The sequence below is a fragment of the Trematomus bernacchii genome, unplaced genomic scaffold, assembly GCF_902827165.1.
Source record: "Trematomus bernacchii unplaced genomic scaffold, fTreBer1.1, whole genome shotgun sequence".
Classification (NCBI taxonomy): domain Eukaryota; kingdom Metazoa; phylum Chordata; class Actinopteri; order Perciformes; family Nototheniidae; genus Trematomus; species Trematomus bernacchii.
The window spans coordinates 2586876-2658964 of NW_022987571.1; the positions used below are offsets into that span (position 1 = coordinate 2586876).

The 72089-nt window shown below is 40.6% G+C and overlaps 1 protein-coding gene across 1 annotated transcript; it reads left to right on the plus strand.

Moving 5' to 3' along the window:
• The first annotated feature begins 16178 nt into the window (after positions 1–16178).
• On the plus strand, positions 16179–47723 carry ccn2b (cellular communication network factor 2b). The gene is made up of 5 exons (XM_034126198.1): positions 16179–16294; positions 19472–19688; positions 37744–37995; positions 43913–44163; positions 45559–47723. Exons 1-5 carry the CDS (start codon positions 16241–16243, stop codon positions 45862–45864), a joined length of 1080 nt encoding a protein of 359 aa, XP_033982089.1. The 5' UTR covers positions 16179–16240; the 3' UTR covers positions 45865–47723.
• The last annotated feature ends 24366 nt before the right edge of the window (positions 47724–72089 follow it).

Genomic DNA, 72089 nt, shown 5'->3' on the forward strand with positions numbered 1-72089 from the left:
AGAGAAGAGGCCTCATGAATGGGATATTTGAGAGAAACCGTGCCGCGCCACACTAATTGCGCCGCATAAGCGGCTCAGTTGAGGCACCCTCCTCAAGATGAGGCCCCCTCCGCAAGGTGAGGCCCCACGCAGTCTGCATGATCGGCCTGTAGGGAGGGACGGCCCTGTGTGGCACACTCCTCTACATTTGTGGATTGAAAGTTAAAACAATCAAAAGGTTGCTCTGCTTATTTCTCATTACATAATAAAACTCAGTGAATAAAAACCAAATCAACATGTAAAAACATTTAGAGGCCATGAAACATTACTGTATACTAAATACTAAGCCAAGTGAATCTTCATTCCATGAAAGGAGCGAAGTTACTTAGCTTGTAAGCTTGGCTTGTTAGCTTAGCTTGTTAGCTTAGCTTCCGATCCAATCTGGTGAAGAAAGACGCCACGTTGTGGAAAGTTGCCTCCCAATGGTGGTTGAGTTAAATGAATGACTGCGCTGTATATTTGAACAATGGCGGTTGAGTTTTCTTTTTTTTGCTGTTTACAGATGTTGAGCTGTTGCAAGTAGAGAAAGCCAGTCACTATCTTGCAGAGTAAGGGTAGCTCCTTGCTAACTGTTAGATTATCCTAAATGGCAAAGTCTAGCCTACTGTGGTGAGTTGCTGCAGCCATGTCCAATATATTACCCTAACCTGTTAGAGATGAGATGTCACATGTTACTGTTGGCTTGTTCTCATGCCCACAACTGAAATTGTTGGGCATACTGTAGACATACATCATCAACTTAACACAAAAAGTAAGGCAATTTGTGTTTGCTAGATGATCTCTATGTTGTAACAATGCTTTTTGGCAATAAATATTATACCGTTGGAAAGCCTGTTTTCTTACCTTTCCAATGGTACCACATTTGTGAGGAACAAGCATTTGTGGGATGAGCAGCCGAGCTGAGTATGTGGGGTGCGCCCATGAAAAATGTGACAAATCTCCTCTGCCAATGCCAAACAGCAGCCACTCTCCGGTATCTTACGGCTGCCAGGAGCCTGCCATGACTGGAACCTCAACATGTGGAGGAACATTATGTTCAGAGCACTGGAACCTCAACATGTGGAGGAACATTATGTTCAGAGCACTGGAACTTCAACATGTGGAGGAACATTATGTTCAGCGATGAGTCCAGATTCTACCTACAGCATTTGGATGGTAGGGTCACAGTGTGGAGAAGACACAGAGAACGCTTTGCTGATTGCTGCACCGATAGAGTAGGAGTGGAGAGGATGGGATGGCCTGCAGTCTTGACCTCAACCCCATTGAACCCCATTTTGGGATCAACTTGGCCCTGCTGTCCGTGCCAGAGTGACCAACACAACCACGTTGGCTGAGCTGGGACAAATGCTGGTTGAAGAATGGGAAGCCATCCCACAGCAGAGTGTGAGCAGGCTGGTGACCAGCATGAGGAGGAGAGGCTGTTGTGGCTGTGTTTGGTTCTTCCACACCCTACTGAGGCTGCTTGTTAAATGAATACATTGTTAATAAATCAATTGTTGCCAATATGTCTTTATTTATCAGACTTCAATCATCCAATCCACCAAACAACACCAAACTAGAGTCAGCAGCTAAATAAGCTGTTTGGCATTGGCAGAGGAGATTTTTCACATTTTTCATGGGCGCACCCCACATACTCAGCTCTGCTGCTCATCCCACAAATGCTTGTTCCTCACAAATGTGGTACCATTGGAAAGGTAACTTAACAGGCTTTCCAACGGTATAAGATTGCCAAAAAGCATTGTTACAACATAGCAATCATCTACCAAACACAAATTGCCTTCCAGTACCCTTGCTCTGACCATACGCATACAAATCACATCTCGCCATGATGACACACATTCAGACTCACAAGCTGAATACAATACCAGCCTTCCTGTCAATAAACATTTTGCAGCTTGATGGTGGCACAAAGTGGGAATTAAATCATTGGAAACATTCCTTTGGGAACAAACATAACTTCTGGGACATGAAAGGTTACCAGAGCCTAAATACAGTATATGTTCAGTAAAATTAAGCTCCAACTTTTAAGCTTGAAGGGATAATCTTTGATTTAGAAAGGTTTCTTTAATGTCTCAAAACCAATTGATTATGAATTAATCTTCATCCTTGTCTCAGGGAAAGCAATACATATTATGTCTGTCTTCCAGCCGACCAGCAGGAAACCCACAATCAAGGACCTGCCTTCATTTTTTGGTATTTCAGCAGGAAAGTACTAATGTAATCTGTTTGTCTGGCCCAATCACAGTTCAGACAGGCACTCCACCCTCCTGGGTCCTGGGTAATCTAGCTCTAATAACACTGGTCAGCGTATTAACAGGTGAGATCATGGCAGCAGGAAATATGAGTCAGCTGAGATAAAGGGGTGAGGTAAGGTCATGACCTGGACTCTGTCTCGCTGCTCAGCAGGAGGTTCAGGAAGTGGCTGATAAGCCTGTCGGCCCTCACACAGCGTCTGGGAAATAAGAGCAGGGGAGGATTAGAAAGTGTGTGGGAATTTATGTTGATTTCTGTCAGAAGAACAATAAACATTTGGATCTTTAAACACTGAAGCTCAGGGTTTGTATGTGGACAACATAGTGCTACAGATGAGAATGTTGATGGTGAAACATAAATGGGAATATTTGTGTTACATAGAAGCTTAAAATCCTTCTAAAACGATTATGTTAACTAGATTATTACAAGGATGTTGGACTCACTACAATATTTAATTTTCAGATACAAGAGGCTAACATTCTTACATTTTTATATAAATTAAAAGTGTAGATAATATACTGTTAGAACTTTTTCATAGTTTTTCCTAATGAAGGGATAGCTATACCTTTTTTTTTAAAAGGCCCTATTATGCGCTTTTGGTTATTCCCTTCCCTGTAGTGTGTTCTATAGTTTTCTGTGCAGGTAAATGGTCTGCAAAGGCTAAAATCCCTGTGTTCCCTCCAGAGGGAGTTTCTCTTCCACACTCTGCCTGTAACGACCTTCATTGGACTCCTTTGTTTACTTTGTAATAGTGACATCACTATGAGACAATAACCCTTCTATTGGCAAGCGCTCCAACACATTGTACGTGATAGGCCAGGAGTTGTCCAGCTAACCAATCAGAGCAGACTCGGCTCTGGTTTCAGACAGAGGGTGAAAAGAGGTGCTGCAGCACAGGCAGTATGAGAAAAAATAGCTTTTTGAACATTAAAGCATGGAGACATGTCCCAGTAGAGACACTACATACCAATATGAACCTGAAAATGAGCAGAATATGTCCTCTTTAAAGATTTTCTTTTTTTTTAGCTTTTTTAGAGCCGCTGCAGGTAGGACTCAAACTACACTGGCTGCCCGGTCCACCAAGTGAGCTACATGTGCATATATGCTGTCTGACCTCAATCACTAGTAATATCTAATTGATTATCATTGATGAAAGTGTGCAAACAGTTGAAACAGTAAGAGCACAATTCAAAACATAGTCCCATGTGTAAAAATGGAAAAACACACAGAGGCTGTGTCATTATTTGTTTAACATGCTGTCGTTGACTTACTCTAGGGGGAATACCCACAATCATAATAATTGTTGTTCACTTTGTCTGAAAAACTGAAGTGGACTTGGTGCCCATCTACTACAACCACCCACAAAATATTTAGTTTAAACATTTGTTAGGCGCTGCAAACCTGACAATATGTCTAAAATGTAAATTATTGACTCACTTCACCTGGAGACAGGTTTCTGTAACACACAACCTATAATAAGTTGTGTGAGTCGAGTCCTTGAGGGGAGTTTCAGTGCTTCGGGTGGACTGAGTCATCCGGCTTTAGCTGCAGCCGATGGCATCAAGCTGAGCTCAGATTCCAGTCAAACACCTCCACTAACCTCAGTTCTTGTACAATAACACAGGATGTAATTAACTCTGCATATCGTGCTGTGACTAGCGAGCTGTGGAGTCAGGTGGTTTGTTGAGAGCATATGAATACCAAAGGGCCCAGGGTTAAAGAATCGCTGAACACAAGGGAAAGTTATACAACAAAGTTCTCAATCTTCAAAATTAAAGAGTATTCTTTTGCTTAAGTGCAGCCTGGCAGTGGCAAGCCGTCAGGGCCCTCTAGGCCCTCTCTGAGTACGCTTAGATGCGTTGATGGCAGCATCGTTACCAAACCTGTGAAGTTTTGGGCCGTTTGGAACATTTTCACTGAAGTTATGAGAAAACCGTGTTTCATGGCGAGCATTGTGTCGCCATGGCAACGGCATTTGAAGAAACCCCATAATTTACGTAGAGCTGTTGAGGCATGGACCGGTGATATACAAATGAAGATTAGGGGACGATTGGACCGTGTCCATTGGACTTATAGCGACATCGTGTTTCATGGCGAGCGGTCTGTCGCCATGGCAACGGCATTTGATGACATGCTTAGATGCGTTGATGGCTGCATCGTTACCAAAACTGTGACGTTTTGGGCCGTTTGGAACAGAGAGAGAGAGAGAGAGAGAGAGAGAGAGAGAGAGAGAGAGAGAGAGAGAGAGAGAGAGAGAGAGAGAGAGAGAGAGAGAGAGAGAGAGAGAGAGAGAGAGAGAGAGAGAGAGAGGGAGATATTGAGGAAGAGGAAGATGGAGGGAGATATTGAGGAAGAGGAAGATGGAGGGAGATATTGAGGAAGATGGAGGGAGATATTGAGGAAGAGGAAGATGGAGGGAGGTATTGAGGAAGAGGAATATGGAGGGAGATATTGAGGAAGAGGAAGATGGAGGGAGATATTGAGGAAGAGGAAGATGGAGGAAGATATTGAGGAAGAGGAAGATGGAGGAAGATATTGAGGAAGAGGAAGATGAAGGAAGATATTGAGGAAGAGGAAGATATTGAGGAAGAGGAAGATGGAGAATGAAATGAACAGTTAGAACTGACTCTTGATCTCCCTCTCTCTTCTCTTGAACGGCATATGATGACACCCCATAATTGACGTAGAGCTGTTGAGGGCACGACCATTAACCATTATCTGAATCTGCTGCTCTGAGCATGTCAGTTGGAGTGATGACATCATCGTGTTCCATTACACAAGTGTTTATAGTTGAGCTAACAAGCTCTGTAGAGATCAAAGGTTTGCATTGTTCTGAATGAGAGATGAACCTCTTACATGTGAACGTTTTGTGGAAGAACGATAACAGATATCTGTGAAATTTCAAAACGTGAAGCATGTCAAGGAAGTTGAGTATCTGAAGTGTAATTTTTGTGTACTTTTTAAAAACATTTTTAATAATGTGGCCTTTTTGGCAGTTTAACTAAAGGTGTGCGGCTGCTGCTGTGAGGAAATATCAGCCTGAAATTACAATGGGTTTTAATGGAGACATGTTGAACGTTTTTATTACTTCATGCCCTCAAGAGGCATTTTGTTTAACTATTTTTGCTTAATTATTTGTAATTTCTCAAGCTACGAGATGTTTTCCTACGTTTGTCATGAAAAATGATGTCTCAGGAATGTAGGGTTTGGGAATTATGGCAGTTTTAAAAAAATATATGAAGACAAATTTCAAGATTTGCTCCACTCTAGCTGTGACATCACGCACTCTAGTTAATGTTAAAATCTGAAGAAAGCCTCTTTACCAAGGTCTGAACAATGTTTAATATCTCTAAAAGTAAGAATCAGATTTAAAAGTTGTGTTACACGAATAATGTCAGAAAGATGTGTAACATTTTAAAGTTGGAATGAGGTTTCTGAGTGAAAGTATGAATGAACAGTTAGCAGTTGAAGTCGCATGAAGATTTGTTGAAGTCTGAAGAATGTCTCCATTGACTTCCATGTTAAACATTTGATGTATTATGGGATGTATCTCTGGAATTATGAAAGTTATGAATGATAAAAGTAATAGCCTGCGATTCCCGACGAGTTGAACATTTTGATGTTTGAACGGAGTTTCTGCGATGTTGAATGTGGGAGGAGAAGAGGGCCAAAATAAGTCGGCGGAATAATACAAATGTTGTCCGTAGCATAACATATAGTTGGAATGCTGTATCAGCATTCCCACTAAATGACAGTACAATTGACCAATCATATATTCCCTCTAAATGGGTGGGCTTTATTTTCTCGGACTTTATGACAAGTTCCGCCCGCTGTGAAGTTTATGCATGGGTGTTTCTCAATGTCAAGGAAGGATGCTCCAGAGCCACTATTTCAAGGATGCTACGTCATCGAGTCCCGCTGAAGGACTGTTCCAATGTCCAGGCTCCTTGGAATTCTACCGAGTCCGGCGTCATTCGTAGCGGGAAATTTCAAGGCTGCACATGTGTATCCTCCGCGGTCTTAAAATTCCCACAATGCTTTGCGCACGGACCAATTTCCAAAATCTTTGGCGGAAAATGGCTGAATCCAGGCAGTACACATTTAAATGTAAGTATGTTCAGTGGCGTAGTAAATGTGCACTACGCACCGTGTTTAAAGTGTATAGTCCGTTTGAGTTTTGCCCGTTTGAACGCAAACCAAACCTTCTGAAAAATGAAACAATGTACAGTAACAAACTGTGGTCTGGTGCGCACCAGAGAAGCGGACTATTAGGTTTGAATGAGACCTTAGAGCGTTTTGCACCTAAATAAATAATTTAAATTAACCTTGTTTTGACTTTGCCTCTTTTGTTGATATTTGTGGTTTATGCTACAATGTGCACCAATATGTGTAAAAAAGGTTTGCAGACATCAAGTATGATATATGAATGGAAAGGATGTACAGAAACACTTTTTTGGAAAACTATGAGAATGAAGAAAGGGGATTGAAGATGAGAAATGATTGTAAATGTATGTATAAATGTAAATATGTAAGTAGGAATAACTTGCAGAAATGATTTAAAGGATAATCATTGATCAGCAGTAAGTAAGGGGTGGGAATTATAAGCATTTGCTTCCTCCTGCTCCCTTTCGGACACATATGATTTATTATTATTATTATTATTATGAATATTTTTGTTGAACATATACATATTAATATGAACATTTTTGTTGAATATATAAATATTATTATGAATATTGATAAATACTGTATTCTAACAATATGGTATTCTGTTTTTCATATTTGTTATTTTTTATTAGTTTTTTTAATCTGTTCGAAATAAAGATGGAAATGAAAAATGAAATGAAATACACATTTTATTATTGATTGGTGATGGTGATTTTATGATTTTCTTATGGCTGCTTATCCTCAGACTTTTTCAAGGCTGCAAACAGAAGGAGAATATTTTATGTTAGTTTAGTGAAATTATTAACCGAGTCATTTTCAAGATTGAGTTACAATGGTAAACTGGAGTGTCAAAGGATCAGCTGCATGACCCGCCATCAAGTGCTTCATCCAAAAGGACAGGAGGATGGACTTTGTGTTTAAGTGATTTGATCATCAAAGGTAGGCCTAAGTCATTTTCAATGTGGGCCGCAGTGCCGACTTCATTCATTTGTAATTGTTACTTGGCTGTGGGTGCCCTGTCATGATAGGTGTTTATATAAATGGTGTTGTTTTGTGTGGTAGAGGGTCGCTGTCATTGATGCGTGTTGCACCCCGGGCCGTTGTTTTGATATTCCGCTGAAGTATATGCTGTGACCATAGACTTAAAGGCTGTGACGTAATAACTCTTATTTTTTTTCGAGGGAAGGGGGGGGGTGGGGTCAGAGGGCCTAGGTATAAAAGTCACGGCTCGCCACTGCTGCCTGCAGACCAACAAAATATAGGTAAAAGCTAGTTTATTATCTTCCGTGGGAGATAATAGTCTTGGAGATGGAAAAAATTGCTGCATCGAGACCTGATATCACAATAAACAACAATGAATAAGAACACACGTGCAAACGCTAGCCTGAGATAGAACAACCAGCCAATACTTCACAAAGCCAAAGACTTTGTTTAGAACTAAAGACATTTGAGGACATACATCTCAAAACATAAACATCTTATAAAAAAAAATGCCATGCAAACAATTAAAGAATCCAGGATAATCTTCTGGGAGGAAAAGGATCACCAAGGTGAAGGAAGGCAGACTTGAGGGTAGAGAGACCATGCGATGGCGATGACGATGGCGATGGTGTGCTGCTTGAGGAAAGCATACAGGTGGTGAATGATGTAGAGAAAATGGTGGTTGTTGTGCAGGATCCAACAGAGAGCTTCTGCAAGAATACATTTTCTTTGGAGCTGATGCACCAAAAGTGAGACCAATGGACTAGAGTAGATAAGAAGGAACTATTCTAGGAAACGCTAAAGAACCAGGAAGTGTGGATGTATGGGCAGACCTTTAAAAGAGCAGGCAATGTTGGCTTTGGCCAACGCAGGGAAAATGAGGATGCTGATGCTAGGTCTACTGGCGCAATGGGAAGAGGACCATGTCGATGATGAGTTATTTCTACCTGATTACATCCTGGTGGCCATCAGTGGCGGCTGGCCCACAGCCGCGCCACCCTCCCTAAACCACACACAAAAACATTATTATTAATAATCTAATAATACTAATTAATTATATAAATTGTCAATATTTGTGTGTTTAAAATATGGAATGCACACAGAAATATGTGTAAAATATGATTTAAAAATTATTTGCGAAAAAAAATATATGCTTTTCCTAGTACACTGTATGACTGAAGTACTCATGGGGCGATGGAGAAATCGGCCCACGGAGGCGGGTCTCTATAGCAGGTTAGCCAATTGCTGATTCCAGATATGAACGTGTTTCTTAAAATGTAGCCAATCAGCGTCCGCAAAACTACTACCGGAGGGGCGATTATTGTATCGCCCCAAGTAAGCAACTGCTATGCATCTGGACGACGGCCACAGGAGGTGAGGAAACACAATGAGGAAGTGGATAAAAACAGGCATATTTTATCCAAAATAATGCATTTTTGTGGGGCATGACGAGACTGACTCTTCAGTCAACCCTGGCATTTTCAGGGGATTGGTGGATTTTGTTTCCTGCACACCGTGCTGGAGGAGCACCCGAAAACCGCCACCATTTTTAAAGGCACGTCACCACATTGATTTTAAGAATAAAAATAATAATTATTAGTTTGTTACATCTTCAGCTTTTTGTATTACTGTTGATTATACTGCTGTTCTGTAATATATATATATATATACATATATATATATGATATACATCATATATATACATACATATATGTGCAAGTGTTACTAATGCCATTGTTTTTAAGTTGTTGTACATAGTACTCAGTCTCAAATGCTTAAATTGTTTATGGAGGCATTACAATGTAAGACTGGTAAATTAACACTGAAAACTCCTGTTTTTTTTTGCATTAAGTCATACTGGGATGTTTGCTGAAATTGATTGCATGTGGCACAGCCCTACCTAGAAAATATTCCACCAGCCGCCATCTTTGGCTTCCTAGGCAACAGTCTGGGTGTTTCTCAATCGCGAGTATGCTTGCTTGGTAGCACATGTTTGCCGAGCATCTTGCTTCAGAAGTGAGTCAAGAATACTCCCTGGCATTCGGAAAACGAAGAGTGGAACACGCTAGCAAGTGTGCAGGTGTGCGTCATATGAGAGGCCCCGCCTTACATTTTCCACCACAGATTTGGGGAAATTGGTCCGTGCGCAAAGCATTGTGGGGATTTTAAGACCGCGGAGTCTACACATGTGCAGCCTCGAAATTTCTCGCTACGAAGTACGCCGGGCTCGGTAGATTTCCAAGTATGCTGGAGATTGGAACAGTACTTCGGCGGCACTCGATGACGTAGTATGCTTGAAATAGTGGCTCTGGAGCAGCCTTCCTCGACATTGAGAAACACCCAGTCTCACGCCCAGATTCCACCTGGTCCGTCTGCGCCGCGTTACGGCCGCGTTACGGCTGCGCTGCGGCGTTCACAGCCATCGCGGCCACTCTAGTCAATGGGTGCTATTCCACCAGACGCGCCGCGTTACGGCTCAGAAGCGTCCAAGAAGCGTCTTGGCGCTGTGCTCCGCTCAAAATAGGATGCAAGTCTATTTTCGACGCGGCGTGAGGCGTTGCAGAGGCGCCGGGCAGGAAGTGGAACGGTCAGAGCATCTGGCCCATCCCGAAAATAAACTAATTTTGCAGACCCTATCCCTCCGTAGTCTTTCAAGTAGGAGGAGAAATGCCAGCTTTCTCCTCCGGTTTACAGGCACTGTGTAAATTATATATATAGAATAATTATGATGATGAATGCATTTTTTTACCACTAAAATACAGCAACACATCTTTGATTCATGTCGTTTATAACTGGAATATTACAGTTATTATTAACTTTGTCTGTACAAAGTAGCCTGTCCAGGAAATATGCCCAAATCAGCAAAAACTGCGAGCCGGCAAGCAAGACGCTCCGCTTATGAAATGCTTCTGAAACGCGCCTGGTATGGTACGACGCCGGACCAAAACCGCGGCGCAGCCGTGACGCGACGCAGACGGACCCGGTGGAATCGAGGGGTCAGGGAAGCGCAGCATCGGTCCATGTCGGCGGAAGTTAAAGGCAATGTGAGCGTCCATTCCCATTAAATAACGGAGAATTTTACACCCGGAAGTAAGTATTCTCCTAACTGTCGATTTTACAGTGATATCTGCACTACTCATCAACTAAAAACATTTTTTGTCTTTTCAAGCACCCACTATCAAATATCTCTCCTGATTGTTGGCTCTTGACAATCACCTTCCCTGAATTTTACTCAGGTGTAACTAAAGTCTGATTTAAGGGTTGTTTATATTTCACATCATTAATCCAAATCTGTAAAGTAACTAAAATAAATGTAGTGGAGTAAAAATACCAGGTTAACCTTAAAGAAAGCCCTCAGGATTACAAAAGACCCCCATCACCCCAGCCACAAACTGTTCTGTCTGCTGCTGTCTGCAGGCGGTACTGCAGCATCAGGACTAAAACCACCAGACTCAGGGACAGTTTCATCCCACAGGCCAGAAGACTATTAAACACATGAACTTTGAAACAACATCCACAACATTCATCTGGCTGCAATTTACTAATTATTTATCTAATATATCATATTCATACAGACTCTTATTGCACTATTTCACTATTTTTCTTTTTGTATTTACTTGCTTTTTTTTCTTCTGTGTATCTGTTTTATTGTGTTGCACTGTTGGAGGAGCCTGTGACCTAAGATTTCCATCGTCATAACTACACTGTAGCTATGTACGCATGACCAATAAAAGGTGGGGGTGGACACGTTCGAGTCCTGTTTTGGATAGCGTGCCGTCGATGGGTTTAATTTAGGGCTGTCAAGTTAAAGGTGGGGTAGGTAAGTTTGAGAAACCGGCTCGAGATACACTTTTTGTTATATTCCATGGAATGCTCTTAACATCCCGATAGCAATGAATATCTTAAGTGCTTTGACAAAAAATCCATAACAAAATTGTATCTGTGGAAGCCGGCCCGGCTAAAATAACTGGATGGCCTACCTGCCTGTCAGCCTTCCATCTGTGCACAAACTTATCCCGTGCCCTCATTGGTCATGTGCGCGTTCGTGTGTGTTGGAGGAGGGGCTCTGTAAGGAAGTGGGAGATTTTTTCCGGCTGTGTATTTTCAAATTCTAGCACACTCAGCTGGTTTCTCCAAAATTACCTACCCCACCTTTAACGCGTTAAAAAAAATAATAATAATTAACGTGCGATTAACGCATTTCTCCTCGGCCCACCCCGTAGTTTCAGAGCCCAAAGGCTTGACGTTGTTGTTGTTGTTGTTAGTTGGATGGTGGGAGATTCTAGCGAGAGATATGGATACAAAAAAGGTGTTTTAAACAGCAAGCCAAGCACACAGCTGATGCTGACAGCCCCGCTCCTGCCGCTCGCTTGCGGCAGACCACGCTTGAAAGTTTGCCGGGGACGCCTGGACAACAACAGCGATAGCTAAATGGGTGGCTACAGCTTAACATCGTGGAGGACGAGGGGCTGCGTTAGATCATTCGGATCGCATCCAACGTGTCGACTGCACATCACAGCGCATTATTTGCCTGTTTGAGCAACTGGCTCAGTGCAAAGAAGTACACAGGGTTGGGAGAGAGTGTAAGAGAGAGAGAGAGGTTCCAGGTTGTTGTATTGAAAATATTCAGGAGAATATTTGTCATTGTTCAGAGGTTGTTGTGTTGAGAATATTCAGGAGAATATTTGTCATTGTTCCAATGATAATAAACAAACATTTGCATAAAGCATATTTGTCCACTCATATGTTGATAAGAGTATTAAAAACTTAAAAAATATTCCTCTAAGGTACATTTAGAAAAAAAAAATTGCGATTAATTTGCGATTAATCGCGATTAACTATGGACATCATGCGATTAATCGCGATTAAATATTTTAATCGACTGACAACCCTAGTTTCATTTAGAGATGGGCGAGTCCTGATTCATCCGGATCATTAACCCGGATCCTAGAAATGAGCTGGTCGTGACGAGTCTCCCCTCTCCATTAACCCGAGTCCTTGAGTCCCACACTTGGTGTGACGTACAAATTAAAACTATAAATTGCGTCACTCGCTACTCTCTTTATAACATGTAAAATCACATTACAACGTACCCCAGTCCATCTGCCTACCCTTTAGCAAGTAGGATAGCTGCCAGAAGTGATCGTTTGGCTCAGGGGAGGGGACGCGGATCAGTGAAACTTCCTGCAGACTTGTGGGGACTCAGAGGAGCCGACGGCTCCTAACCGTAATAGCATAGCAGATCCAGCCATCCATACTCGTCATGTGCACGAGCATAGCCCCTCCTCCAGCACCCGGCTCCCGCGCTATATTATGCACGAGTCAACAGCAGATTCGCAGATTCGCAAATCCTGACTCGCTGCAACACACAGCAGAGCAGACTCGTGCGGACTCAGAGCCGTAACCGTATAGCAGCAGATCCAGAGATCCAGCAGACTCGTCCTCATGCACGAGTCAACAGCAGACTCAGATTCGCAAATCCTGACTCGCTGTGCAACACACAGCAGAGCAGACTCGTGCGGACTCGGAGCCGTATATAGCAGCAGATCCAGAGATCCAGCAGACTCGTCCTCATGCACGAGTCAACAGCAGACTCGCAGATTCGCAAATCCTGACTCGCTGTGCAACACATAGCAGACTCGTGCGGACTCAGAGCCATAACCATATAGCAGCAGATCCAGAGATCCAGCAGACTCGTGCGGACTCAGAGCCGTATATAGCAGCAGATCCAGAGATCCAGCAGACTCGTCCTCATGCACGAGTCAACAGCAGACTCAGATTTGCCAAATCGCAAAATAACCCTTTTTTTTGTGATCAACATTTTTTATTAAAGCAAAATACACTGTGTAGCGGAGGTTAATATAACGTCAGTTTAATAGATAGATAGATAGATAGTACTTTATTGATCCCAAATTGGGAAATTGTTGTTGTTACAGCAGCATAAAAGGCATTTTACAATAAAACAAAACTACAAAATATACAAGAATAGAAAGAAAAATAAAATATAAAATATACATGTCGAAATAGAAAATATACATGCAGATATTATATATATATATATATACAAATATATATATATATTCAAAATATATGGAATAATAATATGCTCGTGAAATGCAACAACTTTTCGGTTTCACCGATAGGATTTCTACGGTCTTGGTGATGCTGACTCATATGACTCAAATGACTCGTATGATCCGGATCTCTTCAATGACTGACTCAGAAGACCCTGAGTCCGTAAAAGGATCCAGATTTGCCATCTCTAGTTTCATTCCATTTCAAAGTGCTGTTTGACGCTCGGCGTAAACTTCGCGCACTGCCACTCCAACATCCAATCACAAAGCTTGAGGACTAATCACGGGGTTTGTCAAGCAAAGCGCATGGTGTAGTCCTAAACGATAGCTGAGGATTATGGGTAGTGTAGTGGCTTCTGCCATCCTAAACTCCGAAAAAATATTTGTTTCTCCGAATCGAAAGGGGAAAATACAAAAGCATTGCACACAATTTAAACCAATCAATGTTGTGTAATTAACAAGGATAATCTGGTGTTTTTGAGTTGATGAGTAGTGCAGATATCACTGTAAAATCAATCGACAGTAAGGACAATACTTACTTCCGGGTGTAAAATTCTCCGATATCCAATGGGAATGGACGCTCACATTGTCTTTAACTGCCGCCGACATGGACCGATGCGGTGCTTCCCTGAGTGTCAAATACCGCCGCCGATGGGAATACATTGCAATCAGTTGAAAGCTCTTTGCGTCCGTTTATGAAGCTGAAGGAGACTCGGCGCGTCACAACTGCACGCCAAAGGACCCTGACCAAGCGTCACTATTGGACTATCAGGGAGTGAGACTGTGTTGGAACTTCACAGTCTAATCTCCCGACTTGATATTTTTATATTGTATTCAATCAATATCTTTTTGGAAAGGGAAACTGTGCGCAAACAGCAGTAGATATATATTCATTTATTAAAAATAAAAAAGAGGGGAAAAAAGGGCACTTTCTCTGGAGGAAGAAAAAGGGCAGGGGCTCAAGCCCACTTTGATGTCTATTGGCGCATTTCCACTGCAGCGCGTAGCACGGTTTAAGCGTGCCATGCCAAACCCCGCCCGTTTTTTGTTGTGTTTCCACTAGGGGTAGTTCCGGCTAACGGGTACTTTTTCACAGTTTTTCTGGCCCTCCAAAATCGGGGTTCTTTCCGGGCCAACAATTGGGCTGAATATGCTAAACTAGTGACGGCAAGGGGGCTACAACATATTTTAACGTGATTTAATTGTAATAGACGAAAAACCTTTTAAAATGCGTGTTTTCTGAATGGAGATCGGCTAAGCTAACGCAGTATATGCTCCGACCGTCCACACTCACAACAACGGCCTACAGACATAAATAAAGCAGCGACTGTACTCGCCATGACACAGACAGTCTGTGGTGTGTACTTGTTTAACTTTTGTCTAGTTTCTGAACAGATATGAGGAGCTGTGAGCTCTGAGTGCTAACAGCTAACGGCTGATGTTGGTTTTGTGGTTCTCATTGAAGATGACGTCACGGCTCCGCCTACACTGCGTTACTATAGTTACTACCCTAGTTCCTAAACTGTAATGGAAACGCAGCATAAAGTGAGTCTGGCCTACCAAGGCCTAACTATAGCGTGCTGAACCGTGCGAGGCCCTGCAGTGGAAATGCGCCATATGTGTGCACGTGCCTGTTGGCAAGTAGTTAACTTGTGAAAGTTAGATAGTTGTCATAAAAGTTGTCACAAGGATTCAATGTCGTGGCTTGCAATGTCAATGCTACAATCAACAATTTTGTCAGAAGAGACATGAGCAGACCCTCCAGAAGGTAGAACCTTTTTTCTTTACCTTAACCCTAATTCTGTCAGTTTGTTATTGAGTCTTACCAAGTCTCGCTGAAGGAGAAGTCTCGTTATGAAATCACGGGAGAGGGTTAGGACTTATCCAGCTAAATATTCAGCCTTGACAAGTCAAATCTTTTAAGATAACGCTAAGCCATGCTTTCTGTAATCAAACACAACAAACCAGGCACAGACTGGGGCTGAAAAACATGCACTGTTCAGGCTCATAAGGTCTGTGCACAGCCGCAGTGCCAATAGGCGCGTGCACATTGACAACAGTGGACTTGAGCACATAAAAAACGAGTGTGTACAGTGCCTTATGTGAACTGCAAATATTATTTTTCCTCATAAAAAAGTCCTGGAGGATCCTTCTGGTGTGTCTGGAGTGTCCTCATACTCATGTTTTCACCGCTGTCTTCTGGCAAAAAGTTACATTAAAAAATAGCAAACTTACCACATCAAGCAAAAGGAAAAGGACAGGTTTTATTTCTCTGTTGGGTCCTGATAACAGCATGAGCCTGTTAGTAGCAATTGCAAAAACAAACTTTTATTGGACCATCTTTGAAGTGCTTTTACTGGAACAATTTAAACAGATAGTTTTCCCATAAGTCACTTTGTCACAAAAACATGAGAAAATAGAATCCAGGTTAAAAAAACTCAGAAGTTACCCTGCAAAACCACAGGGTTTCCATTTTGTCCACCAACACCCTTATGAACTATGGTGTGAGCATGAGTCTGTCTGTGAGAAGGCCATTGGATTTGGAATATTTTCACCTCTCACAGCACAGTGGCATGGCTCTGGTTTCTCCGGCTACACCCACAGGGCTGGTATTTAAGTCCGGTCCTCCTCCCAGTCTTCATCAGTCTGCAGCACGGAGAATAACACGAGTGAGCCTCCCTCTTCAGGAACCATACTGCTGAGTGGACTGCAGCCTGCACAGAAACATGCCTGTGGAATCTTCAGACACATTCTATGTTCTCCTGCTTATTATCTCATCGGTAAGTTTGATTTTAAGAATCACATTTTCTCTGATGAAATGAAACGTGATTTGGGGATGGACTTATATCTAGATGAAGGTATTGTGCTGTGAAAATGTGCAAGGAAATGTGCATTTAAGTCTGCATGTGAATCTTTAGTGTGTAGTCATTCATCATAAAGAGCCAAACTTGTGATAATAGAGTTCAGGATTGTTGCATTTGGTAACAATGTAGAGTTCTGTCAGTTCTTGCACCACAATACTCAGAGAAGTATTTTTCCTCATTATTTCCCATCTGTTGCTCTCATGTTTTCTTCCTTAAACCTGCTGCCTCTATGCTATGCATGCACTTATTGTAATCGCTTTGGATAAAAGCGTCAGCTAAATGAAATGTAATGTAATGCTGGGCTGGTGCTGAACAGTGGAAGGAAACAAAACATGGAAAATATTTGCTGGCCCATTTGGTCTCAGTCTGCTGTTGCCATCTTGTGGCATTCTGTGCAGCCATATACCAGACCAAAACAATAGGAGCCTCTGCTCTATTGCATCTAGTGCATTCTCACTTGACCTCTCACATTTTCTGTGGCAAATTGATATTTTCATACTCATTTAATTGTGTTATAGTATATTTATGGGGCATTGCAGTAAACATGTTTGTTTGCCATGTCTTCGGTAGGCCACTGCAGTTATTTTTGCACAAGATGTTAGGCTGAGAATCTGTTTTCCTTATGTTTGCTTTATGTTCTTTTTCTTGTACTCTGGCCAGCCAAAGTCACTGTGGGGTGTGTGGGCAGAACTTCATTTGTCCCAAAAACCTCAAGTACACATGTTACAAATTTCTTGAAACACATGTCCAATTTTAAGATGAACATGTCCTCATTTCTGATAGAAAGAACGTTTTTCATTTGTTTGCTCAAGTAGTTATAGTTCCCTAAATGTGTCCAGCTGGGGGGAAAACATGAGAAAGTGCCTGCTTGTTCTCCCAAACCTTAGAGGTGGAGCAAAATAAGAGGGTTGCAGCAGGAAATCAGAGCATGTACTGTATCTTATTGGTCACTTGGGAACAACACAACAAACGTGAAGACAGCCATAAATAAACTTGGTAAGGCTCTATAAATTGCTATGTTATGTGTTAACAAATAGTTACATGTTTGCCAATCCACATGCACAGAGCTAAATGATCATTCATTTGGAGTGTTTGTGCCAAATTTTATTCCAAGACACAAGTATACTATCTGGCACTTTAGCACTTCAGCAAATGCTCCTCTATGTTCTAGTGCTGCTAGATTATGACACAAATCATAATAAGGATGTCTGTTTATTCCTGAGACCACAATTACTCAACACAATCATCTATTTAGAAAACACAAATGTATACAGTTCAAAGTTAAATGCATCATTCCGGTGCACATTGAGTGCAAAATGAAAAGGCTAGATCTCTAGCAAACAATTGAATCATTAACACATGAATTGTATTGATGTGAATGGTGATGGCGCTGCCATGGATCCCTACAAAGGGATCCCCAGCCCTACTGTGTCCTTTTGTTGTTTGCTGCTTGACTTGAGGTTTACAGTGGGTTTATTAGTGCTCATTTAACTTTCTAATTCTGTTTGATGAGAGGGCTGAGTGGGAACTAAAAACAATGAAGTTGAAGGCTGTAAAACAATCAGAATCAGAATACCTTTATTAGTCCCACGGAGGGGAAATGTGCATAGTTACAGCCGGAAAAAGAGCCACAGACAGCTTAATGTTACATATGTTAAATATGTGACATGCATTAAAAAAAAGTACTAAGTTATGATATAATAACAAATATAATAAAAAATAAAAAGTTACATAATTAAAAAAAATACACATCCTGTAACAGTTCTTAGGATTTAGCAGCCAGGTATATATTACACAGTTATTAACGGCATCTATATATATTGCACATCTAGCACATATTGCACATAGGTGGTTGGTATTTAACAGCAGCAAGTTACACAATTTACAAAATACAAAATACACACCTTGTAACAGTTCTAAGGATTTAGCAGCCAGGTATATATTACACAGTTATTAACGGCATTTATATATTGCACATATTGCACATAGTTTGTTGGTATTTAGCAGCAAGGGGTGATATAGTCTGTGTTGTGGTGTGTGTGTGTGTGGGGGGGGGGGGGGGGGGGGGGGCTCAACTAGGGGCTGTGCTGGTTGTATAGTCTGACCGCTGCAGGAAGGAAAGACCTGCGGTATCTCTCCGTGAGACAGCGGGGGTGCAGCAGCCTATTGCTGAAGGTGCGCTAAGACAAGCTAAAAGTTTAATAGAGGCAGGAGAACTTTAGGATTTATTATAATTCTCCGTTGATTCATTACTAAATGTGACACCTTTTGCCTTACATAATGTATTTAGATCTTTTGATATTATTAAACAAAGGTACTATCGCAGCTGTCCTGGTTTACTAAATAACTGAGCATAGCATTAGTTCAGGCAGAGCACAGAAGTCACAGTTACTGATTAGCATCATTTGCTTTCCCATTGGTTCATTCATCAACCGTCTGGCTACCAGCTGACCATGACTACTGAGATGCTCAGATCAATGCTGTTCCTGCTGCTACTTGTTTAATGTGATTTTTTCATCTATGGTTAAGTTAAATATGACCATACAACTCCCCTATTTAAGAAGCTCAATCTTTTTAATTTAGCTGAAAACAGCACTGGTGTTGCACAAAATGTTCCATAACGAAATGCCTCATAACGTCCAAACACACTTCCCAATTAAGATCTGAAGTAACCAACTACCCAAACCAACACTTTGTGTAGAAAGCAACAACCATCCCACAGTTCAATGATGATCAGTGTTTAAATATCCAATGGACTGAATCCACATCTCTCATGTATTATTTCTCAATAATGGTTCAACAAATTACACAATTGATGTACTGTAAACCACCAATTCAAATGTTGACTTTATAAGTTCAGTTAACCAAAATATATGTATTTCTAGAACATAAACAGTCGTTTTGGTTATTAAAACAGAACATATATATATATATATCTTCTGTTATAATTTATTTGGTATTGTATCATTATTTTAGCCCCTGTATATGACGTCTGTGTGTGTGTGTGTGTGTGTGTGTGTGTGTGTGTGTGTGTGTGTGTGTGTGTGTGTGTGTGTGTGTGTGTGTGTGTGTGTGTGTCTGTGTGTGTTTCAGACAGTGGCCCAGGACTGTTCCCAGCCCTGTTCCTGCTCTGCAGCCCCCCCGCCCTGCGCGCTGGGCAGCAGCCTGGTGCTGGACGGCTGTGGCTGCTGTAAGGTGTGTGCCCGGCAGCTGGGGGACCCCTGCTCCCTGCTGGAGCCATGCGACCACCACAAGCAGCTCTACTGCGACTACAGCCTGCTCAGCGACTCTGACACCGGCATCTGCATGGGTAACTCTATAACAACAGTGTTGATGTGTCTCCCTCTGGTGCTAATACTCAGCTATGGTTTTCTCTTGTCAGGACATTGTATATATTATCATTTAAAAAATAATGTTTTATTTTTTACTTTTGGGGATTACCTTAACAAATACAATGCAAATAAATAAAAGAGAAACATGTTTTTTTACTGAAGTGTATTATGTAAGACAACAGAACAATATGACCTTAGGAAAGAAGAAACCAAGATATTTAGGATCAGAAATGATCTTATTTATATGAAAAGCTGCCTTTCATGAAGCAGATTCAGACAGCAGCCTACACACCAGGGGTGGGCAAACTTTTTGGCTCGGAGGCCATTATGAGTTTTAAAATCAACCTGGTCTCACCAGAATGCGTGACTCCACCACGACTCCTTAACACCGCATTGCGTGGTGGAGTCACGAACTTTGCTACATTTACGTGTCTGCACCACGCAAACAACCCGAATGTAAAGTGAATGAGGCTCCTTTGTCGTGGTGCACACACGCATTTCTACAACGTCCAGCAGTGAGCTTTTATTCTATAAAACGTTTTTAAAATCTACTTTATAGCTTGTAGTAACTCACAGGAGGCTTCTTTTATTTTATTTGTATTCATAATAATTTTTATTTTTCGTCAGAATGTATTATGGTGCATTATTCACCAATGTTTGTTCTCAAAAAACAATGCATTGTGTGTAATACAACTGTGATTTTTATTAAATTAGTTCGTTTTTAAGGAAGGCCAGAGCTTCAGCTGTGTCAAAGAGATTGTTCCCTTTAGTTAACGTTATTTAAAAGATAATTATATTCCTATTTGATTAAGTACCCTTTATTGTATTACGGACCCAAAGAGCTGAGCGTCCATTCCCATTGGATAACGGAGCATTTTACTCCCGGAAGTAAGTATTCTCCTTACTGTCCATTGATTTTATTTACAGTGATATCTGCACTACTCATCAACTCAAAAACACCAGATTATCCTTGTTAATTACACAACATTGATTGGTTTAAATTGTGTGCAATGCTTTTGTATTTTCCCCTTTCGATTCGGAGAATCAAATATTTGTTCGTAGTGTGTGGATGGCAGAAGGCACTACACTACCCAGAATCTTCAGCTATGGGACTACACCATGTGCTTAGAACGTGTCCTACACCCCCCCCCCCCCCCCCCCCCCCCCCCCCCCCTTAGGTCACAGGCTCCTCCAACAGTGCAACACAATAAAACAGATAGGCTACACAGAACAAATAGTGCAAGTAAATACAAAAACAAAAATAGTAAAATAGTAAAAAGTGAAATAGTGCAATACGAGTCTATATACAAGTGATTGGAATATGATATATTAGATAAATAATTTCTAAGTAGCAGCCAGATGAATGTTATGGATGTTGTTTCTAAGTTCAGGTGTTTAATAGTCTTATGGCCTGTGGGATGAAACTGTCCCTGAGTCTGGTGGTTTTAGTCCGGATGCTGCGGTACCGCCTGCCAGACGGCAGCAGACAGAACAGTTTGTGGGGTGATGGGGGTCTTTTATAATCCTGAGGGCTTTCTTTAAGGTTAACCTGGTATTTTTACTCCACTACATTTATTTTAGTTACTTTACAGATTTGGATTAATGATGTGAAATATAAACAACCCTTAAATCAGACTTTAGTTACACCTGAGTAAAATTCAGTGAATTCAGCCAACAATCAGGCGAGATATTTGGTAGTGGGTGCTTGAGAAGACTAAATATTTATCTGCAGATCCCTATAAAGCATATTCATTACTCGTTATTCTCTACTAATAGTTAATTAAAAACTGTATATAATGGCTATTTTGCACATCCCTTTCAAGATTTCAAGATTTTCTAAGGTGTATTGACATATCATATACACAACTACGGTGTAGTTATGCAATGAATGAAACACTTGGGTCACAGGTTCATCAACAGTGCATCACAAGACATCTATCGATATCTGTGTACCTCCACCATTAAACATATTCTGCACATTTCTTATACTATCTACGTACATCTTATAAGAGTATAATTAATATGTATAATATCAGTTAAAATAAGTGCTTCAACATAGTTAACATTGAAGGAAAGTTGATTGTCAAGTTCCAAAACAAACCATGCAATATATTAGACGTTAAGTACTTTGTCAGGCTTAAAATCTGTAGATACCCCCAAAGCTTTTTTCTTATTTAAAAGAAGACCTTAACCTAAAGTATTCTTTAATGTTTAAATAAAGCCTTATTAGTTTGTCTGTTTTGCACATCCTCCTATCAGGCACTAAACTGTTTTATTGTAGAGATCACTTACAGTATCTTCTTGATATTTTCTATTCTATATTATTTATATCATTGACCTTCCACTTTCCCACTATATTAAGAGTATGTACTCTTAATATTTAAATGTTTTCATCAAATATAACACATTCAAAAGTGCTTTACAAAAATGAAAGACATTAAGAAAAAGTCATTTTAAAACAGTCAATAAAAAGCAACCCAATCTACCTGCATTGCATTACTCTAAACGTGTAATAACGTGCTTTAACCAGTAGGAGGTGCGGGTTAAAAAGCTGTCAAGTTTACAGTGTTAACAAAATAAAATATACTGCTGTTTCTGGTTTAGTTTACGACGGATATATTCTGTTATTGTTTTGATATTTTTAACACAAAAGCGATGTAAAAAACCCACAGCAACACAGAAAAGATGGTCTTAACATGACCCAGCGGTCTAGTAGTTAATAAAAAACAATAATATCAAAACAAATTATTACTACTAACTTTATTGTGAAATTAAAATAGAACGGTAAAGAATAGTTTCCGGTCCATTCTGAGGCCCGATCTCTGTAGATAAATAAAGAACTACGACAGATGTGTAATGTTTAATGCAGCCAAACCATTCATTACAATGCATTCATGTGATGACTTTCAAAGAGTAAAGCAAGCACTGCTGAATAAAGTATGATTTGATCTTTGACGAAACGTTTTTTTCATTGGAATGCAGTTGGAGGTCAACCAATCACAGAGCTTGAGGCAAAGCGGAACAATAGCTGAGGATTCTGGGTAGTGTAGTGTCTTCTACCATCCACACACTCCGAAAACATATTTGTTTCTCCGAATCGAAAGGGGAAAATACAAAAGCATTGTACACAATTTAAACCAATCAATGTTGTGTAATTAACAAGGATAATCTGGTGTTTTTGAGTTGATGAGTTGTGCAGATATCACTGTAAATAAAATCAATGGACAGTAAGGAGAATACTTACTTCCGGGTGTAAAATGCTCCGTTATCCAATGGGAATGGACGCTCAGCTCTTTGGGTCCGTAATACAATAAAGGGTACTTAATCAAATAGGAATATAATTATCTTTTAAATAACGTTAACTAAAGGGAACAATCTCTTTGACACAGCTGAAGCTCTGGCCTTCCTTAAAAACGAACTAATTTAATAAAAATCACAGTTGTATTACACACAATACATTGTTTTTTGAGAACAAACATTGGTGAATAATGCACCATAATACATTCTGACGAAAAATAAAAATTATTATGAATACAAATAAAATAAAAGAAGCCTCCTGTGAGTTACTACAAGCTATACAGTAGATTTTAAAAACGTTTTATAGAATAAAAGCTCACTGCTGGACGTTGTAGAAATGCGTGTGTGCACCACGACAAAGGAGCCTCATTCACTTTACATTCGGGTTGTTTGCGTGGTGCAGACACGTAAATGTAGCAAAGTTCGTGACTCCACCACGCAATGCGGTGTTAAGGAGTCGTGGTGGAGTCACGCATTCTGGTGAGACCAGGTTGTTTAAAATTTGACAGCCGGGCCGGGACAGTAGCAGATCGGTGAAAAAATATTTAGCTGTCCACTCCTCATTAAACACTCGCCACTCATTGTCGACTTTTCTTTTCTTTGGTCCACTCATTGTTACAGATGCCGGTTCAAAGGTGAATTAGGTTCAAAGGTGAATTATTGCGTCATTGCGCCATCGTTTGCGTCATGACGTTTACGTGCCTTCTTATGACCCACACAGCGTTTTACGTTGCTGATTTTCTCCGCAACACCGCTCACAACAACATCAATAGAGGACTGCGTCGGGTAGTTTTTAATCATACGAAACCAGATTAAATTAAAGAACTACTTCTCCAACCTTATACCTTTCTCAAGAGTGCCGTGGTACATTGTTTATGAATGTGGTTCAGCGGGATTACCGACCGCTGCAGAGCTGTTAGTCTACTGTTAACTCACGGCAGCGTCCGCTGTAAAGTATTCACTTGGTGTTTCTCAATGTCGAGGACGCTTCCTTGGTAGGACAAGTCCCTCCGAGTCAGGTCCTTCAGAAGCGATGCAAGAATCCTTCCTAGCCTCGGAAAACGAAGAATTGTAGAACAGGCTAACAGGTGTGCAGGTGTGCGTCATATGCGAGGCTCCGCCTTAAATGGAGCGCGATTTCCGCCAAAGATTTGGAAATTGGTCCGTGCGCAAAGCATTGTGGGGATTTTAAGACCGCGGAGGATACACATGTTCAGCCTCGAAATTTCCCGCAAAGAAGGACGCCGGCTTCGCTAGAATTCCAAGCATCCTGGACATTGGAACAGTCCTTCGGCGGGACTCGATGATGTAGCATCCTTGAAATAGTGGCTCTGGAGCAGCCTTCCTCGACATTGAGAAACAACCCTAGTCTGACTGTCACACAAGCAGCTGATAAATATCCCCCATACCCATCAGTGAATGTGTTTCAGTCTGAATTGACGCTGTTTGGCATCACAACGCCAGACCCGGACTGGCCATCGGGAGGACCGGGAGGTTTCCCGATGGCCTGGCCTGCTGGCCTGAGGATTTTTTTTTTTATGTATGTATTGTCAGGGGCGGACTGCGGGGGAAAAGTGGCCCGGGGATTAATGCACGGCATGTATCGGCCGGCCGGCGACGAAAGTATGTTACTTAACAAAAAACCCTATGCATTTTATGTTATTTTGGACCATTATTCATATAGTAATCACAATACCTGAACCCTTGAGTTGCCTAGAGCAAAATAGTTCCAGCATATATTTAGTGATCTTTAACAGATCATTGATGCAATAACATTTGGACCAATTTGCCTGACTTGACACATGGAATAAAACATGGGCGTAGGAAGCATCCTCAATGTGGGTGAGACAATTTAACAGGGGGTGTGGGCAGGTGGTGGACCTCACCTCCTCTAGGGAGGTCTGTGGGCATGGTCCCCCGGGAAGATTTCTTTTTAAATGTTGAAGTTAAATGCATCAATCTGGTGCACTTTGAGAGCAACATAAACAGATTTACTTTTTCTTTCGACATTTATTTGAACAGTAAGTGGAGGCAAAAGTGACTGCACCCAAAACAATAAACCTGCTAGCTAACTAGCCTAAACTCAGTAACAGAATGTGGACAACACGTTCTTCTCCACAGCTGCGCGACCTCTGAGTTAGAGATGGGCGAGTCCTGATTCATCCGGATCATTAACCCGGATCCTAGAAATGAGCTGGTCGTGACGAGTCTCCCCTCTCCATTAACCCGAGTCCTTGAGTCCCACACTTGGTGTGACGTACAAATTAAAACTATAAATTGCGTCACTCGTCCCCTATGCAAGCACCTCCCTCTGAACCCAGGGCTCGCTACAATACTGTATACTGTATACACAAACTATACAAAAACGCCTTCACGCTTTGGAGCTTGTTTATGCATCTGTAAGCAACTGGTAGCGGTAGGATTTAGGTAAGCAAAAAAAAAAAAAAAGGGAGTGGCCGGAACACTTACAAATGTGGACCGGTAGGATTTAAGCAAAAAAAAAAAAACTTTTTTTTAATTTCTTTTATTTTTAATTTTTTTTGGCCCTCCGGCCCACGCACAGCACCGGCCCACCGGGAAAACTCCCGGTATTCCCAATGGCCAGTCCGCCCCTGTGTATTGTGAACGCAACGCTGCGCAAATGTGGGTCTGACTGCCGAAGTAACAACATAATGATACCGGTTAGTAAAAACCATGAATTAATGCTTTGACAAGTCTGCAGACAGACGGCAGGCAAAAAACCTTTTAAAATGCGTGTTTTCTAAATGGAGATCGGCTAAGCTAACGCAATATATGCTCCGACCGTCCACACTCACAACAACGGCCTATACAGACATAAATAAACCAGCGACTGTACTCGCCATGACACAGACAGTCTGTGGTTTGTACTTGTTTAACTTTTGTCTAGTTTCTGAACAGATATGAGGAGCTGTGAGTGCTAACAGCTAACGGCTGTGTTGTTTTTCTGGGGTTCTCATTGAAGATGACGTCACGGCTCCGCCTACACTGCGTTACTATAGATACTACCCCAGTTCCTAAACTGTAATGGAAGCGCAGCATTAAAGTGAGCCGGGCCTAACAAGGCCCAACAAAACCGTACAAAGTCGAGCGAGGCCTGCGGTGGAAATGCGCCATAAGTGTATGTGTGGCGCGAGCGAGAGAGAAAGCGTGCGCACCGGTTACGTGTATTGTTGTTGTTAGCATCTGGTGCTAGCTAGCTGCGCTAACGGATATAAGGAGCTTTTTCAACAACAAGGTGGAGGAGAGTCCTCTCCTGTCAGACTGAGAGACTGATAACTACAGCTCAGGTGAGATAAAGGACTCTCTGAGTGTTTAGATAGTTAACTTAGTCTAAGTTCTCTGTGGGTCTCAAACGGTTTGGTCACCAACTTTGGGTACCTGGCTGGAGTGAGATTTTGATATCATGGGTTTAATTACACATATGCGCACTAAATGACTGCTATCGTGTCAGTAGCGGGACCTTAGCATATATATAGGATATATATACAATATATACATATACACAATGTTGGACACAGACTATAAAGGGCACAAAGTTTCATTCACTAATGAAAGTCAAACACATGTTTGTTTCCACTGTTTTATTGTGTGCCTGTCGCGATAAGCAATTCATTGACTTATCGTACGATAAATAAAAATGAACTCGATAACTTTTCTAACCTCGATAAATTGCCATTTACATGAGAATGTGACTAGCAGTTTGAAAGGATGTACTTGAATTATTATTATATATTATTATTATGTCAGTGGTCTAAAATTCTCGTTTATCGCAATAATTTCCGGGAAAATGTATCCAACTAAATTCATTATCGTGAGAGGCCTATACATGAAACACACACACACAAACAAATCTACAGACTTACTCCAAACTGCCAAATATATTAATTAACACACTCTCACTCTCATATACTCTTTGACTCTATTTTGGCCTAGTAGAACAATAAGCAGCAGACTTTTACTTTTTTATCATTTCTACTGGACCTTAGATCTGCGCATGCGCAATACGGGTCGGGGATTGACCAACCGGCTCCCACTGCTCTGCTGTCTGATAACGTTGTTAAGAGTGGTGGGGGCGGGGAGGGAGCGGATCGACAGCTTGAGCAGCTGTCAACTCAACATTGTAAATAACCCACCAAAAACGATCGCCGGTTCATCTTGTTTTTGGCGTGAGAATAGTTTGAGCAGCGTGAGAGCGTGAGATTGAGAGTGTAAGCGTGTGTCACACGCCAGATGCGTGAGAGTTGGCAACCCTGCATTTATGTAAACACATATTTCCATTTGAGGGGGGAGTGATTAGTAAAATATGCATGAATAATAATAAAAAAACGTTAACTTGGTGAAAAAAGGTAAGATAAACTTTTAAAACTTGTTGAGAGCTAAAACTAGTCTTTGCTTCTGCCTCAAAGAGGAGCAGGGGGGAGAGGAGGGAGACAGGTGAGGCTGGTTCAGGAGCACAGACACACTCACAACTATAAATGAACCAAAAACAAATAAATAAACAAGTTTCAATGTTATTGGTTATGGCCATGTTTTTATGATTTTATGATTAAATAGATTTGCACATTTTATTAAATAGTAACCCATGTCCATATGTTTATTTTTGGGTAGTAGATTTAGAGGGCTATCACTATGGGCAGCAACGCTGTAAATATTGACAAATAAATCCAGCAAAATGGCACAAAAAACTGGTAGTGGCCTGGCTGCGTGTATAATTCCCGGCCTGACTTATGGCGCATTTCCACTACACGGCCTCGCTCGGTATGGCTAGGCCTCGTTAGGACTGGCTCACTTTATGGCGCATTTCCATTACAGTTTAGGAACTGTTACTGGGGTAGTATCTATAGTAACGCAGTGTAGGCGGAGCCGTGACGTCATCTTCAATGAGAACCCCAGAAAAACAACACAGCCGTTAGCTGTTAGCACTCAGAGCTCACAGCTCCTCATATATGTTCAGAAACTAGACAAAAGTTAAACAAGTACAAACCACAGACTGTCTGTGTCATGGCGAATACAGTCGCTGGTTTATTTATGTCTGTATAGGCCGTTGTGAGTGTGGACGGTCGGAGCATATATTGCGTTAGCTTAGCCAATCTCCATTTAGAAAACACGCATTTTAAAAGGTTTTTCGCCTGCCGTCTGTCTGCAGACTTGTCAAAGCATTAATTCATGGTTTTTACTAACCGGTATCAGTATGTTGTTACTTCGGCATCATTTTGAAACGTGTATTACAATTAAATCACGGTCAAATATGTCCATCTTGTTGTAGTTGTAGCCCCTTGCCAGCGATTCTCTCTCTAGTTTAGCATACTCAGCCCGACTCAGCCTCGTTGTTCCTGGCCCTAGAACCACGATTTTATGGGGCCAGAAAAACTGTGAATTAGGACCCGCTAGCCGGTACTAGGCCAAGTGGAAACGCAACCAAAGACGGGTCGCTGACGTCACAGCTCTCTTAAACGGGGCTCCGCGCTGTAGTGGAACCGCGCCATTATTGTCCCAGTCCGGCCCTGCACAACGCTGTTATGAAAGTTTCTCTGGCATTCTACAGGTGATGTTAGCATAGCAACCGAACCAATCAGACTATCTTGACTACTTGTTGCTATCATATTGTGGCATAAGCCGTTCTCTACAGGCACATTTTACTGGCGTAGTTTTCGTTATGATTTTACTTGTGATGGCCACATGTAGCCCATGTATTTATTCCATCCGATAGCTGCAATAATACAAAACAACAGGAAAACGTCTGCCTCTTCACAATGGTCAATAACAGTGAACGGATGGTTATTAAAGTAAGGTGAAATAAACAGAATCACACTAAGCCTGGTTAGTGTTGCCTGACTTTATATAAGTGTTTATATCAGGGTTGCCAACTTTGGGTACCTGGCTGGAGTGAGATTTTGATATCATGGGTTTAATTCGGTTTAATTACACATATGCGCACGAAATGACTGCTATCGTGTCAGCAGAGGGACCTTAGCATATATATAGGATATATATACAATATATACAAATACACAATAATGGACACAGACTATAAAGGGCACAGTTTCATTCACTAATGAAAGTCAAACATGTTTGTTTCCACTGTTTTATTGTGTGCCTGTCGTGATAAGCAATTAATTGACTTATCGTACGATAAATAAAAATGAACTCGATAACTTTTCTGACCTCGATAAATTGCCATTTACAGTACATGAGGATGTGACTAGCAGTTTGAAAGGATGTACTTGAATTATTATTATATATTATCATTATGTCAGTGGTCTAAAATGGTCATACAACGGTGCCGACAATATTATCGTTTATCGCAATAATTTCCGGGAAAATGTATCCAACAAAATTAATTATCGTGAGAGGCCTATACATGAAACACACACACACAAACAAATCTACAGACTTCCTCCAAACTGCCAAATATATTAATTAACACACTCTCACTCTCATATACTCTTTGACTCTATTTTGGCCTAGTAGAACAATAAGCAGCAGACTTTTACTTTTTTATCATTTCTACTGGATCTTAGATCTGCGCATGCGCTCCAGAGTATTTTTGTTGGGTAATCTATGGTAGGGCTAACCCATACAGTGGTGGGGCTCAAGTCAGTATTTGCAATGTAATTACATACACGCTCCCCCCGACAGTGAAATGCCACACGTGAGGTTTAGATTATTTCCCTGTCTCAATCCAAATTGAACTGTATGAAATAAAAAGGCACATTTGTCTTGTAGTAAATAAAAAGGGCGACCTGGAGCCAATCCTGCAATTTCCCCACAGGTGAAAGAGTTGACCCCTGCAGGGGGGGTCTGGGGGGATTCTCCCCCAGGAGAATTTTTTAAATACTAACATAAAATACACATTCTGGTACTCTCTTGAGAAGAAAAATAAATAAATCTATTACTACACATTTAAAAAAATGAATGCCATATTAGTTTTTTGTTACTTTGTTCTGAAAGCTGAACCTGCTGCTCCTCACAGAGAGAAGAGGGAAGAGGCTGTGTGAATTACTTTACATTGTGGATAAGGGTGGATAGCCCCCATTGTTCTGTGTGTCAAAATGAAAGACAGCCCACACACCTATCAATCATCAAACCGTGGGGTCTTATTTCATTACGTGTTGATTTCTATCAACACGTAATGTTGTATCGATGATATGAGATGTACTACCGCAAAAGTATTCTCATCTCCGTCGGGACTTCCTGCAACAACACCACGCCGTTATCGTGATTCTGATTGGCCAGAATACATTATCAAAGATGTTCTATTGAGAAGACGATCACTACGTGACAAAAGTTTTCAAAACCGTTTCTCGTCTTCGTATTCTTATTTTTGGCGTGAGAATAGTTTGGGCAGCGTGAGAGCGTGAGATTGAGAGTGAAAGCGTGTGTCACACGCCAGATGCGTGAGAGTTGGCAACCCTGGTTTATATAAGTGTGTGGTCGCGTTCTACTCACTTTGCTCAGCGCTACTGCTTGTTACAACTTGTATTCGCTGTACTCACCATGAACTGTTATTGCTCAGGTTAATCTCAACCTCCTCCAATGTAAGCAAGACGTATTTGATCTTGCCCGGTTGCCGAGTGGGGCCAGACCAGACTCCAGCAAAGGTCAATTGTGTCTAGAGTGCGCCATCTAGTGGGATCAACTGAAATGCCGGGTATTGCAGGAAAAAGGCAAAATGAATGCGGTCTTATCCTACAGTTTTAAAAAGCAGAAATAATCTGAGCTGACCAAAAATGCTTTTAAATAAGTTTTAGGTTGCGGTCGAATAGTCCATTTAGCTTAGGAACCTTCCTAACGGAGTGAAATGACCCGGAAGTCCCTCAGTGGCAGCCATGATAAGTGCCGTTCGAATTCTCTAGATCAGTGGTTCTCAACTGGTCAGGCCTCGGGACCCACTTTTTCCTTTGTCAATAGATCGCGACCCGAAATTTTGAACCACTCAAATCTATTCAACAAAGAATTGTGCTGTAATATATACGCTTTTCATCATACAATATGAATTCAAGTGAAGTACAGTGCATATATCCCTTATATTCCTTCACAGAACTTTAAAAAAAGGTTTAATGAGATGATGGAATCAAAGCTGAACTGTATAACATAAAAAGGCACACATGCTGAAAACCCAACCCCAGCAGGGGGTCTGGGAGGATTCTCCCCCAGGAGATTTTTTGAAATGCTAACATATAAACTACGCATTCTGGTACACTCTGAGAAGAAAATAAATAAATCTATTGCTACCCGACATATTAATAATATCAATCAATCAATGTTTATTTATATAGCCCAAATGTTACATTTGTCTCAGTGGCTTCACAGTTTGTACAGAATATCAGTATGACAATACGACACCCTCTGTCCTTAGACCCTCACATCGTACAAGGAAAAACTTCCAGAGAAAAACCCCACAGTTTAAAGGGAAACATGGGAGAAACCTCAGGGAGAGCAACAGAGGAGGGATCCCTCTCCCAGGACGGACAGACGTGCAATAGATGCCGTGTGTAAATCGAAGAGATAATACATTTTACAGCGTAGGTAGACCAAATGTTTGGAAATGCATGTGTCTATAATAAGAAGATGAATCCACGAGGATGTCAACAATCCTGTGGGAGCCATCAGGGAAGTAGTATGATGAGAGTCAGGCAGGACCGCAGAGACAGGTTCAGCCACGACTCGAAGTCCAGGACTCAAATCCAGAACTCAGGATAGAGGATCCAGGACACAGGACCACAGCAACAGGATCAGCCACGACTCAGGATCCCGGCGTAGATAGACACCAAAAAGAAATTTGGGGGAAGCTGGGTTATTCGGAACATGAGAGTACACAGGTACAGACAGAGAGAAGGAAGAAGCAACGTGTCCCCCGACAGTCTAAGCCTATAGCAGCTAAACTAACGTGTCTACGTACATGCACTCCCTTAGGATAGGTTGAGGGAAAGGGGTAGCAAGTAAGAAGTAAGGAACAGAGGTGGAGAGGCACAACGTGTCTACGTACATGCACTCCCTTAGGATAGGGTGAGGGAGAAGAGTAGGAACTAAGATGTATGCGCCACATCTATACCTTGAGCGCATTGCTCCTAAAAAGTTTTTTGGCACTGACACCAATCAACAGTTGTGCGTCGACTCGGCAGGGATCAAGGCACGTATATGCCTCTCCCTGCTTCCACCGTCTACACACAACCAAATGACATACCATCAGTAAGGAAAAAGAGTAAGAACTAAAATGTATAGGTGAAGAGGCACAACGTGTCTACGTCAATGCACTCTTATTCGATTATTTTATCAACTATAAGCTTTATCAAAAAGGAAGGTCTTAAGCGTACTCTTAAAAACAGATAGGGTGTCTGCCGCCCGAACACAAACTGGAAGCTGATTCCACAAAAGTGGAGCTTGATAAGAAAAGGCTCTGGCTCCCATTGTACTTTTAGAGACTCTAGGAACAACCAAAACCCTGCATTCTTGGAACGCAATGCCCTAGTAGGACAGTAGGGTATAATGAGTTCTTTAAGGTAAGATGGCGCCTGCCCATTAAGGGCTTTGTAGGCGAGAAGAAGAATTTTTAATTCTATCCTGTGTTCTTTAGGGAGCCAGTGTAAGGCAGCCAGAACAGGAGTAATGTGGTCCCTTTTCCGAACTCTAGTTAGTACACGTGCTGCAGCATTTTGAATCAGCTGAAGCGACTTAACTGACTTCTTGGTACACCCTGATAATAAAGAGTTACAATAATGCGAGTGCTTAAGCTGTAGTAACGTGTGATTACAACGTCAGGTAGCTGCCGTGATCAAGAATTGTAAACCGATCGATTAAAGGAAACCTATCATGCTATATTTAAATGATATATTGTAGGGCCATACCTATATAAGGTATATTTATACGTTTCTGTTTTCAAAATACCAAACAGATCTTGCATTTTAGCCATGCCTCATTTTGCTCTATGTGCTGTTTGCTGTCTACGGGTCTGATTCTGCTGACCACGCCCCCCTGCAGGAGAGGTGAGCCGTGCTCTGATCAGCTGCTGGGCTGTCAGAAGAGGGGGAGAAAAAGAGATCTCCGTCCTCCTGTTTTATTATATAGAGTCGTTATTCATTTGTTTTAAAGCTCAATAAATAACAAAGAAGACCTTTGACCGGCACTTTTCTAATTTAAACTTTAACGGACATCTTGACCGGCGAAACAAACTGAAACTGAAACTCTGCCGCACGGTCCCCTTGTTCCTTGGAAGAGGCGGAGAGGTGGGTGTTTGTCATCTGCTGGTGGACTAACCGGAGAGAATTACAGTGCTTGCCTCGACGGGGAGGGATTACATTGCATTAAAGCAGCAGGAGCAAACGCTTGCCTCGGGGAGGGAGAAAGAAAGCCACAGCGGAGAATAAACTGAAGGGTAACCATGGTAACCAAGTCTTCTTCGCTGCTTTTGTGGCAGACTACAGCGCCACTTACAGGCCTGGCATATGTACTACAGCGTCTCCAGCGCTTTCGAGCGGCAATGGCCGTGGCTGTCGTCTCCTGATTGGTGGAGTTGGCCCAATAGCCGTAGCACCACCGTCCTGACGTCAGGACAGTGTTCAAATCTGGATCAGTTTTTATCAGATCCGTTGCAGCCCCTTTTTTAGAGATTTGGGTATGGAGGAAAATAGAGAGGGTTGTGTTTTCTGACACTTGGTGAGTTCCCTGGAACACCGGGGACACATATTCATGTAGAAAAGACGTACAAAAGTGCATTTTGCATGATAGGTCCCCTTTAAGTTAAGATAATATAAGCTATCAGCAGCAGAACAGGCACACAGGATAGCCCGGAGGTGACGACAACAACCGGAAGTGACAACACGCTTACCGCAATAGTGAGGGTCCGTGTAGGAATGTAAAGCTCTGAGTGTGTTTCTGAGAAGTGCATCAGAAACACACTCTAATAATATTTTATGCCATTGTTTGTTTTTCACTTTGTTCTGACAGCTTGCTGCTCCACACAGAGAGAAGAGCAAAGAGGAGAGAGTCTGTGTGAATTACTTTAAATTGTGGGTAAGGGTAGATAGCTCCCATTGTTCTGTGACCTGTCAATCATCAAACCGGGGGTCATATTTCATTATGTGTTCATTTGTATCTGAAGTTGTACCCATGGATGTATAAAGGGTACATCCATGGGTAGAACGGACAAAGTGTCCGTTCTACCCATGGATGTACCCTTTAGACACAAAGTGTCCGTTCTACCTCAAAGTTATTCTCCGTGGGGACTTCCGGCAACAATCTTGATTCTGATTGGCCAGAAGACTCGAAAAAACATCAGCAAAGATGTTTTATTGAGAACATGATCACTACGTGACAGAAGTTTTCAAAACCGTTTATGGTCTCCGGTACTTCCAGTCCAACGCCTACTGCATGCACAGCGTTAGAAAATTGGGCCTTCAAAAAAAAAGAACTCGCACATCTGCGACCCACTCGAAACGGGTGGGTCGCGACCCACGAGTTGAGAACCACTGCTCTAGATGATAGGAAAGGAGGTTTCAAACTTCCTTTATAACCTCCTTTAGCTTAGGAACCACTGGACCTCCCTAACCTAAAGGAGAGGAGAAAATGCCTGCCCCACAATACCTTGCAGCCGCAGCATTTGCCCGTCACACAAACAGTCGGCCGTTCACGGAAACAACCGATTATGACCGAGAAAATTATATCATGAAAATTACGGTGCTTATTAAGCTTTTTAAAAAACGTATGTGGTAAGTTGCCAAGTGCTTTGTTTTGAACGTTCATCAGTATTATAATCAAAAAGAGAAATATGAACGTTAGTTTTTACTGAAATGATCAAATAAAGTCAACATTTCAGAGTCTTTACTGAGCTGTGTGGGGTTTGTTCAACTTTGAAAAGATGTTTGAATGGTGATATACACAGTGATAGATGTTAAGGACTAACGTTTATAATAAATACATTTGTCATTGATTTTAAGATCTTTTCATAGTTCATACAATCATACGTATTGGGATCATTTGTATTAATGTGGACCGGAGGGAGAGGGTGACGAGCATAAGTTTCACTTTCCTTTTTTATTTCAATTCCACTTCGTTCATGAGAATATGTTTCTCTGTTGTCCCCGTTCATAAAGCATAAAACAACAGCATCAGAGCACGGTGCAGAGTCTCTAGATGAGTTTACAGTAGTCCCTCGTTCTTATTAAACATCCATGTTGTAGTCCGCTGTATAGAAAACTGTAGTTTCCATAGTTTCCCCACAGCAGCAGGCGCACATTTATGACCTCCGCTGGCGCATCATAAACACGTTGGATAGTGAAAGTGCAGTCGATTCTCTAAAGTACCGCAGTCTCTTCTCTTAAGTCCTTTTGAATTCTCCTATCCACTATCCCTTAACCCGTGACGTTTCACTCAGAGGTCAAGGAATAGACGATAGGGTTAGAACTTAGGAGCTGATTTTTGGACTATTCGACCGCAACCCTGGTTTAATAGGTAACACTTAGGGTAAGGGTACATGAATCATCATGAATTCATGCATGACTTAATGCATGAAAAAGCATGAATTAATTAATGTAGTACTTTATGAACTATCAGTAATGTACAAGGATTAATAGTATCTCATGCATGATCTCATCTTTGTGATCCTCAAATAAGTCAGGCCCTTATGTCTATTTAGGCATCATGTATTGGCAATTTTACAAATGCAAATTAGATCATAATTTTGGACTTAATTTCAATTATCAATTATTTGGTTAGGACTTTTTTTTATGTATCATACAGTATTATCTTAGAGCTCACAAACCATTTAAGATAACTCATTCATAATATGAACAAACTTTAATTTATAATCCAAAGCCAACAAGATCACATTTTCACATATGTTACATAAGAAAGCAATAACATTTTTCGGCAAAGACACATCTTGGCAATAGTAAGTTAATAGTAAATCATACCATGTTTGTATTGTTTAATTATTTGTGATTTTAACTTGACCACAACAGATAAAATGCACTGAAATTACTTGCGTATAGATCATCAGGGATTTATCTTTCAGAAAAAAACACCTGACTCATATGTAATGATAATAGATGTGAGGCACGAACAGGGGCTATCTTGAAACGTCCATCTTCTTCATATCTGAAGTCAGTGAGCTCTTGGTGGTTCAATCAGGGAAACATGACCCCGAATGTCCTTCAGTCAACGACGAGAGGTCCTTTCTTATGCCTGTTTCCTAGCCAGTTAAGTCCATTCTATAACTGCAAGATGTTCTTTCAAAGGTTTCTCAGTTCGGTTTCTCCAAAGCCGCCAAATTATTGATTTGTAGTTAATCATGATTACAACACTTTGAATTCAACAGAATACATGCACTGCTGTGACCGACAGACCGGGTCACCACTTTATTTGAAGGGGCACAAACATGATGAAGTAATGACGAAATAATGCTTAGTTAATGATTACAACACTTGGAATTGCTGTGACTGGTCAGTTTTTTGGCCTGTCACTTTAACTGCAGATCTAGTACTACATTAATTAATTCATGCTTTTTCATGCATGAATTCATGATGATTCATGTACCCTTACCATAAAGTGTTACCGTTTAATACACACAGTTAAGCTCACACACACTATTGAATGATGAAAACCAAAAAGGAAAACCAGTCTGCGTTTAGATAAAAATAATCCCCAATTTGTTTTAATGTTTCATTCATCTGATTACGCCTTTTTGTATGTAACTGTAAGGGAATACAGTTATCTTTTGTTTTATTCTGATTACGTAATGCCGTTACATGTATTCCATTACTCCCGAGCCTGTCCACAGAAGTGATAGTTGGTCTTGAGTAAAAGTACCAGAGTGTAGGAATACTATGTTACAAGTCAAAGTCATGTGTTCATGTTACTCAAGTAAAATTACGAAAGTATTAGCAGTATTATCAGAATAATATATATGATATGTTTTATAATAATTGATCATGAAAGTGTTCTCAAAGCTGGTAAAGGTGCAGCTAGTTTGAATGACTTTGTATACTGCAGGGTAGCTTGTGAATTTACTCCAGGTGGAACTAAAGTCTGATTTAACACTTGATTATATTTCACATCATTCATCCAGATCTGTAAAGTAACTAAAGGTATTAAATACATGTAGTGGAGTAAAAGTACACCATTTACCTCTGAATTGTAGGGGAGTAAAAGTACACCATTACCTCTGAACTGTAGTGGAGTAGAAGTACAAAGTAGCATAAAATGGAAAAAGTATCTTAAATGTACTTAAAGGTGGGGTAGGTAAGTTTGATGAAAACCGGCTTCGAGATACACTTTTTGTTATATTCCATGGAATGCTCTTAACATCCCGATCGCAATGAATATCTGAAGTGCTTTGACAAAAAATCCATAAAAATATGTCATCTGTGGAAGCCGTAGTACTGTAAAAAGTACGACCAATCATTTTAGCCGGCCCGGCTAAAATAACTGGATGGCCTACCTGCCTGTCAGCCTTCCATCTGTGCACAAACTTATCTCGTGCCCTCATTGGTCATGTGCGCGTTCGTGTGTGTTGGAGGAGGGGCTCTGTAAGGAAGTAGCAGATTTCTTCCGGCTGTGTATTTTCAAATTCTAGCGATCTCGAGCTGGTTTCTCCAAAATTACCTACCCCACCTTTAAGTACAGTTCTTGAGTAAATGTACTTACTTCCCACCTCTGCCTGTCCATAAGTTAAAGCTGTATATTGTGTGGTATTTATCATTTGTTTTCTGTCTCCAGCTCAGGAGGGTCAGACATGTGACCTGGGGGGGGTGGTGTACCGCAGCGGGGAGTCCTTCGAGCCCAGCTGTAAACATCGCTGTGTGTGTATGAACGGAGAGATCGGCTGTGTGCCGCTGTGTGCCAGTGACTTCCTGCTGCCCTCCCCTGACTGCCCGTACCCACAGCGCATACACATCCCCGGGAGGTGCTGTGAGGAGTGGGTGTGTGCGCAGACGCCGCCGGACCAACACTACCAGTCAGTGCTGGCCGGTCAGTCTCATCTTTGTAACATCAACTGCTCCTAGTTTTTATTTCTGTGGTATATCCGAGTTTCCTCTAGAACACTGGTTCCCAACCTGGGGGGCGTGCACATATAATTGTAACATGATTGTCGCTAAAAGCCTTGTCTCTACATTACAATACAATATAAAAAATAATTGATTAATTAATTTTAATAAAAATTCAAGTTAGTAGCTAATAAAGGTATAAAAAGACAGAAATGTATAATCTTTTCTTTAATAGAAATGTTTCTTCTGCCCGTAAAGTGTCCAAACCAGGCTTTTCTGGATAAGCGCATTTTTAAAACATAGTCATTGTCCATGCCGGTTTCAGTTGGATTATTTGTCACAGTTGCTCCGATCAGATCGGTCTCCTCCATTTTGTAGATTATTTATGACTTTTGAATCCACATAAACACATCGGCAAAATCCGGTTTACTTTGAACATGTGTTTTAAACAGTTTTATCCCTTTGTGAATTGTTTCCACTTGCGCCGTCCTTTAATTTTTTCATACAGTGGGCATCCAAATGAATTAATCCTGAGTCCAATAACCATCAAAGTCACTCCAATAGTGCTCCTTGATTACGCTGTCATCCTCCTTTAACAACATACTTCACATTCATCCAGTTTGTGACAGCAGTTGTAGCATTTTTGAGACTTTGAAACTTTAATTACCGCTGTTGCGCCCCCAACAACAGGGGGGGGGGCGCAACTTCCAACAGAAGTCATTTGGGGGGCTCTTGGGAAAAAAGGTTGGGAGCCCCTGCTCTAGAAGATAAATCAGGTGCAAGTCATTCACAGTTTTCCTCTGGGCACAATGGAGATCAGTCTGGGGCAAAATGGGTGGAACAATATACCAAAAACAGTACTAATATATATAAATCATGTTAGACACAGAAAGTATATATTATATATAGTATATATATATATATATATATATATATATATATATATAAAAGGGCGTGACAGTACAGATGAAGCGTCTTATTTTGGACAGTTTTGAAGTGCGAGGGTCGTGATCGGTTCGTGCCAGTTCCGTGATGGCCGGCCGGCCCCCAGTCTGACCTTGATACCGCCCCCATGATAAAATACATTTAATTATTGTGAAGCCAGCTGCCAATGGATCATTGATCCACAGGGGGTGCAGTGGGGTTCCACACTGGAGTCATGTGAAATCAACTTCTTTGTTGTTAAGATCCATACAGTGTATGTCACGGATAGGATCATAGTCTGTGCTAAATAAGACATGTAATCATTTAAATAATGTTGTTTTAGTCGGAAAAAACGAACGAGCCGGCTCTCCCGATTTTTAATCCTAATTTAATCGTCATTCATTGATGTTTATGTTCGCCGAATTGACATGAAATCACTGACAAATATGAATATTCTGTATTCAACTTCATTGAAACGATCAGGATGGGGTGTTATTTTTCCCCACAATGACCAAGTCGCTGCAAATGATCCCATGTATTACATGTGCATGGCCACATTCTCAACAAAGTTACGTAACGAAACATTCTGTATTCCTTGCTTACTTTTTATTTAATGCTTTATAACAGCTGGAATAGTTCGTTTAGAACAGGCACCTCACTCGCAATCTTGCTCCTCCGCAACGCCTACCACCTTACCTCCGGCTGAAATTATGAATGTATAGTAATCATAGATAACACGGCAGGGTCCGTTACAGTTTGTTTTCATCTGATTTCAAATATTTCAAATGTCTGAAGTTAATAAATACATTCTCAGTGTTCAAGTCAATAATAGTCATATAAGAAAAGTACTGATCTAATAACAGAGATTTTATAAGGACTTTTCAATGTTCGACATCGCTCATGTGAAATACAGTAAACTGGATGTTGTGGTGCCGAGAGGCGGGGTATCAAAAGTACAAGCTAAACTTTTATTTAGCATCTGAACACACTTGTAAACAACGTGATGCCCGGGAAGCGAAGACCCGGCGGAAACAGCTGGTCTGTTCACTAAAATGGTCCCGTGTACAGTATATCTGGTTACTAATGTATAGCGGATCTTTGTTAAGATCCATATGTCACGGATAGGGATCATAGTCTGTGCTAAATAAGACATGTATAATTTACAAAACATCACCATGTTGTTATGCGCATGTGCGAGATGTCACGTTGTAATAACAATAACTCATCTCTCTCGGTTTTTTTTTGTTTTCTTTGTGTGCTTTGCCAAAGCCACTGTGTCAAGTGTCCTAGTTGGGTTGCCGTAACGAACAGCAGCCGGCTCTCGATTTTTAATCCTAATTTAATCGTTTATGTTCGCCGAATTGACATGAAATCACTGACAAATATGAATATACTGTATTCAACTTCATTAAAATGTTATTAACGTGCCTAAACTCAGTAATTCTCAGTAATTCACTAAAAATTACTTAAATTGATGGGGAAAAATAACACCCAGGGATCAAGATCCCTCCGCGACGCGACGCGGAGGGATCTTGATCCCTGGGTGTTATTTTTCCCCATAATGACCAAGTCGCTGCAAATTATCCCGCTTATTACATGGCCACAAAGTAACGACATGACTCCCAATATTAATTAAAATGCTTTTATGGATTTAGAAAATATTTTTATTGATTTAAAAAATAGTTGTATGTATTGATTTAAATTGACATGCATCCGCTAAGAAAAATAGTCCGTTGTTACCGTTTTTTAAACAGTCAGAATGAAACGGCAGCTCTCAGCTGTGTGTTCACACTCCTAATGGCCCATCACAGCTCTCTCCCCCCCTAATCTTTCTTTTCCAACAGTTAAGTTAACTGTAGGTTACTCTGAGTGACAAGCTTACAGTTAGTGAAGTAACACTTTTTTTTTGTGAGTCACGACCTCGCTGTTTCATTCTAACATAACGCTCCAAATATGACTGTTTCCACTCGGACTTCAATACAGCAACACCATTGTTTGGTTTCCATGGTAGCGTGTCTCTTTAGTAGCGTGCACTCCTTTCCTGTAAATTACAGGTCCAGCCAGGCAAAACAGTAATATGAAATATGAACGTTCGTTTTTAACTGAAATGATCAAATAAAGTTAAAATGTCACAGTGTTTACAAACATTGACCATACCGTTCACCAGCCCCCACCCCACTATGTTGAGTATAGCCTACTCTTTGTTTAAAACGAATTGGCCATCGGAATGTGTGTGTCCCAACCCCCCCCTGTGATATCTCTTCTCCAGCAGTCTGTAGTTTGTCCGTAAACTTTAGAATGAAATGTAATACCGGTTAGTTTTTTGTGTTCATACTGACAGAAGAAGAAATAAATTAAGTATGAATGAGAATAAGACTTATGTAATGTATTGACATTTGATCAGTAGCCTATAAATGTATTACTAACTTTATCCACTGTGGTACCGAAGCTTGGATCACCGCCAAAGACATGGCCGAGGGCAGCTGGCAGCTTTCAATATTTTTCATGTGCGATTCTAACGCTTTCAGAAAGTGAAACATACAGCATCATTTGAGAAAAAATAAATCAAAATAAGCGTTATAAATGAACCCTGACTACTTGTGTTTAGGACTCACTGTATTTTGCTACTCTCTAGGTCTGTGGGCCAAATCCAGATATGGGGGGGGGGGGTTCTGTTAGAAGGTGTGAGGGGAGGGGGGGGGGGAGAGAGTTAGACGCTCGTGAATTGTCAACAGGGGGGGGGCCTCTCTGCACGGAGGAGCCGCGGAGAGAGTGAATCACAGTTGATCTCATAAACATCATGACCAATGTGCGAGGGTGATGACATCAGAGCATCGTCCTATGGGCTTAGCCCCGGACAGGTACAACAGGTATTCACTCAGAGGGGGGGTAGTTACCCATTTACATGTCAAAAAGCAACAAACAGTGGGCGGGTGGGGGAAGTATACTGAGAAGTATATAATGAGAACTGCTACCAATGGTGGCCTATTAGTTACTTACGAAATACTTATTTGTAGCTTTTTTTTATCTGCAGTAGGAAATGCAGAGAGTAGCGACCAGGGCTGGTCCAACCCTGATCTGTAAAGTGATCTAACTAAGTGCTATTCATTTTCTTGACGGGGAAGTGCAGTGTAATGGGGGGCTTATATGCATTTGAAAGCAATTAAATCACACAGTCGTATACAATAGGCATTAAAAGCACCGTCGATAACCATTGCCCTTCTCCTATTCAAACCAAAAGAGAAAATGCAGATATTACACTCTGAAAAGAAAGGGAGACATATCTGTACTCTTAGTGCCAAGTAGCTAAATAATTCTCCAAATCAAACCAAATCAAACCAAGATATCTGGGTATTCACTCAGAGGGGGGTCGGTGAACCGGGCAGAGTTTTTCGCCGGTCAACGTGTGTGAAAGTTTAAAGTTTATCATCTAAATTTGCCGAAACAAGTTTTAATATTCTGAAAGCCAAGACTTTGTTTATTTGAAATCAGATGAAAAACAAACTGTAACGGACCCATTTTATTCATATTCCGAGTCATAAAGACTTTATTTAAAATAAACATTTATAACTAGTTTAGGTTGTTTGAGAGGTACAGCTACCATTCTTTAATTAGATGTTTGATAAGTGCATGCAGATCACATAAAACACGTACACAGATACATTATTTTGTATTTTTATTAAATTTGACAATCTCAATTTCACTTTCCACTATGTCCACCGTTTGTTTTTTCACAACCAATGGCAGAACTTTATTTGAGGCCTGTAATTAGTCAACTACAGGTCTCTTGAAGTCTTTTTCTTCCAAAAAGCTTGTGGACAAGATGTTATTGCTCTTGGGGCATTAAAAACAAGATTTTAACTTTAGTTTTTTTATATAATATCTGCATTGTCTCTTGTGAAAAAACTAAGTCTTACTTTGGCCATAGTTATTTTAATATATAGCGCCATCTCCTGGTTAAACCCTGAAATTGGAGAATAGTGGGAGGGCCTAACATTCCTGAATACTGGTCTTTGGCAGGTCTTAGGCAGGCAACTGGCTGGCAGTCGGCAGGAAGCTGTATGCTGGGGTCCAAAATAAGAGGCTCCATCTGTATGTTGCCCAGCAATTATTATTTCAGCTTTTTGCTTTATTTCTGATTCAGCTGCTAAACCCCCAAACCAGCGTAACTAGATGTAGGATCAGGTTCATACTTTTTAGGATATTTTGTGATTCTTATAATTACAAGTGTGTGCCAATTGAAACCAACATCCTTACAAATATTTAAAAAAATATTTTTGTAGAAATATTGTAAAGGTTATAGTACTACAACAAATCATAGTACAGTATGTCAACAAAGTCACACTATAATATTTCTTACAAATGTCCTAATAGTATGTCAGGAAAAATGTATTGTATGTCATAGAAAACAATCATACAACATGTTATAGAATTGCACTTGCCAATTATACCAGAGATTTTTGTTATTGATATTAGTGATGCCTTTCAAAATTCAGCGTTTTATTCTTGTATGCAATGTGGGATCAACTCTAGACCACGGGTTGTTTTTCTTTAAGTCAGTAACATTCACTACCCCCCACCCCCCAGTAGATGTTACCTATGTAGGCTTTTTGTACTTTATCATCAATTTAAGTGATTTGGGGATCTTGACCCAGACAACATGGTTATTAACCAGAATGTCATTAAATAGGTATAGTCCCATTTTAAACCTCAAACCACATCTAAAGACAGATCAACAGCATAAATCAATGTATATATTTACGTGTTAAAGCTACTTCCGTTCATGACTTTCTGGACCCACAACTGTTGCATATGTTGTTCATCTTTTTCTCAATTTTTGGGATACATTCAACCCTGAAAATACACCCATGCCTCCTCATGAGCAGTCGTCTTTTTGAAAAAACAATAATATCAATCACCAATTGACTTTTTTAATCATTCCCCCCCACTTCTCCTTTATCACCCTTCTTCTTTAGGAGCCTCTCAGATTCTCCCCTTACCCTCTTCAGATCCACTCTTCAGGCAGGTGTTTCCCAATGGACCGCAGGCAGAGAGTCCAAGAGATAACTGCATAGTCCAGACTACAGAGTGGAGTGAGTGCTCGGCCACCTGCGACATGGGCGTCTCATCCCGCATAACCAACGACAACCAGCGGTGCCAGCTGGAGAGGCAGAGCAGGATGTGCATGGTCCGGCCCTGCAACACCCAGCAGGGAAAAGAAATCAAGGTGTGTGTTTACTTTCAATTAACAGTGGGGTTTGAGGATAAAAACATACTCCAATAATAACTTCCCAGATGAATAACCCTTATTAAGTTGATCTGACATTACACAACTGACCCAACCTAGTCTCCACAGGCAGATGGCCAAGTGCCCTAAAAGATGGCACCATGAGCTTTTAGATTTGGGTTAGTAATCTTTCACTATGCAGTTCTGTCAGGCTCCATTTATGGCTCAAAGGTTAGCTGTGCCTATATTTATGAAGGTATTATAACAGGGAGGCTCCGTATTCTGAACCAATTTCAGGTTGTTCATGGCTGAGTTCCAATCTATTTGCCCTGTCACAGCAGGACTCACAAACCAAACTATCACCTCCAGAAAGCATTTGGCAGTCGGCTGCTGACTGTAGATTAAACGGACCGTTCTGATAATGTACGTTGAGTTATCCGAGTTAGAAAAGTGGACAAAGTCTGAAATCTAGGTTTTTAGTAGTAAATATCAGGATCTCAGTTTTGTAAAGAAATACAGTATAAATATATATATGTAATGTCTTTAAAACAATTCAAGAAGGTGCTTATTTTTTTCCACTATTAACAGGGATGCAGCTAATTGACATGTCTAGGTATAAGATATCCCAATACCAGCATATACTGTTCATAGAAATCCAAAAGACCAAGAACTGAACCTTGAGGTACTCCGCGGCACAAAAATGTAAAATGTTGGATTAGGAGTTGCCAATACCTGATAAGAAGCGCCTATCTTGTAATTTCTGTTTCATTACTACTTACCGAAGTATTTTCTGAGAATGTCATGGTCAATCATAGCAAATGTTCCACAAACGTACGGAATACAACAGTGTTCTCCTTAGCAGTAGAAGTCAGAAATTAACCATCTCTGAAATTTCCAAATTGAAAAGATTTGAGTTTTCAACTAAGCCATCTAATAATATACTTTAAATCACAACAGTCACAACTAACATAGAGAGGTGCAGTGACGCGTCCTAAAACCCGGAAGTAAGCTGCGCATGGGTTCCCTCGACAAAAAAGCAATGGGATTTCGCCCTATGGGTTTTGGAAAATAGCTCGAAATAAGGTCTGTGGAAAACGAACCTCTAATCGATAGATTTATGATTAGAAAATGATAAAAGTAGGGTAGACATGTGGATATTATCCGGCTGAACAAAACGTGCATTTATCAAACAGGTACGTTTTCCACAGATCTTATTTCGAGCTATTTTCTAAAATCCTATGGAGAAATCTCATTGCTTTTTTGGCGAGGGAACTCATGCGCAGCTTACTTCCGGGTTTTAGGACGCGTCACTGCACCACTCTATTAAGAAGTACTTTTACTCTGTGATGATGCTAATGCATGACATCGAGATCTGATTATGTGTCCGTCCCACAGAAGGGGAAGAAATGCATCCGGACACCAAAGGCCCAGCATGGGTTTCGCTTCAAGCTGTCGGGCTGCTCCAGCACCAGGGTGTACAAACAAAAGTTCTGTGGTGTCTGCACAGACAATCGCTGCTGCACGCCACACACCACCATCACAGCCGAGGTGGAGTTCGAGTGTACAGAGGGAGAAACGTTCACCAAAAAGATGATGTTTATTAAGACCTGCTCCTGCCATCATGAATGTCCGCAAGATAACGACATCTTCCTGGCGTCCAACATTCGGAGGATGATTGGCGACTATGATAACGATATGTGATTACGCACACACTCATTCAGACATATAGGTCAGAACTGCACCATTATAACACCCAACTGGACCTTACAACTATACCTATGCCAAACCTTCTGTGTAATCCAGCCTTAAGGTAATGGGTCAGTAAAAAAGATAACATTTTCTTCTTTCACCTTTGTTTAGTTGAAGTGCAGCTCTTAGGTCGCAAGACTTTATGAACTGCCTTACATTAAAGGTACGTAATTTCAGAGGACAGATGCACTGACAAAAAAATGTAAGGACAGATTTCAGATGCTACAAATTTGCTTTTTCTCTGCATCAATACATATAGTAATCATCATAGAGCAGTGGATGGTGATGTATCAAGCGTTTGCGTTGGTACTCCAGAATCAAAGAAAAGCTCAGGACAAATATAAATGTTTGCTACAAAATCCTCTAGTCTCAAAGCTCCACCTTCTAGTTTCACATGAAACATTGTTGTATTTTGGCAAAATCCTTCCACATCTGTTCAAAAATGCAATTTGCAAGGGGTTGTGGACAGTTGGACAAACATGATCTGATGCGAGAGAACATCTTTGAACAGAGACTGGGGTTTACTATTTCCGAACATCACAACCAGCTGTTATCATGTGACCTCAGTTTCACACCTAGATCGCTGAGCTCGTTAGGTAAATTGACCTTTTAGCTGACATTATTCTGCCGTTTCAATATATCAAAATGAATTGACATTCCTAAAGATAAATGTGATTTTGTTACTAAGAACAGACCAGGATAATGCAGCCGTGTTGTTTGGCATTCTACTGCATAGTATAATGTGCAGACATGTCTGCAGGAATAGATATTTAAATATGAAACGAGAGCCAAGAGCTTGATTTTCTTGATTGTGTCTGTAAACTTGAGATAATGCCTTTAAAAGTATTTTAAAAGTTGTTCACCATTTTAACAGATTTTAAATGCCTGGACAGTTTTGACAACACAGTATGACCATTGTTTGTTATCTCGAGATAATTACGTCCGATAAAAGAAGGGTTACTGTGGTCTTAAAAGATGAATATATAGACTCCAACAGCACTATCTGAGATAACAAGATTTTACATTGACTGTTGCACTCAAGGTGCAGCTGCAGGAATGTAGCTACACACCTGTGCGACATGTTCACCTGAAATATATATATACTGAAAGTATGACAATACACACATTGTTGGGATGTGTTTAAGGTCCAATTGAAATCAAATGTAATCCATATACTTTAAAGAGGCCCTATTGTGCTTTTTGGGGTATTCCCTCTCCTGTAGTGTGTTATATATGTTTTTTGTGCATGTAAATGATGTGTAAAAGTGTTCCCTCCATAGGGAGTTTCTTTCCCACACACTCCCCCCCCCCCCCCCCCTTGTCTTGTTTTGGTTTCAGATTTGTTTTAGGTAGAGAACACAGGACTAATGATTTGCAGACAAGTTACTGTATGTATTCTGTAACACACAAGAAATAAGCCATTTGATTTCAGTTGGACTTTGATATGATATCCTGCACTGACTGCTGAACAATCTAGTTCAGTGTTGAAATCACATTTGACATTATTTACAATTACATTATTTACATTATTTAAAACATTACACTTCTTTCTGACAGCATGGTAAAGATAAATAGCATGACTATAGAATTTCTGTTACTAAAATGTTCTGTATATTTATAAAGTGGATGGACAAAGACTGTGTACAGTTTTGTACTATAATTTATGCAACTTGTTTATCACAGTGTTATAATTCTGTAACTGTGTCATATTTTTGTGTTCTTTTCACTGAAACCCCTAAAATAACATACAAGTGAGTTTTTTTCTGTTGCACTTTTGGATCTGTTCCAATAATAAAGTATATTTTTATACATCCTTGTCTTGTTTGTGTAGCTAAAAATAGTAAGCGTGAATTTGCTTGTGCTAGTTGTTGCCTTTTATGCTGCTCTAAAAACAGCAGATGTGAATTTGAGATGAAACAGCGCAGCAGCTGTCTCATGTGTTCTTTAAAAACAACTGTGAGCTGCAGACAGTGACACACAGAGTTCAGACACAAGCAACTTTAAAGATCATTTTACAAGATAAAAGTGGTTGAAAGGCTAGATTACACTGCCCCAAATCCCTTTCACTCTAGGTTCATTGTTCAATATTTATTTGATAAATTGCACCATTTAAGTGCTATATCCATTTAGGCAGGCCTTGTATTTTAATCATAATTTACCTGTGCCAAAATTGAGTTGCTGTATAGCTGTAAAAGTTTGATGCTGGTTGCTGAAAACGTACCAGCAAATCTCTCCCCAAACTACACAGAGAATTTTGCAGCCCTGCACAATTTTCTTTTTACACTCAAAACTTAAACTCAATACAATGTTTAGTGTATTGAGAACAAATTAATTAAGATGAATTTAAATGTTGCATAAGGTGCAATGTTATAATAGTATAGTTAAGTAGTACATCAGTAGTAATATATAAATATACTGTGAGACAATTACGAGGGACAGTGGTGTGGAAGAAGTGTGTTAGGAATCTTGACTCAATAGTATGAGGACTCAAATGCACAACCCAGAGACAAAAAAGGTTTGAAGAAAATAATCTTTACTTTGCAAAAACAAAATCACTCTTCCAGAGGATATAACAAACTGTCAAAAGTAAAGCGCTCACAATGGAGGATAAAAGGCAAAACACTGAGTCCTTTAAATGATGGCTTGGATCTGGCTTCATGGAACGAACGAACAATACGAACCGACAACTAACAAGGGGAGACAGGACAATATATACATGAGGTGAGTACAAAATATAACAGGAAGTGGAACATAAACTAAACTAACACAAACATGACAAAACTTAAAGTGGACCTATCATGCTATATTTAAATGATATATTGTAGGGCCATACCTATATAAGTTATATTTATACGTTTCTGTTTTCAAAATACCAAACAGATCATGCATTTTAGCCATGCCTCATTTCGCTCTATGTGCTGTTTGCTGTCTACGGGTCTGATTCTGCTGACCACGCCCCCCTGCAGGAGAGGGGAGACGTGCTCTGATCAGCTGCTGGGCTGTCAGAAGAGGGGGAGAAAAAGAGATCTCCGTGTTTTATTATATAGAGTCGTTATTCATTTGTTTTAAAGCTCAATAAATAACAAAGAAGACCTTTGACCGGCACTTTTCTAATTTTGTCCGGAAGATTTAAACTTTAACGGACATCTTGACCGGCGAAACAAACTGAAACTGAAACTCTGCCGCACGGTCCCCTCGTTCCTTGGAAGAGGCGGAGAGGTGGGTGTTTCTCATCTGCTGGTGGACTAACCGGAGAGAATTACAGTGCTTGCCTCGACGGGGAGGGATTGCATTGAATTAAATCAGCAGGAGCAAACGCTTGCCTCGGGGAGGTTGAAAAAAAGCCACAGCGGAGAATAAACAGAAGGGTAACCATGGTAACTATGGGCGGGAAGTCTTCTTCGCTGCTTTTGTGGCAGACTACAGCGCCACTTACAGGCCTGGCATATGTACTACAGCGTCTCCAGCGCTTTCGAACGGCAATGGCCGTGGCTGTCTCCTCCTGATTGGTTGAGTTGGCCCAATAGCCGTAGCGCCACCGTCCTGACGTCAGGACAGTGTTCAAATCTGGATCAGTTTTTATCAGATCCGTTGCAGCCCCTTTTTTAGAGATTTGGGTATTGTTGGAGCAGAACACCTATTGTGGTGGCTGATAGAAATCTCTATTAAATAAAGAAAGGAATTGAAAACACCGGAATCAAAAGTTATAACAATTATCTGAGTTTACTGGTAGGAAACCAAACACATATACAAGTTATACAGAGTACTCCGGACTTCAGGTTTGTGATGCGATGCGGATAAAGGTGTCGGGACCCGCCAACTCATCAAACAAAAAGAAATTGACTTCAGGTTTGTGATGCGATGCGGACACAGATATCGGGACCAGCCACTCACCAAACCAAAAAGCATTTTTACATAAAAAAACAACAGTATTCATATCCTTATTTTGGGGCGGAGATGTGTTGACTTTTCCCTTCCCCTTTTACTCCAAAGCGAATGAGAGAGTCCGTGAGGAGGAGCTGTGTGAGCTGCTCACATCCCCCAGGTGTCCTTACTGGCTGGATTCACTTCTGGTCGGGTTCAATAGTTCTCACCAGAACATGAGATTCCAAAGTTTCACAAGGTCAAAAGTCAATTCTTATCTCTGCCCCGATCTCCACTCCGTTACCTTCCCATGGGAGTTTTTCACATAAACTATTCCTTCTCAGACATTTAAACCTTTGTGCACATATTTAATGATGTCTTTAACGACCTTAAAAACAACATCTGTGTGTAGGGGTGAAAAGGAGAGGTGTAATGATGTCTTTAACGACCTTAAAAACAACATCTGTGTATAGGGGTGAAAAGGAGAGGTGTGTGTGTGAAACAGGATCTCTGGGTCAGTGAGTTAAAAGTGAGAATATCATTTCTATATATGTGATTACCCAAAACCGTTGTGATTACCTAAAACAGTTCAAACAATACATGTTCACTAAAATACAATTCAAAATAATACATGTTTACTTCAATACAGTGTAGAATCATATCTTTTTACTTCAATCCCTCTTTTGATCTCACCTCACGAGATCAACATATAGCATTTGAAACATTACCACTGTCATTCTCTTCTACTGTGTCCCAACATTTATATAAATCCATCAGAAGCTGGGATTTAGAGCACTTTAAACCTTTAGGAACAGTCCACAACAACAACTTCTTATGACAGTGGAGGGAGAATAAAATATGTCTAAAAAAAGTTTGTCCTTGTCGGCTGAGTCATCATACTCTTCCCCCTCCGACGCATAGGCCAACAAGGGCATTCGGTACGAAGGGGAAAGGGCACTTTTCCCTCAATGGTGGAACTGATGAGTCTAACACACAATGAGCGGATACAAGGCACACAACAACAACCACATGTCACTAAAATGGCAATAAAAGTAGCCACAGAAATTAGAAAAGACATTATTAAACTTTTCCCTCTTTTGGTAACACATAGTTCTGTAGAATAAAAAAATACAAATCCCTTAAATTATGGGATATAAAAATAAAGTTGAAAGTTCCTCCAAAAAATGGATTGTTCAGACAAAGTTCCACACCGGCTATATCAACCTGTTTCAGCGGGAAATGGAGTTCCCTGTGCCGTCTTGGTTTGCCGTGTCTTCGTCCCCCCAGCCCGCTGACGGCGGCTTCTGGGCTGCCTGCTAGAGAGATGTGTCCGGATTGTCCTCCCCCGGCCCGCTGATGGCGGCCTCCGGGTCGATGCTGGAGAGATGTCCCGATCCTCCTCCTCCGGCCCGCTGATGGCGGCTTCCGGGTCGACTGCTGGAGAGATGTCCTCCCGATCCTCCTCCTCTGGTCCGCTGATGGCGCCTCCTGGGTCGACTGCCTTGACGAGAGCCAGATCTGTCCTGATGTCGTCTAGGGTCCTCGCAGCTGTTTTTCCCGACTGCACACTGGCTCCAGTGGTACCAGTTGTCTCCCTTTCCATCTAGGCGGACGGCATGGGAGGTCCCCTTCAACCAGACGTAATCTGCTGTGTTGGCCTTGTGTTTCTCGGGTCCCCCTTTGGCGTCAGCAACCTGTGTGGAGAAGTCTCATACCAAGCCCTTAAGTTGCTGGAAATATGGTTTTGAACTCATCTCTTCTACTTCTTTAGTGTTTATTGGCGGCACCAACTAGACTGGAGTGTGGACAAGAGACTATGCAGAAAATAATAAACAAAAAATAAAATAAAAAATAAAAAATAAAAAAATAGAACAAAAATAAAACAAAAAAGGAACAAACAAACAAAACAAAAATAACCAAAGCTAGATTATTTTAAATGTATCAATTTCTCTTAAAAGCAACAAACAAAACAAAAAATAGCCAAAGCTAGTATTTTAAATTGATAAATTTATCTTAAAAACGTAATAATCTCACATACATATTGTCTGATGTATATCCTATCCCCCCTTTTTCTGAAATAGAATGCCGTTAACGGTGTTCTTATTTTCAGAAATATCGAGCCTTATACATCAGTTATTTAATATCAGCTATATATTATATATTATTATTACTTATATATCAGGCATTAAATGTCAGCCTTCTTCCATGATTGACCTCGTTTATATTATCTGACTTATGTTGATACGTGTTCGTTTGTATTTATTTAATATACTGGGCAATTATTGTTTATAATTCTAAATGTTCAATATGTAATATTTCAGAATGTTGTAGCACTCCCTGTTCGCCACCAGAGGGCAGCAGCTGACCATGAATGAAGTTGTCCCCACTCACTGGTACTCAGCAACTTTGTCTCCACTGGTGTCAATTATGCTTTTATTTCAATTATTACACAGATTTGACTTAAAAAATTGCAGTTTTACATATATTTATACGTACAGTCAGGCAAATTTTTATTGTGCGATGTATATTTCAACAGATAGCGTGACTTCCTGAAGCAAGCTTCTACAACCTCCTCACGGTGATTGCGGCTTCAGGCAAGGAGTTGAAACTCAGTCAACAAAATCTCTTTATCGTCACGTTTAATGAGCCTGATTAACCCCACAGCAAGAGTTGTGATGAGATTCGGTCGTTCCAAATAATTAGTTGGAGGTCGCGTCTCTCTCCTCTTGTTTCACCCACCATATAACAATTACAGAAATGTTATACATTTAAAGCACCGCGAAAAATAACCGCATTAATCAATCTTATCATGATCTGCGGGGAATTTAACCCTTCTGTTTTTTACACCTTCGTAGTCTTTAATTAAAGCACTGCAAAGCAACCGTATTAATCAATGTTATTTTGACTTACGGGGAATTTAACCTATACATCTTTTACAGCCTTGCAGTCTTCGTACTTAGTGAGTGAAGGGCCGGGACTGACCTACCCGCCTCTCTCAAACACTATTTTGCCCTAGGTCCAGGACTGAATACCCGACTCTAAGCACTTAATCAAACTTTTCCAACTTGAATATGTATTGTATTTCCCACCGTGACTAAGAACACTGAGAACGCTGCTGACAACTCTACATTTTTTAGTATAATCAATCACAGATTTTTGATAGTCAAAACAGGTGTCTGCTCACCTTTTGTATATGGCCATTGGTTTAGTTGTCACCAGTATCTCTGTGTCCTCCCCCTGGACTGGATTCCGTCCCCTGGCTATCGGTGTTCCTTTCTAGAGATAAGCACTCATCACGTCGGGAAAGTCACCACTTGTTGGAGCAGAACACCTATTGTGGTGGCTGATAGCCACCCCCTCTGCTACGCGCCGTTCGTTGGATGAGGCTGAAATCTCTATTAAATAAAGAAAGGAATTGAAAACACCGGAATCAAAAGTTATAACAATTATCTGAGTTTACTGGTAGGAAACCAAACACATATACAAGTTATACAGAGTACTCCGGACTTCAGGTTTGTGATGCGATGCGGATAAAGGTGTCGGGACCCGCCAACTCATCAAACAAAAAGAAATTGACTTCAGGTTTGTGATGCGATGCGGACACAGATATCGGGACCAGCCTTCAGCAAACCAGAAGCATTTTTACATACAAAAACAACAGTATTCATATCCTTATTTTGGGGCGGAGATGTGTTGACTTTTCCCTTCCCCTTTTACTCCAAAGCGAATGAGAGAGTCCGTGAGGAGGAGCTGTGTGAGCTGCTCACATCCCCCAGGTGTCCTTACTGGCTGGATTCACTTCTGGTCGGGTTCAATAGTTCTCACCAGAACATGAGATTCCAAAGTTTCACAAGGTCAAAAGTCAATTCTTATCTCTGCCCCGATCTCCACTCCGTTACCTTCCCATGGGAGTTTTTCACATAAACTATTCCTTCTCAGACATTTAAACCTTTGTGCACATATTTAATGATGTCTTTAACGACCTTAAAAACAACATCTGTGTGTAGGGGTGAAAAGGAGAGGTGTAATGATGTCTTTAACGACCTTAAAAACAACATCTGTGTGTAGGGGTGAAAAGGAGAGGTGTGGGTGTGAAACAGGATCTCTGGGTCAGTGAGTTAAAAGTGAGAATATCATTTCTATATATGTGATTACCCAAAACCGTTGTGATTACCTAAAACAGTTCAAACAATACATGTTCACTGAAATACAATTCAAAATAATACATGTTTACTTCAATACAGTGTAGAATCATATCTTTTTACTTCAGTATGGAGGAAAATAGAGAGGGTTGTGTTTTCTGACACTTGGTGAGTTCCCTGGAACACCGGGGACACATTCATGTATAAAAGACGTACAAAAGTGCATTTTGCATGATAGGTCCCCTTTAAATGTTTTCACTTTGGTCTATTTATGTAATATAAAGTATAACGTATCTATAACAGAGCCTCTGTATGACTTTAGTAAACTTCTGAATTGAATTAAGAATAAGTGCAGTACGTCCAGCTAGCTAGTTAGCGTCACGTATTTATCTGTATTATTTAAACGAAAATGTACGTTTTAATGCCCCTTGGGTTTGACGTGTGTGACGTTAGTTAATTTAAAGTAAGTTAAAACCCAATACTCACATTTATTAGTGATTCCTCCGCTTGCTGCTGCTTTTAAGTCCACTCTGCTGGGGAGACCAGACCACCATTTCATTTGAAAAAAACTCACCTCTTCCCTGCGTGCGTTTTGCAATAATACTTTTGCAACCCTGTGTTTAATATGATTAATTCACTTTTTTCTTTTTCTCTTATTTTTCTCTGTAATTAGGATAATTCTGGAGAAATGGATCTGCTGGAGAAGGAACCCTAATCTGAAAAGTGCACAGCGGATAATCAGGACAGAGCTGCCATCCAGCTGGACACCCCGAGGTGCTGGAGAAAGCAAAACGGCGATCAGGAACATCCTCCACCCAGACCTCTGCTTACTGCACTCCTACAGACTTGTGTCTTAGTTTCAGAATTAGATTTTTTCTGTGTCCTTTCTTTCAATAGATATTTAACGATTATAGCTTGAGTCTTGTCTGATTCCCCAAACAGCTGCTTCTATATACTTGCTGCACATATAATACAAATAAACAACTCCATAAACACACTTTTGCTGATATTTGTTTTATTGCTGGTGATGTTAAATAACATGATTGATTTCCTATTCTTACCTCTACTTTGTGATCAGATGAAAATACAAAATTAAATTAAAATAGTAATTGTTAAACACATTGTTTATTTCATTTACTGAGGTTTTAACCATTATTTACAACATGTGTACATACGCAGTGGAATAATAGGATATCTCTAGGTCATTAAACTGTCTTAAGTTCAGTTTAATTTTATTAATACAAAAAATAGGTCATAGAACATGTTTAATTGTGTATTTCAGCAGAGCGGGGGGTCACGGTGCTGCTGGACCTGGAGGTGCTGACCTGGTGTCAGTGGGACATCTGGGCTGGTTTAGGGGAAGAAGGAGAATATAAACTGTTATAATCACAGCTATTAAGATTAGAACACTAATATTGTTAAGAATCAATCGATACAACATGCTTTTGTTCATTTAAAAATACATATTGTTTTAGCTACAGAAAAATTAAGACTTATTTTAAATATCAGCTATATATAATTTACTTGTTAACTTACTAATGTAAAATTACTGGGGGCTAAAGGAACAGCTTAATCTTATTTACCTGGCCATGGTCCTCTTTATTTCATCGCCGTCTGTGATCTCCAAAAAAAGGTTAAAGTAATAAAGTAAAAGTAAAGTTTCTGGATCCTTTTCAGCTGAGTTAGCTTGTAAGCTAATTTGCTAGCAGGCTGCTGGAGCAGCGCAACCGAACAGCGCGTATCACGTGACGTAAATACGAAGCGCTCCGTAGGCTAGACCGTCTCATTTCGTAGGCCGCTCGGTCCAGCCTATGTGGGCTGGGTCCTCCGTGGACCGCGTACTCCGAAGGGTGCAGCCCAGTGGCGGCCGGCCCATAGGGGCGCCGCCCCCCCTCTTCCCATATTATAAAATAAAAAAAAGAAATAAATAAAAAAATATATATTTAAAAAATATTTTATATTTTAAAATCTACTTTATAGCTTGTAGTAACTCACGGGAGGCTTCTTTTATTTTATTTGTATTTGTATTCATAATCATTTTTATTTTTCGTCAGAATGTATTATGGTGCATTATTTACCAATTTTTGTTCTCAAAAAACAGTGCATTGTGTGTAATACAACTGTGATTTTTATTAAATTAGTTCGTTTTTAAGGAAGGCCAGAGCTTCAGCTGTGTCAAATAGATTGTTCCCTTTAGTTAACGTTATTTAAAAGATAATTATATTCCTATTTGATCATGTCCCCTTTATTGTATTACGGACCCAAAGAGCGATGAGCGTCCATTCCCATTGGATAACGGAGGATTTTACACCCGGGAGTAAGTATTCTCCTTACTGTCGATTGATTTTATTTACAGTGATATCTGCACTACTCATCGACTCAAAAACACCAGATTATCCTTGTTAATTACACAACATTGATTGGTATAAATTGTGTGCAATGCTTTTGTATTTTCCCCTTTCGATTCGGAGAAACAAATATGTGTTCGTAGTGTGTGGATGGCAGAAGACACTACACTACCCAGAATCCTCAGCTATGGGACTACACCATGTGCTTAGAACGTGTCCTACCCCCCCCCTCCCCTTAGGTCACAGGCTCCTCCAACAGTGCAACACAATAAAACAGATACACAGAACAAATAGTGCAAGTAAATACAAAAATAAAAATAGTAAAATAGTAAAAAGTGAAATAGTGCAATAAGAGTCTATATACAAGTGATTGAATATGATATATTAGATAAATAATTTCTAAGTAGCAGCCAGATGAATGTTATGGATGTTGTTTCAAAGTTCAGGTGTTTAATAGTCTTCTGGCCTGTGGGATGAAGCTGTCCCTGAGTCTGGTGGTTTTAGTCCGGATGCTGCGGTACCGCAGACAGAACAGTTTGTGGCTGGGGTGATGGGGGTCTTTTATTCTAGGATTATTAAAAATGGGCTGTTGCCACACTTGTTTGACAGACACACACTCATACTTCACATCCTTCAACATACCACCCCATGCACTCATCACCTCCCTCTGAAACTCACTCATTCCATTCATCCACCCCTTCCTAAAACACATAAAAATCGCACTTTCACCACAACTCCCATATACACTCATAGCCTCCCCTAAAAAAAACTTCCACAAATAATCCTCTTTATTCTTAAGATACCTTACCATCATTTAAATTCTTAACACTTTAATTTTCCTATAAATTAATTAATCTTAAACCCCCATCCCTATATTCATTCTCCAAAACTTCCTTTGCTATTCTTACCCCTTTCCCATCCCACAAATACTCACTTACTAATCTATCAATATCCACTATCACATCTAAAACATTCATTACATACACTAATTTACTAATTATCAAACCATTCACTATTATCACTTTGCCTCTTAACTTTAAATTCCTCATCTTCCAGAACCTCAATGTTTTTTGAATACTACTAAAAATCCCCTCATATTGTACATCCCTCCCCTCTATATAATTTATACCTAAATTAATCCCCAACACTCTAAAAAACCCTTTATTTTCTTTCAAACCTATATCCATTCCCTCTACTTTAACTTTCCCCAAAACCATGAATTCAGACTTCCCAACGTTTACTTTAGCCCCCGATGCCCTCCCATACAAATCTACACTTTCAAAAATCCCTTTCACACTCCCCATATCCCTAACTGTCACCGTAGTGTTGTCTGCATACTGATATATGAGACTCATTCTCCCCCCTGGCACCTCAACACCTTTCACCTTCACATTTCCCCTTAACAGTGCAGCAAGTGGCTCAGCCGACAAAGAATATAACATAGCAGAGAGAGGGCAACCCTGCCGGACTGACCTCCCCAACCTAAACACATAAGAAATAACCCCGTTAACCTTCACACAACTCCAAGCATTTTTATAAATTCTCCTAATCCACCCAACTAACCTCATCCCAAATCCCACTTTCTCTAACACCCTAAATAAATACTGGTGACACACTCTATCGAAGGCTTTCTCAAAATCTAAACTTACTACAACACCCCCTTTCCCCCCCTTCATATAACTAATTACATCCCTAATGCTACTTATGGTATCGCTAATATCCCTCCCCGGTATACTATAAGCTTGGGTGCTCCCCACCACCGTGCCAATTACCCTCTTAATTCTATTCGCTAACACCCTTGCTAACATTTTATAATCACTATTCAACTTACTTAAAGGCCTTAACTTGTCCCTACACCCTTTCTTAAATAAAATACTACCCCTGTAGACAGGCCAGCCGGCAGCTCCTCCCTCTCTTCTAACTTTTGAAACAAACCTGTAAGAATCGATACCAAAACATCCCTAAACACAACATAAAATTCAGTGGTCAACCCATCTAACCCCGGACTCTTATTTCTCCCCATTCCCACTATCGCTAAATCAACCTCCCCTCTTCCTACAGATGTAGCAGCTAATTTAGGACAGTTTGAAACGCGAGGGCCGTGGTCGGCCCGTGAACGGCCCGTGATTTGCCCGTGATCAAGAGACAGCCTCCAGTCTGACTTGAGACCGCCCCCGTGATAAATAAATGTAATTATTGTGAAGCCAGCTGCAATGGATCATTGATCCACCAGGGGGTGCAGTGGGGTTCCACACTGGAGCTCATGTGAAATCAACTTCGATACAGTACGCTGGATGTACAGTATGTCTGGTACTACTGTATAGCGGATCTTTGTTAAGATCCATATGTCACGGATAGGATCATAGTCTGTGCTAAATAAGAGACATGTAATCATTTAGAAAACATCACCATGTTGTTATTTAACAAAATAATGTTGTTTAGTCGAAAAAAACTAACGAGAGGAAATGCAGCCGGCTCTCGATTTTTAATCCTAATTTAATCATCATCTTCACCACGATCATTTATGTTTATGTTCGCCGAATTGACATGAAATCACTGACAAATATGAATATACTGTATTCAACTTCATTAAAACGTTATTAACGTGCCTAAACTCAGTAATTCACTAAAAATATTTATATTTTAATGGAGCCTTGTCAGGCAGATCAGGATCCCGACGCGTAGCGGGGTGTTATTTTTCCCCATAATGACCAAGTTGCTGCAAATTATCCCGCTTATTACATGGCCACATTCTCAACAAAGTAACGACATGACTCCCAATATTAATTGAAATGCTTTTATGGATTTAGAAAATGTTTTTATTGATTTAAAAAATAGTTGTATGTATTGATTTAAATTGACATGCATCCGCTAAGAGAAATAGTCACTAGACACTTGACACAGTGGCTTTTGGCAAAGCAGAAAAAGAACACTCAAACCGAGAGATGAGTTATTGTTATTACAACGTGACTTCACTATTATTTAACAACTGTTTTTATTGGGTTCTTTTATTTGGGGTTAAGTATAGGTGAATTGCCCTAATGTGGGACATTTTTTGCATTTCAGACTTCTGCGATATGAACAGGGTTGGGAGGGTTACTTTGTAAATGTAATCAGTTACTGAATACATGGCTCTGAAAGTAATCCGAATACAGTTACAGTTACGTGTCTTAAAATAGTAATGTAATCAGATTACTTTTAGATTACTTTTGGATTACTTTATTTTTCCATCACAGATGGGTATGTTTTGGTGAACAGGAGACACAAAAAGCAAAAGGAAACTGAACATGTTTTTACTGTTTTAATGGTTTATCAAGAGCACAACTGAAACATAACATCTGAAACGATGTAACAACATAATACAGTTTTTGGGGATGCAGCTTGGGATGTGAGGAGTGAGGGACACGGCTTAGAACGGGCGTGTCGCCTTCTGTCCTACCAGTGTTGGCAGGACATGAATTAAAATGTCGAACTCGGACTTCATTTTAAGGACATTTCGGCCAGGGGTGTAGAGCTATATTTGTTTAAGCACCGGATTGGGAAAACAGGAGAGTGTGTGCACTGTGCACCAGTCTGCCTTGATCTATGAATTCATGTCCGTGACACTCACAGTATCTGCTGCCCACAGTTGTTTTATAGAAGTAACTGTAATCAGATTACTCGTTTTTCAAATGTAATGCGAGCTGAATAGTTACTTGATTTTTGTATTCTGATTACGTAACGCCGTTACATGTATTCTGTTACAACCCAACCCTGGATATGAAGCCAATAGAATAAATCAACACCCAGTAGTGCATTCTTATCTAAAAACAGCGGGATGATAGCTCATATCAGGGTTCTTACACCTTTTCCAAAGTCAAATTCAAGCACTTTTCAAGCATTTTCAAGGTGCATTTTCAAGCTTTTCAAGCATCTTACAGCTGTTGTAAATTACATATTTATATACACATACTTATACTCAAATGATTATTTCCCTACCTCACATTAAATCAGATGTTCTTTATGCTATAAACAACCAAATGTGTGTTTCATAATAGCATTCTACATGAGGATGAAAAATTAAAAATGTTAGAAAAGAAAACTAAGTTTAATATTTCAAAATGAGTGACCCATCTGTACGTAGACTGGGCATCCCATATAACCTGGCTGAGCCAATATAAAACAATCAGCCAAATAACTTTTCAATATATTGATTACTATTTTTGAGGTACTTTTAGGTTGGCAGTAAACACAAGTCAGAGGTAAATGGTGTACTTTGACTCCACTACATGTATTTAATACCTTTAGTTACTTTACAGATGTGGATGAATGATGTGAAATATAATCAAGTGTTAAATCAGACTTTAGTTCCACCTGGAGTAAATTCACAAGCTACTCTGTAGTATACAAAGTCATTCAAACTAGCTGCACCTTTACCAGCTTTGATAACACTTTCATGATCAATAATTATAAAACATATCATATACAATTATTAGGGATGCTCCGATCGCCAATTTTGGGGCCGATCGCCGGAATCAGTATCGGCCGATACCGATATCGCTCTCTTTTCCTCTCTCCCCCTCTCTCTCTCTCCTGACAGCCCGTCAGTATCTCCTGCAGCTCACTGATCCAGTAATGAGCGACCCGACAGTGGAGAATAAATATATTTATAACTAGTTTAGCTTGTTCCAGAGGTAGATAAAATAGCTAAGTGTGTTAGGTCTAACTCTTAATGTGTGTTCTGCTCCGCTCACCGGTCCGTCACAGCGGGTGGAGCTGCAGGATTTCTGCTTCACACACACGTTGCATACCGCTATTTTATTGTCATTTTCGGACACTTAAAATACTGCCAGACTAGTGAAGCCATTTTGGCGAGCTTGTTTTGCCACGCACAGAGAAAAGTGTCATGTATTTTACATGCAACGATAGCCTAATCTAAAATGCTCTACTATGGCGTAGCTTTCGTGTGGTGTGTGGCTCGTCAGCGCAGACTCTCGCATCGTTATTGTTGCACACTTTGCAGGAGGCTACTCTTGGGCTTCGCTTGACCCTCGTCTTAGCCATGGCTTGTATTTGTCTTCTGCTAGCCAACGCTCGTTGAAACGGCAACCTCCTGGCATACTGTCATCTATCACTCTCATCAGAATGCCCAGGTCACACACGTAACAAAAACACTTGCCGGTCACACGCATTGCGCGGGAAGGCCGGAGCGGAGCTGTTTTATGTAAAAGCGAAGCAATTAAGCGCGCTCCGACTTCTTTATTTTCTTTTAATCTAAAAAGCGAAGTAAAGCATTTACAATTTCAAGCACTTTATCCCAAATTCAAGCACCATTCCCAAAATTCAAGCACTTTTCAAACCTTGAAAACACCTCGTACAATGTCAAGCATTTTCAAGGATTTCCAGCACCCGTACGCACCCTGTCATATATGACATTTCAAAGGTCTTTTATCTTGAAATGTTACATCAGAATGTCCTGATATTCGCTGACTGACTTTCTCAGTCTGAAGTGGAATGACTCTTTGATTATGGACAGTTCCCATTAAACAATAATCAAAATATAGATGGACAATAGATCTAATTTGAGATTTTAAACAGCATACATTTTAAATTGTGCTTCAGAAAGTCATGTTATTTTTGGAGTGTTGTGAGATGGTGTCAACATCAATTGAAATTAGTCACCCAGTGGAAATGGATATTTTAATAATGTATTTAACGGTCAGATATGTCTTCATAACTATCCTTAAAGTGGACCTATCATGCTATATTTTAATAATATAGTGTAGGACCATACCTATATAAGGCATTTCAAAATACCAAACAGATCATGCATTTTAGCCATGCCTCATTTTGCTCAATTTGACATTTTTTAGCTCTTTAGTTGCAAGGGCAGATTCAGTGAGAACAGCACCATCTACAGGCCTGGCATATGTACTACAGCGTCTCCAACGCTTTCGAACGGCAATGGCCGTGGCTGTCTCCTCCTGATTGGTGGAGTTGGCCCAATAGCCGTAGCGCCACCGTCCTGACGTCAGGACAGTGTTCAAATCTGGATCAGTTTTATCAGATCCGTTGCAGCCCCTTTTTTAGAGATTTGGGTATGGAGGAAAATAGAGAGGGTTGTGTTTTCTGACACTTGGTGAGTTCCCTGGAACACCGGGGACACATTCATGTATAAAAGACGTACAAAAGTGCATTTTGCATGATAGGTCCCCTTTTAAGTTTTACATTCACTCAGTTATAATGTGGTAGTTATACGTAGTTTGTTTAAAATCATTATTGATCACATTATAGGCTACATATTTCTTAATTTAAGCTCCAGTAGCCTATACAGTATATGAATATGTTTGGTCGGCTATGTTTTTTAGGTATATTTGTTATTTACTGAGTAATGTTGGAGCAGAACACCTATTGTGGTGGCTGATAGCCACCCCCTCTGCTACGCGCCGTTCGTTGGATGAGGCTGATCTCTATTTAATAAAGAAAGGAATTGAAAACACCGGAATCAAAAGTTATAACAATTATCTGAGTTTACTCTGGTAGGAAACAAAACACGTATACAAGTTTTACAGAGTACTCCGGACTTCAGGCTTGTGATGCGGTTTACAGGTAGACAGACCAGCCTTCAGGAAACGAGAAGTACAGACTTCAGGTTTGGGATTCAGAAGTATTTTTACATACAAAAACAACAGTATTCATATCCATATTTTGGGGCGGAGATGTGTCGACTCTTCCTTCCCATTTTACTCCGAAGCGAATCAGAGAGTCCGTGGGGAGGAGCTGTGTGAGCTGCTCACTCCCCCAGGTGTCCTTACTGGTTGGATCCACCTCTGGCCGGGTTCAATACAGCGAATCAGAGTTCTGACCAGAACGTGAGATTCTAAGGTTCCACAAGGTCAAAGTCAATCTTATCTCTGCCCCGGTATTCACTCCCTTATTTTCCCAACGAATATTTCACATAAACTGTTACTCTCAGACAATTAAACATTGTATACAGTTATAATGAGCCCAGAAAGAACATAATGATACCCAGAAAGAACCTTGAAAAGAACATGCTCTGGTGAGAAGGGAGGTGTATGTGTCTGTAACAGGATCTCTGGGTCAGTGAGTTGTAAGTGAGAAGACATTATATATGGGATTACTTAAAACAGTTCAAACAATACATGTTCACTTCAATACAGTTTAGAATCATATCTTTTTACTTCAATTTTAACTTTAGTTTTTTATATAATATCTGCATTTTCTCTTTTGAAAAACTAAGGCCCCGGCTCCACGGGAACGCATACGGCAAAACGCATAGGAGTAACGCAAACGCAAACGCCAAAAAGCTTCCGCCCACACGCAATATACATCGGATTGTGTCAAGCTACACGAGACAGCTCCGTTTACATCCAACCGCTGGAAAAGCTGCAGTACATATGCCGAGCCTGTACGTGGAGCTGTAACTTCCTCCACAAAAGCAGCAACTTCCTCCACAAAAGCAGCGAAGAAGAATGGTTGTCATGGCTGCACTTCTGTTTATTCTCCGCGGTGGGGGCCGAGGGATCCGGGCAGAGTTTTTCGCCGGTCAACGTGTGTTAAAGTTTAAATCTTCCGGACAAAATTATAAAAGTGCCGGTCAAAGGTCTTTGTTATTTATTGAGCTTTAAAACAAATGAATAACGACGATATAATGATATATAATAATAAAATACACGGAGGCTGTCTCTTTTTCCTCTCTTCTGACAGCGTCAGTGTCTGTCTCATGCAGCAGCTGATCCAGTAATGATGACTCGACAGTAAAAATAAACATATTTATAACTAGTTTAGGTAGTTTGAGAGGTAATTAAAATAGCTAAGGGTGATGATCTGACTTGAAGTGTGTGTTTTCCTCCTGCTGCATCACAGCGGGAGGAGCTGCGTGTCTCCGTCCTGTCAGATTAGACTTCACTCGCGTTTATGTCCATATCGAGATAAAGGGAAAACCCTTTTAGTTTTACTCCTTTTACTGTTGATGTTGTTCGTGAAGCTTTAACCAAGTTAGATCCTAAGAAACCGGCTGGCCCGGACAACGTGGAACCTTTCTTTTTAAAGATAGCTGCAGATTTTATTGCTCCACCTCTCACTACTCTTTTTAACCTCTCCCTCAGCACAAACACAATTCCAAAATTGTGGAAGTCAGCGTATGTCCTGCCTTTGCTGAAAGGAGGGGAGGCAACTGTTTTAAATAATTATAGGCCCATTTCTAAATTATCAGTTCTGGCTAAGGTTCTTGAACGCCTAGTGAGTGAGCAGGTAAAGGTGTTTTTATGTACAAATGACATCCTGTCTAAACATCAGTCAGGCTTCAGAAAGCAACATAGCACCATCACTGCCACAATGAAAATGGTGAATGATGTGGCGAGTATTTTAGATAATAAGCAGAGCTGTGCAGCTCTATTTATTGACCTGTCCAAAGCGTTTGATACCGTCGATCATCGCATCTTAAAGCAGAGGCTACTCAGTATTGGCTTATCCAGCCATGCAGTGGGGTGGTTTGTGGACTACCTCTCTGAAAGGTCCCAATGTGTTCACTTTGATGGGCTGTCTTCTGAGTGGTTAAACATTACTAATGGTGTTCCTCAAGGTTCTGTTTTAGGTCCACTTTTATTCTCCATCTACATCAATAGTTTAGGCGAAAATGTCGATGGAGCAACCTTACATTTTTATGCGGACGATACCGTTATGTACTGTGCACGTCCCTCCATTAAGGAGGCTGTTGTTGAATTGCAAGCTGCTTTTAACATTATTCAGACTCAGCTCTCTGAACTAAAGCTTCTTTTAAATGTTGATAAAACCAAGGTAATGCTCTTTTCAAAAGCCAAAAAGACACCAGAGCCTGTTTTAGATATTTTAACTACGCAAGGAATACAACTTGAAGTGGTTGCCTGTTACAAATACCTTGGTATCTGGCTTGATGATTGTCTCACTTTTAAACGTCATGTCAATAACCTGCTTAAAAAACTGAGGGTTAGCCTAGGTTTCTTCTACAGGAACAAGTCCTGTTTCTCGCTCAAGGCCAGAAAAAGGCTAGTCTCTGTGACCTTTTTACCTGTGCTGGACTATGGTGATCTGATTTATATGAATGCACCTGCCAATTGCCTGGTCAAGTTAGATGCTGCGTATCACAGTGCACTGAGATTTGTGACCAACTGTAAAGCATTAACCCATCACTGTACCCTGTATGCAAGGGCTGGTCTGCCTTCACTAACTGTACGGAGGCTCAGTCACTGGTACATTTTTATATATAAAGCCATGTTAGGGAAACTTCCATCCTACATCTGCTCCCTGATCTCACGGCGAATTGTAAGTGGCTACTGCCTGAGATCGCATGCTGTGGTTTTATTAAATGTGCCAACTGCTAGGACTGTCTTAGGGAAAATAGCATTTAGATGCGCAGCTCCACTGTCCTGGAATAGTCTGCAATTAAAATGGAAACTGAGCAATCTGGTGCCACTCAATGTTTTTAAAGCTCGGTTGGATGCTACTGAATCGGAAGCTGTTGGTACCTGTGCATGTGGATAGTTATGTAAATTGTAATCCCTGTAATGCTACTGTATGATGTCCTTTTGTTGTTCTGTTTATGTTTTTAATGTTTCATGTGGAACCTACTTGAGCAGGTCTCCCTTGAAAAAGAGATCAATGATCTCAATGGGATACAACCTGGATAAATAAAGGTAAAAAAAAAAAAAAAGATAAATAATCTGAATTCAGTGTGCAGTGTACTTTTGCGGGGGTGAGCAGCAGAGGTGGGGAGAGGCGGGGCTATTGCGTCGTCATTATCAGAAACGGATGACCGAATAGGCTACCACACGGCCCCGTTGGACCCCCCAGAGCGCTCCGTTCCCAGATCTATCCACCTTTGGACCCGTTGTCGTTTGCAGGGTCCGTTTCTACCGTTCCATTACGGCGTCGTCTAGCTTAAAGGGCTATACGCAAGAGAAATATGCGGATTCAACCCGTTTTCGTTCCCGTGGAGCCTAGGCCAAAGTCTTAGTTTGGCCATAGTTTGGCCACTCATTTTTAATCACACACGTCTCCCCATCCCATTCAAATTCTTGACTGAAAGAGCAGTGTAGCCTACATTACATGTAAATGGGTGGCATTGCCTATATGCATTTGAAAAGAAATAGTACCCCCCTCTGAGTGACTACGTGTTGACTTCACATCTTGTCACAAACCAGGGACTTAACTTCCTGATTTTTGGAAGACAAGACTGACCCAAGATACCTGTACATAGTGGAAAGTGAAATTGACATTGTCAAATTTAATAAAAATACAAAATAATGTATCTGTGTACGTGTTTTACTGTACTGTGATCTGCATGCACTTATCAAACATTTAATTCAAGAATGGTGATATACACAGTATATGCTGTGATGCAGCAGGAGGAGCAAAACACACACTTCAAGTCAGATCATCACCCTTAGCTATTTTTAATTACCTCTTAAACAACCTAAACTAGTTATAAATGTTTATTTTTACTGTCGGCCGGGTCACTCATTACTGGATCAGCTGCTGCATGAGACAGACACTGAAAAGTATTATCATCTGAAATGAATCATTATGTATTAAATACATATAAGTATTTTTACAGCTTGTATTTAGAAATACTCTGTTGTAATTATTGATGCATAAATGTGTTCATCCATTCAATGTGGCATCTGCTATAATGGGGTTAATGTATGATATTACTTAATAATACAATACACTATATAATATATGATATGATAATTACATTTTAATTTGATTCATTTCTTATTTCATAGTTTCTCATCATTATTATAACAGTTCTGTTTCATATGAGTGTTGAGAGCTGTATCCATAAATCTCTTAATTTTGCCCTCAAAGTGCACCAGATTGATGCATTTAACTTCAATTTAAAGAAAAACATCTTCTGTTGCCAAAGTGCTGTACATATAATAAAAATACCCTAAAGTAAAGACACTTTACAGCAAATACAACAGCACAGTTTGTTCAGAATATCAGTATGAGTATGAGCACCCTCTGTCCTTAGACCCTCACATCGTACAAGGAAAAACTTCCAGAGAAAAACCCACATTTCGAAGGGAAAAATGGGAGAAACCTCGGGGAGAGCAACAGAGGAGGGATCCCTCTCCCAGGATGGACAGAAGTGCAATAGATGCCGTGTGTAAATCGAAGAGATAATACATTTTACAGCGTAGGTAGACCGCATGACAAATAAAGAAGTGTAATGTAAACATTTACATTATTATTATGATTATTTAATATATAAAGACTATATATTATTGAATTACAAGATTAGATATACTTTATTTGATCTAAAATATTGATGTGTTCAAATGCTCTTCTAAACAAAACTGAAAGTCCATGAAAAATTGTCTTTCTGTATTTGTGAATGAAGCGCCATCTCCTGGTTAAATCCTGAAATTGAAAATCTGGCTACGCCCTCTTGGAAAATAGTGGGAGGGCTTAACATTCCCAGATACTGGTTTTAGGCAGGTAGCTGGTAGAGATGGCAAATCCAGATCATTTTATGGACTCAGGGTCTTCTGAGTCAGTCATTGAAGAGATCCGGATCATACGAGTCATTTGAGTCATATGAGTCAGCATCACCAAGACCGTATAAATCCTATCGGTGAAACCGAAAAGTTGATGCATTTCACGAGCATATTATTATTCCATATATTTTGAATATATATATATATATTTGTATATATATATATATAATATCTGCATGTATATTTTCTATTTCGACATGTATATTTTATATTTTATATTTTATTTTATTTTTCTTTCTATTCTTGTATATTTTGTAGTTTTGTTTTATTGTAAAATGCCTTTTATGCTGCTGTAACAACAATTTCCCAATTTGGGATCAATAAAATACTATCTATCTATCTATCTATTAAACTGACGTTATATTAACCTCCGCTACACAGTGTATTTTGCTTTAATAAAAAATGTTAATCACAAAAAAAAGGGTTATTTTGCGATTTGGCAAATCTGAGTCTGCTGTTGACTCGTGCATGAGGACGAGTCTGCTGGATCTCTGGATCTGCTGCTATATACAGCTCCGAGTCCGCACGAGTCTGCTCTGCTGTGTGTTGCACAGTGAGTCAGGATTTGCGAATCTGAGTCTGCTGTTGACTCGTGCATGACGACGAGTCTGCTGGATCTCTGGATCTGCTGCTATATGGTTACGGCTCCGAGTCCGCACGAGTCTGCTCTGCTGTGTGTTGCAGCGAGTCAGGATTTGCGAATCTGCGAGTCTGCTGTTGACTCGTGCGGGAGCCGGGTGCTGGAGGAGGGGCTATGCTCGTTCACATGACGAGTATGGATCGCTGGATCTGCTATGCTATTACGGTTAGGAGCCGTCGGCTCCTCTGAGTCCCCACGAGTCTGCAGGAAGTTTCACTGATCCGCGTCCCCTGAGCCAAACGATAACTTCTGGCAGGCAGCTATCCTGTATACTTGCTAAAGGGTAGGTAGATGGACTGGGGTACGTTGTAATGTGATTTTACATGTTATAAAGAGAGTAGCGAGTGACGCAATTTATAGTTTTAATTTGTACGTCACACCAAGTGTGGGACTCAAGGACTCGGGTTAATGGAGAGGGGAGACTCGTCACGACCAGCTCATTTCTAGGATCCGGGTTAATGATCCGGATGAATCAGGACTCGCCCATCTCTAGTAGCTGGCAGGTAGCAGGCAGGAAGCTGTAAACTGGAGTCTGAAATAAGCTGCTACATCTGTATAGCTGCATATCCTCCTGAATGCTGAAAACTCACACGCACAGCTACATGTTCCTATAATACACACTGCTTGGATTTGATCACCTTTCAGGGCTATCCTGGGGGGAGATTGTTTAGTTATAAGCCGAAACAATCAAAGACTCCTGGGTTTACTACTGAAGATGTATATTAGAATTGTTATATGTGAGTGATAGTAAAAACACTACTATGATAGCTATCACTCAACGTCATTAAATTTTTCTTGGGGTCTAAGGTGGGAGTTGGATCTGCCTCGGTGGAGAGCAAGGATGGCCAGTGCATTCAGTCCTGTAGCCGTCTTGGCAGCAGGATTCAAACCCTTTCTTCCCTGACTCAGCGAGTGCCCCATGTTCTCATTTCTGTGGCAGGTTCACTCTCTCTGGTGGCCCCTTATAATTCACTGCCTGATACTCTCTCCCCCTCACTATAATTCTAATCCTAACCGTCAAACCCATTCGAGGGTTGCGGTCGGATAATCCAAAAATCAGCTCCTAACTTCTAACCCTATCGTCTATTCCTTGACCTCTGAGTGAAACGTCACGGGGTTAAGGGATAGTGGATAGGAGAATTCAAAAGGACTTAGGAGAAGAGACTGTGGTACTTTAGAGAATCCGACTGCACTTTCACTATCCGACGTGTTTATGATGCACCAGCGGACATCATAAATATGCGTCTGCTGCTGTGGGGAAACAATGGAAACTACAGTTTTCTATACAGCGGACTACAACATGGATGTTTAATAAGAACGAGGGACTACTGTAAACTCATCTCGAGACTCTGCACCGTGCTCTGATGCTGTTGTTTTATGCTTTATGAACGGGGACAACAGAGAAACATATTCTTCATGACCAAAGTTGGAATTGAAATAAAAAAGGAAAGTGAAACTTATGCTCGTCACCCTCTCCCTCCGGTCCACATTAATACAAATGATCCCAATACGTATGAACTATGAAAAGATCTTAAAATGTATTTATTATAAACGTTAGTCCTTAACATCTATCACTGTATATCACCATTCAAACATATTTTAAAAGTTGAACAAACCCCACACAGCTCAGTAAAGACTATGAAATGTTGACTTTATTTGATCATTTCAGTAAAAACTAACGTTCATATTTCTCTTTTTGATTATAATACTGATGAACGTTCAAAACAAAGCACTTTGGCAACTCACCACATACGTTTTAAAAAGCTTAATAAGCACCGTAACTTTCATGATATCATTTCTCGGTCATAATCGGTTGTTTCCGTGAACGGCCGACTGTTGTGTGACGGCAAATGCTGCGGCTGCAAGGCATTGTGGGGCAGCATTTTCTCCTCTCCTTTCGGTGAGGGAGGTCCAGTGGTTCCTAAGCTAAAGGAGGTTATAAAGGAAGTTTGAAACCTCCTTTCCTATCATCTAGAGAATTCGAACGGCACTTATCCTGGCTGCCACTGAGGGACTTCCGGGTAATTTCACTCCGTTAGGAAGGTTCCTAAGCTAAATGGACTATTCGACTTCAGCCCAGGTCGTAACCTAAAATGGACGCCCACGTGCTTACTCCTCCTCATGCCTTAAAACTAAAATGGCGGCCCACTTGAAATAAATTAAGAGAACACGTGAATTGTAAATAAATAAGGAGAAAACAACAATTTGGAATTTATTGGGGTTACAAAGGTCCAACATAGGATTAAGAAAATACATGGCAATTTACCTGCTTACGGGAACATACGGTAGCTTCACGAAACTCAGACAAATAAGCTCCTCCCACACCTATATATAAAAGAGTGCAGAAGCCCTTTTCGGCTCATTCAGTCTTGATTAGAGATGGCAAATCCGGATCATTTTACGGACTCAGGGTCTTCTGAGTCAGTCATTGAAGAGATCCGGATCATACGAGTCATTTGAGTCATACGAGTCAGCATGACCAAGACCGTAGAAATCCTATTGGTGAAACCGAAAAGTTGTTGCATTTCACGAGCATATTATTATTCCATATATTTTGAATATATATATATATATTTGTATATATATATATATAATATCTGCATGTATATTTTCTATTTCGACATGTATATTTTATATTTTATTTTTATTTCTATTCTTGTATATTTTGTAGTTTTGTTTTATTGTAAAATGCCTTTTATGCTGCTGTAACAACAACAATTTCCCAATTTAGGATCAATAAAGTACTATCTATCTATCTATCTATCTATTAAACTGACGTTATAATTAACCTCCGCTACACAGTGTATTTTGCTTTAATAAAAAATGTTGATCACAAAAAAAAGGGTTATTTTGCGATTTGGCAAATCTGAGTCTGCTGTTGACTCGTGCATGAGGACGAGTCTGCTGGATCTCCGGATCTGCTGCTATATACGGCTCCGAGTCCGCACGAGTCTGCTCTGCTGTGTGTTGCACACACAGTGAGTCAGGATTTGCGAATCCGAGTCTGCTGTGGACTCGTGCATGACGACGAGTCTGCTGGGTCTCTGGATCTGCTGCTATATGGTTACGGCTCCGAGTCCGCACGAGTCTGATCCGCTGTGTGTTGCAGCGAGTCAGGATTTGCGAATCTGCGAATCCGAGTCTGCTGTGTGGACTCGTGCATGACGACGAGTCTGCTGGATCTCTGGATCTGCTGCTATACGGTTACGGCTCCGAGTCCACACGAGTCTGATCCGCTGTGTGTTGCAGCGAGTCAGGATTTGCGAATCTGCGAATCTGCGAGTCTGCTGTTGGAGCCGTCGGCTCCTCTGAGTCCCCACGAGTCTGCAGGAAGTTTCACTGATCTGCGTCCCCTCCCCTGAGCCAAACGATAACTTCTGGCAGGCAGCTATCCTGTATACTTGCTAAAGGGTAGGTAGATGGACTGGGGTACGTTGTAATGTGATTTTACATGTTATAAAGAGAGTAGCGAGTGACGCAATTTATAGTTTTAATTTGTACGTCACACCAAGTGTGGGACTCAAGGACTCGGGTTAATGGAGAGGGGAGACTCGTCACGACCAGCTCATTTCTAGGATCCGGGTTAATGATCCGGATGAATCAGGACTTGCCCATCTCTAGTAGCTGGCAGGTAGCAGGCAGG

Bases quoted from the DNA above. Each gene is read 5' to 3' on its own strand.
- ccn2b (XM_034126198.1), top strand. From the start codon at position 16,241: ATGCCTGTGGAATCTTCAGACACATTCTATGTTCTCCTGCTTATTATC. The intron at 37,996-43,912 runs GTCAGTCTCATC...CTTCTTCTTTAG, and splicing joins CTACCAGTCAGTGCTGGCCG to GAGCCTCTCAGATTCTCCCC. The intron at 44,164-45,558 runs GTGTGTGTTTAC...TCCGTCCCACAG, and splicing joins AGCAGGGAAAAGAAATCAAG to AAGGGGAAGAAATGCATCCG.